This window comes from Catharus ustulatus, chromosome 5 (genome assembly GCF_009819885.2).
Source record: "Catharus ustulatus isolate bCatUst1 chromosome 5, bCatUst1.pri.v2, whole genome shotgun sequence".
Taxonomy (NCBI): Eukaryota; Metazoa; Chordata; class Aves; order Passeriformes; family Turdidae; genus Catharus; species Catharus ustulatus.
Window position 1 is genome coordinate 26786408 of NC_046225.1, and position 50754 is coordinate 26837161.

The 50754-nt window shown below is 43.6% G+C and overlaps 2 protein-coding genes and 1 long non-coding RNA gene across 7 annotated transcripts; 2 read left to right on the forward strand and 1 right to left on the reverse strand.

The window, feature by feature from the left end:
* The first annotated feature begins 336 nt into the window (after positions 1 to 336).
* CSGALNACT1 (chondroitin sulfate N-acetylgalactosaminyltransferase 1) lies at positions 337 to 24524 on the forward strand. Of its 4 annotated transcripts, XM_033059723.2 has the most exons (9): positions 337 to 663; positions 7261 to 7490; positions 9056 to 9948; positions 16812 to 17028; positions 18203 to 18304; positions 19060 to 19238; positions 19577 to 19671; positions 22689 to 22770; positions 23114 to 24524. In XM_033059723.2, exons 3-9 carry the CDS (start codon positions 9315 to 9317, stop codon positions 23395 to 23397), a joined length of 1593 nt encoding a protein of 530 aa, XP_032915614.1. In that variant the 5' UTR covers positions 337 to 663; positions 7261 to 7490; positions 9056 to 9314; the 3' UTR covers positions 23398 to 24524. The 4 variants fall into 4 exon arrangements, with proteins under 4 accessions (XP_032915614.1, XP_032915613.1, XP_032915616.1 ...); XM_033059722.1 differs by lacking the exon at positions 337 to 663 and having other exon boundaries at positions 7150 to 7490; XM_033059725.2 differs by lacking the exons at positions 337 to 663; positions 22689 to 22770 and having other exon boundaries at positions 7150 to 7490; positions 23114 to 23288.
* Positions 24525 to 24614: 90 nt separating this feature from the next.
* On the reverse strand, positions 24615 to 45397 carry SH2D4A (SH2 domain containing 4A). The gene is given in 10 exon segments (XM_033059726.2): positions 24615 to 28563; positions 30085 to 30305; positions 30702 to 30716; positions 30719 to 30831; positions 31242 to 31458; positions 39326 to 39461; positions 39868 to 39933; positions 42801 to 42963; positions 43481 to 43640; positions 45060 to 45397. Coding segments are annotated over 10 exon segments (1359 nt in total). The 5' UTR covers positions 45235 to 45397; the 3' UTR covers positions 24615 to 28470.
* On the forward strand, positions 31387 to 44954 carry LOC116996306. Of its 2 annotated transcripts, none has more exons than XR_004417930.1 (3): positions 31387 to 31801; positions 42878 to 43102; positions 43544 to 44954. It is a non-coding gene; the product is annotated as an uncharacterized LOC116996306 (long non-coding RNA). The 2 variants fall into 2 exon arrangements; XR_004417929.1 differs by lacking the exon at positions 31387 to 31801 and adding an exon at positions 41847 to 41888.
* Positions 45398 to 50754: the final 5357 nt, after the last annotated feature.

Sequence of the window (50754 nt, forward strand, 5' to 3'; positions counted from 1 at the left end):
GTAAACCGCACTTTCGTTCACAGGGAGGATCCGTGTGTAACTTTCACAAAGTTGCCAATTAGTAACAGAATCGAGGGATCGCGGGGTTAACTGGCAGGTGCCGACCTTGGAAACATTATTTCCAAGTAAAAAACGATACAGACAATAGCTGTGGCAGCGTACCCTGCAAGTTTTATTTACAAGAAGAAAAAGATATGAACAATAGTGTGGTCGTTTTACAAGCATTTCCGACAGATTCGCGTTGCCTTTAAACAGCCACTCAGCCTGGCAGCCAGGCAACCGCTCAGCTGCTTGGGGAGCGGAGAACAGGGCAGCCTCTCAGGCGGGCGGAGAGCAGGGCAGCCGCTCGGGTGAGGGGAGAGCAGGGCAGCCGCTTGGGCGAGGGGAGAGTAGGGCAGCCGCTCAGCCGCTTTGGCGAGGGGGGAGCAGGGACGCCGCTTGGGCGGGCAGAGAGCAGGGCAGCAACTCAGCCGCACAAGACTGAAAACACTGAAAAAAATACAGAGAAATATCACGGGCTCAGATTGGCAACGCCACCCTGTCACTGGGGCCGCGTGGGCTCCGGCTTGGCTCGAGACTGCTGCAGGGTCTCACTTCCGGCTTTGAAAATTTCTGAAAATCGTTCATACATAAGCTGCTCCGGAATTCAAGCCGCACTTCCAGGTATGGACCAAAACTTAAGTCAAAATGGTGCGGCTTGTAATCGTGAAATTACTGTACTTTCGTGGTAGAATGAGGAAAAATGTTAGAGTTATATTGTGCGCATTTTTTCATAATTTCACGTGAAATGGTTTTGCTTCTAATTGAAGACTGAAGTTCTTTCAAGGCATAGGCTCTTTGGAACTTTTCAGGAAACGCTGAGCTGACTGCAGGATGTATTTCTCTGGTTTAACAAAAGGGGAAAAAGAGATATCTTTTGCTGGTAAGGAAAACTGGCTTTACCTATGTCATCAATCAACTCTGTGATAGGGAACCAGGATGCCTCTTGGTGAACTATTTACATTTAACATGTTTCTAGCTGAATTACTGACAAAATGCAATAACTGCAATTTAAATCTCCTTAATATACTACAGTTTCAATCCCAGATACCAACAGAGTCAATAAGGAAACTGAAATTTCTTAAGGACCAATGAGAAATTATGTTTATAACTTTAATTTGGTATATCAGAGAGCTGTAAAATAGAATATCAGACTGCTTGTTTGAATTGAGGTATCTTATAAAGAAATTGAAAGATAGATTCAATTTTATATATACAGTAATTTCATGATTATAAGCCGCACCAATTATAAGCTGCCAACTCTGCTGGAGTTAATGAAGTTCAAGTCTACATCTAGTTTGGTATAGAGCATTCTATGTGTACCATGGACTTCTGGCAAGGAGAGGAAGACCATCATCTCCAGGTCAGGCTGGATTGTTCAAACATCTTAAAACTCTACTGCTATCTTACAGGGACCTTGATAGGATAGATAGCTCCAATCACTGTTACTATACTTTGTGACCTCACAGTTTTTCTCAAATCAGGAGGCTTTCACTGCACTGTCCAGCTGAAGGGCTGGACTGGCAGCTAAATATATGAAAGATTTTATAGCCTTGAATAAAAAAGTCCTAGTTAAATACTGGAAGAGACACAAATGCTTTCCTACCTGCAGCTCAGCCTAGCTAGGCTTTCCTGTTTCTGAACACAACCAAACCATGCATGTTTGTTATTAATGGATAAATGATGCTCTTGCTTAGTTAGATGCTAAACCTTCTCTGATTCATGACCTCCAAGACAGTTGTACGTACACTGAGCTTCAGATTTCATTGAAAATCTGGCTGTAGTACTTGTGGAGTATACATCTGGCAGAATCCTTGGGGTTCCTCACATAAAGTGGTTAATATGAACTTTGTACAAGAAAATGTTTTAAGTAACAATCATGAAGAGATGAGTCTAAACCAACAAGCAATCACAGAGTGTCCCCACATAGGTGTAGATCTTGTCAATTTTACAGGGCTTACTGCTGGTGACCTGAGTTACTTTCATAAAGCTGTGGTCATCTTCATTCTTAAAAGGAATGACTGTTCATTCCTGTGGTGGCAGTCGGTTTTCTTTTGCTTGTATAAATCACTGAGGGTGTATGTGTAAACATTTCAAAATGAAATAGCATTTTTTCCCAAGTTCTGAATTAAATGGATAAGCAAATTTATCCCATTATTTGTTTTAATCAGGAAATAATAATGGAATTTGTGTTTTAGCCTTATTATTCTGATCCTGAGATATTTCAGAAGCTGGTATAGATTTGTGTTATGTTAAAACTGAGCTAGTCAATCTGGGAGCTCTCTACATGCAGAGAAATTGTTGAATTAGATCTTAAAATGAAGTAAATTAGAGCAGCATTATTCAACTATTCCCTGGCTGTAGCTTGTCCTTGTTTTGTTAGCTAATTTCCCACAAAAAGAAACTGTTCTCAGCATGCTGCTATATTAGATATTGTATAGGGCAGCATCATGTGATTGGAGAAAAATGGTCCTCTTTTACACATATACAAAACAGAGATGGTATTCACTTAAATGAAATTAAAGTGACAGTCATATTAAGAAGATGCTGATCTTCCCGCTAAGTTGGACGTCAGCTGCCCAGCCCTACTATCTTTAGTTCTGGAAACTATGATAGTTTGCTAATTTTTTCTTAAAAGACCAGGCTGAATTTCAGCTCAACTCAAAAGTATATTTTTTGTCTCCATTTTAGCAAAGTTCAAAACATTTTTGAGAAACTGAATTCCTAAAATTCCAGGCCATAGCTTGGTAATGAGAAATGGACCTTTACAGAGAAACCTTGTCATTTCCTTCTTGCAGTAGCATGGAGATGGTCTTTGGGAGCCACAGCATTTCTGCAGCAGCAGTTCATGCTGGTCATATATTCTCTGTGTTTTCTCTTCGGAGCCTGACAACGCATGTATCTGTCACGTCCTTACTGGAGGAGGGTCAGAGCGGTGGAAACTCACAGGAAAGTCTGTGAAGGCTTTTGGAAGTGCCGTATAGTACCACCAGCTAACAGTTGCACTGAGGATGTGCAGGTTACACATCTATAGATCAGTGTGTTTAGCAGAGAAGGGTGGTGTGCTTTGGTTGTAAAGTGGAAATCTGAGCACCTCATACAAAAAATAGCATTCCTAATACAGAACCTTGCAATGGCTAGTTATTGATCTAAAAAAAAATGCGAAGTCTTACACAGATAACATTGTTCTGGAGTAGAGGAAGCAGTTTTAGGAGGCATTGTAGTAACTTGAAGTAATGAGGCATTTATCAGAAAAAACAATGTTACTGGTGTGTGGAGACAATTTTAGGTGTTGCACTGGTTCTTTTCAGATGTAGTTAGAACTTAATTGCTGTTTAGCCTCTGTGTTTTTTTTTTTTTTACTTTAAAAGTAGTTTGATTAGCAGTAGAGAAAGGAAAGCAATGGTGCTTTCACTCTTGTTTATCGATGTGTGTCCGCATTGATAAACCCACTCACAGAACAGGTATGCACTGGGAGGACAAAGGGAGTTCAATACTCCTTTGGAGTGCTTTATTTAAAACAGAACTAATGATACTTTAAGAGAAATAATAATTACTGGATGTCTACTGTAACAGTAATAATGCCTACTGTAAAAGTTGAAACAACTCTGGCATGTTTACTGCATATGACAGCGGAAGGCTTTCAGAGTAACCTTGATTTCTATTTTGGACTGTCTTTGGGAAAGCTTCCTTCATGGGCAGTGAGACCACATCTAAGTGGATGGTCTAACACAAGTATACATTGACCTCAGAATTCAGCTAAAGTGGTACGGCAGATAAAATTACTGCTTTACCCTGATAAGAGAAGCCCAGTTAAATTATCAGAAATGGGGTCCAGATACCAACAAAGGCAAAAGTTAGGACTTCTGCACTGGTTTTGTAGCTGCCAGAATGAGAAGTCTGCAGCAGTATCATGAACGTAAGCTGCTTCTCGAATGAAGCAGCTACTTCTCAGTTCCCTTACTAGAGGTAGACATAGTATTTCCAAGACTGTTAAAGTTTTGAGAGTCAGATTTTGAAGTCAGCTTCTAACTGTTGTTGTAACCTATTTGTAAGATGATCAGACTGTAATTGTTATTTAGAGGGGGAACAGTGTAATTGTCCTTCTTTGGGCAGGGTTAGATGTTGATAATTTCCGAGAGAACATGTGACAATGTAAGTACGATTTTCTGTTGAAGATGACTCTGGAATCAAAGATTAGGAAATTAGGAGCTTTACAGTAAATTGTCAACTGTCTTCAACTATTAGCATTTAGCCTTTTCATTCTGGATACTATATCTTACTAATCCTTTATTTTGATTGAAGATTGGAAATCAGACATTAAGACTTTAAGTACAGTAATTTCACGACTATAAGGTGCACAGGATTATAAGGCGCACTTCTGGGTATTGGCATATTTCCGAAATTTGTCCATATTATATGAGGTGCACCGGACTACAAGAAGCGAGGATCTGCACACAACAAGGTAACAAATAAGTAACGGATTTGTGCAATCGCAGGGTTTACTGGCTCGGCTCAGGGCTGGGCGGGCTTGGCCCTGCTCCTTGCAGCCACTTGCGGCGGCCCCAGCCCCGCTCCCCCGCATCTGGCAGTGGTGGCCCAGCTCCCCACTGGCCAGCAGCCCCGGCCCAGCTCTCCCTGGGCCACCGGCCTCAGCCTGGCTCCCCTGCAGCTGGCCCTGGCCCTGCCCCCCCGTGCCACCAGCGGTGGCCCCGGCCTGGCTAAGGGCCGGGCGGGCTTGGCTCTGCTCAGGGCTGCTGCGGGCTCACACTTCCAGGCTGGCAAATTTCCGAACTTTGTTCATATATAAGGCTCACCGGACTATAAGGCGCACTTCTGGGTTTGGACCAAAATTTTAGTCAAAAGGGTGTGCCTTATACTCGTGAAATTACTGTAGTTTGTTTGGGATGTGTGAGTGTCAACTCAAGAGGGATCAGTGAAATTTTTAACAGGGGACATACAAGAAGGTTAAGAAGGTGCACCTGGTCAGTTTATCAGTTTATCCAGCCTTTTGTTTAATTTAGCCCTGGACAGATGAATTGGGCTGAGAAGTAGTTGAGAAATTATGATCTGGCCATAAGGAGAAATATAATTAATTTTTGCATAAAGTGTGTAAATTGTTATGTGAGACTAAATTTTAATCCCTGTGACATGTCCAATTCTACTGAGTGTCTCAGATTTCTGTTGAGAAGCTAGGGGGAAAAATCTTGTTCCTAACATTTAAAGCAGACTAATTTGTCTGCAATGCTATGCACGGTCCATGTAATTAGAAGTTTAAGGCAAATTACAAGTGGCTGCAGAATGTCTTTCTCTATTTTTGTAAGGCATTTAAAGTCAAGGTGGAACATCTGTTTCCTCCTCTCCACAGTTCATTTCAGAGATAACTCTAGTGAAATCTCGCAGTGACATGTGCTGCTATTGAATGATGTTTCAAACACCTACACAAATCCTAATTGCAACTTCTGCCACTTACTGCCTCTACTGAAAAAAAAAAGAAAATAAAAGGAATTTCAAAGTTTTGTGAGCTAAAATGGGACTTGCCAGTCTGTGTTACACCTAAAATAATAATCTGTGGCATAAAGCTTTTAAAAACATGGAATTATCTGGCATTGCTCATGTCACAAGTGCTGAGAGATCACTGCCTCTGCAAATATGACTGAGCTTTTGCCATTCATTTCTGTCCTCAACATGAGGAGTGCAGAAATTGTGGAGCTCAGAGGGGAAATATATATACAGAGATACTTTGGTTTGAGTCCCTTTCTCCTGCACAGATTCTCAGTGTGGTTTTCAAGAGTCAAAAATTCAGACTTGACATACATTGTCATTTCTGTGCAGAGACTGATTTTCTGTATCTCTACAGTCCAATAAAAATTCAGATGTTGGTGAGAAACATGGATGGGTGTATACCATCTGAAATTTCAAACCAACCAACTTCCTGATTTTTGCCATTCCATGTGATTGGGTGCATCACCCTCCACTGTGCATAAATGTTTACAGAGTGCTTAGAGTGAATAGGATCTGTTTCTGTGTTTAGAGCATTTTTTGGGCCCAGGGTCCTTGAAAGCAAGTGAAAAGCACCTCTGTGAGCTGGGCTGACCTCTAGCTGGCCTAACAGGCTGAAGATGTATTTGCAAGTGAAGGCTTTTTTAGAATTAATGTCCTTTTCTTCAGCCACCACATAGATCACTGCATATTTATTACAGCTTCTCTTTGCATAGAGACTAATACTACTTGATGCAGCTGACTGCTGTGAAATACAGAGGCATTTTTGTCAGTTCCTGGAAAAAACCTGACATTTCAATTTGTCTTCTCTTCATCTCAGTTGGTGTGAAACCATGTTGAAATCAACAGAATTGCTGTTAGGAAGAGTTACCATCCCTGGCTTTCTGGTACTTGCCTGTGCAGCTGAGATACCTTAGCCGTGACCACTGCTGGTGTTGATTTAAAGTAATCTGATTTTTTTGGCACTGGCCTGAATTGGGACTGATTTGACAAGCATGCCCATGAGATAGTAGTACAGTAAGAGCTGTATATTTAAATGCCAGTTACTGTAATGCAATTCTGCTGAAGCTACCAGTACAATTTAATAAGACAGATCCAGAGGGCAAGCAATGAAAATTTCTTGTCAGGATGCCTCCAGTCATGATGGTAAAATCCCCATGAAGGAGGTTAAAGTCCCTATGGTCTCAATTCCTTACTATGAAAACGGTGTTTCAAAGGACAAAGTAGCTCTATTAATTTACTGATCTGAAATGTTTATAAAGATGCATCTTTGATGGGAGAGAGCTCAAGCCAGAAAACTATATAGAAAAAAGATAGGACCTGAAGAGAGAGATACTATATTTTAGTGACAATAGCTATCTATATACACATATATTCTAAGGTCAACATTTGAAGAGCTCTTTGCCCAAAACTCAAATCTATTGCTGCTTATAGAAATGAAATAGTGTGTTTATCTAAGTCATTGAGATGTAATTTCAGTTTACACCATGTTAGTACAACTAATCCTTTCACTGATGTTCAGCTGCCAATTCAGTCAATGGACTAATTGTGTGAAGGGAAGCATACAAGCACAGCAGTGTTTTATGTACTATGTCTCACCACTTCCTGACCCTGTCTCCCCACACACTACCTTCTTACAGTCTTCTAGCCAGATCTGTTGTATAGTTAGAAATACCCAGATTAATTTTCCCTGCTTTGACAAACTCCTTTACATTGCAGGAAGCCAACATTTTTAGTACATCCACAGGAAGCACTTCCACTACAGCTTTTCACCACACGAGAGACAGACTGAAGATGTAGGCAGCTGACAAATGTGAAAGCAATGAAACTTTCTGAGGTTGAAGTCTGGGAAAGGCATAAGAAGGCAGATAAACAGGTGATGATTTTGGCAAACTGAGAAGAAGCTGTGGCAGACTAAGATGTTCCAAAGAGAAGATCACATCAAAAAGGTAAGGGCACCAACTTTATCCTGTCATTTTCTCCTGCTGCTTGAATATTTTCTTAAAAATCAGCAATTCTTCCTTTGAAAATGCTGACATTTTCTGGAGAATCCTATGAATGCTAAAATAATTTAGCATTACTTTGAATAAACTATGGTACTATTTTTATGACTCATTCTAGCCCACTCATTTCCTGCTTGAAGTTGGGTTTTTTCCCAGAAGTTCTGCAAACGGGTAAAATAATAACAGTCCAAACATCAGAAATATCTCTGTGTAACTGCTGCATATGGAGTAATAGTCAATCAAAGGGGAGGGGGAATCCACAGAGCAGTTTATAAAAGGTCCTACATAAGACTAGAAATAACTGAAAACAACTCTGAAAGTCTTATTCTTAGTCAAACTGTTTATACTTAAGAGTGTCCCAGCAAGGATATATACCTAAAAGGACTGTGACTCTCTCTGTCAAAAGTGTCAGGATGTTATGCACACATCCAAGAGGAGAGCATCAAGGTGTTAATTTGTTTGTCTTTGTGTCTAACAATGTGTAATCTAGGATATTATTCAGCCCTGGCCTAAGTGTACAGTGAGCTGAGTAAATGATGAAGTTCCTTGCATCAGCATGGGTTTGGGCCGAACCCAAGGGATTTTGAAAATTCCTCTAGGAATGTTCTCAGCACAATTGTTTTAATATAGCTAGATAAATATTCAATTTTAATTATCTATTTTTCCCCTTTTCTATATATACTTGAAGAAGTTTTATTAAAAATTATAATGTTACCAGTTTCAACTTCTCTGTGGTCTGTAGTTCTGGGCAGACTGAAAAACACAGTAGTACTGTAGATTTTTGCACAGCTTTTCATAATGTTATGAGAAATAGAAGAAAGTTTTGAAATGTTAAAACAGTGTGCAATTATGACGGTTTCAAAATTGCAACAAATTTTCTGCTGATTTTGAGTAAAATCGGTCTGAGTGCTCCTGGAAAATGTCCTCTTCCTCATTATTTGCTTTTCATGGGAGCATCTGGTGGGATATGTCAAACAATGATAGTGGCAGTAATTTGGCTTGATAAACAGTTTTTAATTTTCTGGTTATCAGATTTCTGTTCTGGGTCAGGCTTCATATGTTCGAATGACCCACATCTGTCACCTAGTGTTTTAGACAAAACATACCTGGGAGCTAAAATGTATGTGGTAGCTGTGGGACTGAGTGCCTTTCTTTTAAAACTTGAGTGAACACTCCGAGGTTTGAGAACACCTGCAGGGCCATCAATGCCTGGATTAACTGAGCACTTTAGCATCTGACTACTAGACACTTCCTAGTAATTCTGAAGCATAGGAGTCTCTGAGGCTTGGACTAGTTTTCCATTGGCAATGGGCCATTGTTATTAACAATGAAAGGGATGCACACGAGATTTTCCGCATAGGATCTTGGTAACTTTAGGGTCTTAGCCCAAGCACTTCATAGCTTTGAGATCTGCTAGAGCAGCTGAGAAACAAGGTAAATTGGAACACTCTAAATGGTCTGGACTGACTGACCAAATTCTAACTTGTCTGTCTTTGTCATTTATCTTTTAGGTCCTCAGGCTCCATCAACCACCTTCTGATCACATAGGTGTGGCCATGCTGTCTGCTTCACAACTTGTCTTTTGGTCCTGCTGGGTATACACCAGAGAGAGCTCCATGTAAAGGCAGAGCATACGTTTCAAGAGAGCTGACAAACCAGTTCCTGCACATACATGCATCTTTGTGAGAGTGCTCCAAGACCAGAGGCCTCTGTGGCACTGCACGGATATAAGAACTTCTTCATGTTCATCAAGACTCTGCTTTTTGAGATATGATGCTCCGACGAGGATTTATTCTATTTCTTCCCCGACTTGTAGGCCTGCTGGTGGTGGCCTGTTGCTCAATGTCTATTGTTTATATGTTGGCTTGCACACCCAAGGGTGACAACCAGCAGCTTGCCTTGCCCAGGGTGCACAGTCCAGCTGTGAAGGAGGGATATGAAGCCATTCTGCAAGAGCGAGAAGAGCAACACCGCAATTACATGATCAGCTTGAAGAAACAAATTGTTCAGTTGAAGGCTGAGCTCCAAGGCAGGACTGAGCAGCTTAAAAGCGTGCAGAACCAGTACCCAGACTCCTTGGACATTCAGCTTGACCACCATAAACCAGAAAAGGCCCAGGCCAACCTGTTGACTTTCCTCCGTTCCCAAGTAGACAAAGCAGAGGTGCACAGTGGTGTTAAGCTGTCCACAGAGTATGCAGCAGTGCCCTTTGAGAGCTTCACGCTCCAGAAGGTGTACCAGCTGGAGACAGGGCTGACACGGCACCCAGAGGAGAAACCTGTAAGGAAGGACAAACGAGATGAGTTGATAGAGGTGATTGAGTTAGCAGTGGGGAGCTTAAACAAGCCAGATGGGGTCAGCAAAGCAAAGCCTCGTATATACACAGCCTCTGACTTCATTGAAGGTTCGTATAGAGAGAGCAGATTAGAAGGTCCACATGGTGCTGGGGAGGAGTTCTGGTGTGGTGGAGTTACTGAGCAAGATGGGAACTGTGTCAGAGTACAGATGTCTGGGATGGTGTTCGTGCTGTGACCTAGCTATGCTGTCTCAGGCGCAATTGCAAAATGGTAGATTTCTTGGGGAATGGGACTTTGACAACAAAGCCTGCCAGTCTCCTGTAGTGACACCAATGTATGCTCACAGCTCTCTCTTCATGCAGTTGCCTCAAAACTGACAAAACAAGGAGTGACACAGGCTGCAATCCCAGACCTATTTCCAGTGCAAATTGCATTGGCAACTGTAGCTCAAATCCATGCTGCCATTCTCCTCCTTTCTGTTTGTTGTTTAGTTTGTCTTTTCAAAAATATGTTTCTACAGTTTTTATAGATGCTGAACAAGCAATGTATGACTGGCACCAGCTCTTCCATGCGAGAGGGTGAGGAGATAGATATTTCCTGCCACACATTGCTTATTATCAATTAAGCTGTGAGCCTGCCTTTATGCACAATCAAGTGTCTTTGACTGGGTACCAGTGATGTGCTTGGGGAACAAGTGCAGAAAGATGTGGGGAAGAGGTGCACACTAGGGCTGACTCTGAGGAGGTTCTTCATGCACTAATGGTCTTGCTGGCTTTCTTATACCATGGTGAAATACTCCAGAGAGAGGAAGCCTTTCATGTGACTCGGAGTTCAGGAAACTGGAGGCTTGTGTGCAGCTCAGTGTGATCTCAAGAAACCTTCCTTGTGTCCTCCCCTGTGGGGCAGGTCCTTGCTTCTGTAGGTGAAAGAGAACAAATTCTAATTCTCACTCATCAGTACAGACTGATTTGTTTGCAAAGGCAGTGATCTATGTAATGGGGCTGGAAACAAAGAGACTTGGCAGAAAATTTCCCTGCAAAATCCCTTTGGAGATCTCTGTCGCCTCTTGTCACCCTCTTATTCCACAATTTCATTCTCCCAAGAATGGCAAAAACTGCCAATCAAAGGACAAATCCATTGCTCTGTGTAACTTCAGTGTTTGTAGGGAGGACTGAGTTATCTGTTCCAGTTCTGCATTTCAAGTATAGTTTGGACTCTGAACTTGTTTTGGAAACAGTGCTCTGCAGGTGCCACTGCCTACACAAGGAGTGAATAATAAGCTGGATTCTATGTCAGCTTCTGGCAACTTCTTGTAGGTCCAGCAACACAGCAACCATAAGTCCATTAATCCAGCCACCAAGCCAGATGTTTTCATTTTCTGGAACTGCCATGGGCAGCTGGAGATTTCTGGGAGTGCCCAGATTTTCACTGAAAGTAATAGCACTTACCCTTTAAGTGTTTTCCAGCTGCTTTAGCAACAACAGCACACAAAAGCTGTGTGCCTCTCTTATGTTAAATGTGGGGCGCTACCACTCTCATTTTAAGGTTGATGAGGTAGAGAGATGTGCTGAAATGAAAATCAGGTAATCAGGATCAGAGACAGGATTTAAAATCTGAACTTCTGCTATCAGTATGTGGGCTTTGTATCCTTGTTTCTGCTCTATTCAGGGATGCCTTAGGCACTAGCTTTACTCAAGTGTGTTGCTGATCCTCAGTAATAGAACTGTGCACAGTAATCTTGTTTTCTTGGCCCTCCTGTGTGGATCTTTCTTTTCTTTTCCATACACATCTGGCACCCGATATCACTTTTTCAGTACCAGTTTATTGCTAGCATATGCCAACAGGCAGGGTGGTGATGTGTGGCAATAAACTCAGTCGGCGTCTGTATCACTTCCCTTTTTAAATTTTGTGCATTTATTCTTGTCTTTGCAGAGGGAAATGTTTCTTCAAACACTTCTTGCTTTAAGGAGAAATGTTTTGTCTCTGTGGCTGGGGTATCTTAAAACTAGTGTTGCATCCTCTGCAGTTTCTAGATAGAATTACTTGTGCGTGGAAATTAGACTGTGACCCACTAGGGTCATCTGAGTTAAACTCCTTCCCACCAGATTTGCTGTTACATGAAATTTGTACAGGATTCTCAGTGCTCCTTCCAGAGTAATAGCTGACATGTAGTGGAATTTTCCATTCCCCCCCCCCACCCCCTTAATCAAAACCAAGAGAGCCACACCTTCTCCCTGGAGCTCGAGGTTTATTCATCTGATGGCTGCTCTGCTTAACTTCTCTCTTGACAGAGGCACTTGGGCTGTTCAGCTGCTACAATACTCCCCTCTACCCCTTATTCCTCTCATCTTTGTACAAAATTAACTAGCTTTCTGCCAAGGGGAATCAGTAAGAAACAGCATGAGAAAAAAATCAGAAATTTCTGTGTATTATAAGCAGGCAAAGGACTGTTTGCAGCAGAAAGTCAGTTACTCAGAAAGCAGGACAACAGGTCAGGACATTAATTTATGTAAATAGCGGGGGTGGGGGCAAATAGATCTGGGAGTTGTTCATTTTCTCAGAGATGGAGATAATAATTGGGACACTCTGACAAGCCTCAATACTGTGTTCCATAAGTGAATGGAATCGCTGCCTGATGATATTCTTTCATAATACAAATACTTGCAGAAAAATCCCTGGATTGCTTAAGAATTACCCTGCCATAACACCTTCAACTATGCTGGATCATAAGTTTTCCTGCTTGAAGTATGTGGCTGTCTAGTGACTGGAATTTTAATCAAGGTCTCAGAGGCAAATGAAAAAGGAATAGCTTTGCTTTCTCAAATGGATGGCTGCTGGTAGCGGTCTATCTAATGGAATTTTGCCATGAAAGCTTATTGGGAAGAAGGAATTATGCTTTTCATCAAAGGATAAGATGCTGTACTTTACTGCATGTGAAGTGAGAAGACCATTTTTGTACTGAGTTAAAATAAGGACAACAAATTCTGATAAATCCTTATAGTGGCTCCTACATCATCTAACAGAAGGGAACTAATGAGCATGAGTCCAGGGAGTAGTTCTAGTGACACTTAAGAGTTGTGAAGCTTGTAGTCTGTGGAACTGAGGCTAGAATAGTCATCCACTCAACAGTATTTTGTTTGCTAGTAGATCCACATAGGTGACATTTGTTTGCCTGCCCTGCTGAATAGACATCAGGTATTTTCCATTTCTTGAGAGAGCTCTGGTAATTGCTGCTCTGAAGAACGGAGACTTACTGCTCTTTCATCAATTCTTCAGCCCAGGCCATTTTTGCTTTTTACTTCTTCTTTTCCTTCATCTTAGGGCCGTTCTATCTGCTGACACAGAGCTCACATTGGGTTTCCAGAGGCTTTGACTTGTCTCCTTGCCTCTGAATGGAATGGTGTATATTCTGAAAATATCTGCTGTAACGGAAGCAATAGTGATCAATTAACCTTCTTTTATATGTATTGGATCTCTAGCCTTTCCAAGGCTTTCATTTCAGAAGCAATCTTTTAAGGAAAAGTTTTTTTGTTTACTTCAAGACTACTTTCTTCCTCTCCTCATAGTTCATATCTTGGAATTGAGGCTGTTTGACACATCTTTCTGAATCACGTAAAAAGTCCTGGTGGCACAAATAAAGTGGAGCCTTTGGAAATGGAAAAAATGTGTAAAAGGCAGGATGTTCTGCTGGGTGAATCGCCAGAGTCACTCAAGACATTCGCACTCATTTCCAGTGCTCACTGCCTCCCCTTGGACAAATCACTTTGTTCTCTGCTTCTAAAAAGAAGATACTTTGAAAAGAAAGAACATACTTAAAAATGGAAAACAAACAATTTAAATATGTATCAAGAATAGCCATATTTAATTAGGGGCATTTATTTAACTTGCATACAGTTCTCTTCGTTATAAAATGTTAGGATTATAAATTTTTGGTTTACCATTTTGCACAAGGAAACCTTGCCTTCATCTAAGCTACTTGTTTTCAGCCGTAGTAGAAGTACTAAACAAGAACAAAACTACAGAGTTAGAAGCAGCCTCCGTGTATATAGCCCTAGGAGGGACCCCAGTCAGATCACAACTTGCATTCTTCTTTAAGGTACTTCTTATTTGGCAAGACTTCTGTTACTGTGTAGTACATCTCTCCAGGGAAGTGGTATTTGTGAGGTCATTGTTTCTTGGCTGCGGTAGGTAGAAGAGAATATAAAAGGCAAAAGCTGAGATGTTGTGTGGTAGATACAGTTAGATTGTTAACATAATTTAGATCTTTTTTATTATGAAAAATGTCAGTTCACTATGTCAAATATGTGAAAGAGTCCTATCAATTTATCTCTAAAAAGAATGCAAATCAAATTTAGTTTAGAATTTTGTTTAAGCTGAATGTCAAAAGGTTGCCTTAACCTTTCAAACACAAACTTCCTTGGTAAAACCTGTGTTCAGAAACTGCTTGAGCAAATGAGTATACCAAATAATGCACTCGGATCATCATCAGGCTTTCTGCAAGAATAAATGGGTAAGCAGAATTCAAAGGCCCAGATTTATATTCTCTGGCCACCAGGAGGAGAAAATCAAGGAACTATTAGGTCACTATCCAGATGTGCTCCAGTTCAGTACCAGATGTAGTTCATGGTCTGCAGCTTGGGCAGACTCTATGAAAAAAGCTAGAAGGAGTCAAAGAGTCAAGGGCACAACTTTGAAAGATTAGCAGTAAAAGAATTATGGAGCTACTATCTCCCTAGATTAATTTCCTATACTAGAAGGAGGATTGGAGAATTTGTTGAATCATCTTATATTAAAAATAAAACAGGAAATTAATAATTGACTGGTAAATTTGCATGTATTAGCCAGCTGAAGTGTTCATTAAGAATAAAACACTTGGAGAATGATAGTGAAGATAAGACAGTCCACAGAACTCTCTCCAGATAAAATCATAGCTCATTAGTTTTTTGATTATACCAATGCAAAAACTGCAATACAAGACAAAGAGATTATGTCATTTGCTCTTTGAAGAAAACTTTGACCCAGACCTTCATAAGAAATACAGACAGGGCTGACAGTCTATGGGTCAGATGCCCAGCAATGTTACATATCAGGGAATAACCAAGACTAAAAGATAAAAGCAAACCTTATTTTGATCTTGTTTTTCATAACCAGAAGAAACTATGCTTCCTAGCCAGATGGAGAGGGAAAAAAAATAAAATCAAATGAAAACAAGTTGAGAGGAGGAGTTTTTTCAAGACATTTGTGCTTGTCTCTTTAACTTCTGCAAGAGATGGAAGGCAGTGCAATTATGTTCTTGTACTGATTAAGTTGTTAAGATGTTTAAAGTGGCATGATGAGTACGTAGTTAGAATTAGCATTACAGTAATTTCACGAATACAAGCCGCACCATTTTGACTTAGATTTTGCTCTCAAACCGGAAATGCGGCCAATATTCAGGAGCGGCTAATATGTGAATAATTTTCTGACATTTACAACCCCAGAAGTGCCAGCCAGGGTGCCGAGCCGAGCGCCTGCCAGTAAAACCCAGGATTTCACGATTGTTACAAATTGGATACTGTGTTTCACGGTGGGTGGGGCCAGCACAGCGCCGGCAGCGTGGGGGGAGGGAGGGAGGCAGGGGAGTTCCCTACTTCAGGCGGGGGAGAGGCAGGGGGCTCTGTGCTGACATCCCCATGGCTCGGGGAGGAGGTGGGGGGCTCCGCCCCCGCAGGGCGTGCTCTGTGCTCGCCCGCCGCCGCCGCGCCGGGAGCGGGGCCAGGGCGAGCAACCCCAGAGGTGGCGGCCAGCCCCGAGAGGCCCCGCCAAGCGGCCCCACTGAGCTGGGCCACCTGGCCCCATCAGCAGCCCCTAGTGGGCCGAGCCTGCACAGCCTGAGCTGAGCCAGTAAACCCCGCCCTGCTGCGGTTCCGTTACTATTTGGCAACTTTGTTGCACGCGGGTCCTCGCTGTGAACGACAGAGCGGCTTATATTCAGGTGCAGGCTGATTTATGGACAAAAAACGAAATATTTGCCAACACCCGGCGATGCGGCTTATACTCAGTGCGGCTTGTATTCGTGAAATCACTGTAATTTTTCTTAGACCTAATGGACTTGTCAGTGAAAAAGCTTTATTTCAATATACACTGCAGGGACTGAGCTATCATTTAGAGTAGGTAAAATCTACAGTCTTTTTGTCAACTTGATTTAATTTAAGATATTATAGTATTTCAGTGTGGCATGATCAGGACTTTTATAGTTCATACTGGCCCTCAGCATGAGCCAGTCTAATTTCACCCATCAAGTATGTTAAATGTTCCTTCCATATAGGAAATAAATACATGGTTGTGTGAATTAAGTATCCTTGTCTGGCCTCTGACAAACTGTAGTGTCATCCATGCTTTACCAGGAGTGGGCTACCATAAAGAAAATAGCAGTCTTTTGAGAGTTGAGTAACAGGAGAGTTTTGTCCTGACTGGCAGTGGGTGAAGTTGACGGCTGGGGCCTGGTTACATAGTTTTATCAGGGGACTTCCCAGAGAACCTCCCAGTGCTCATTGGGAAATTGCCTTTCTGGCAGATGGCCTAATTCCTCGTGTTGCAGTGAGGCAGACTGCCTTTGCAATCTCTCTGCAGCCCATTACCATGCATGTCTATAGTGTGCAATTGGAGCAGTATGAAAAATAAGGACTGTATGTCTGCTGAGTTATACTGAGAGTGAGCAGTTGGTAACCTTCAGGGGTTTGTAACTCATCCAAGCCTTGGAATGTGCCTGCAAGAATACCAAACAGCTCCTGCAACCCAGGGCTGTGTCCCTGCTACAGTGATGATCCCCTTGAATGATGGTGGCTATATATTGGTTTAAGAGTAAATATCCCATTTCTGCTTCTACATTTTCAGCTTAGCTGTAGCAACTTAAGACTTTCTCCTTTTTCTCCCCCACCAGGAGCCCAACCTTATATCCAAAAATGTCTTCATTTTTGTTTTCATGCAGGGATCTACCGCACAGAAAAAAACAAGGGCACTTTGTATGAGCTGGCTTTCAAAGGAGATGCAAAACATCAGTTCAAGAAGATTGTTTTATTCCGGCCATTTGGTCCTGTAATGAAAGTGAAAAATGAAAATGTCAATATGGCTGACACACTTATTAATGTCATTGTGCCACTGGCCAAGAGAGCCAACAAATTTCGGCAATTCATGCAGAATTTCAGGTGAGTTTCCTTCAATGCTGCCTTTACTTTTTCTTACTTGGAAAGTAAAATGTAATTACAAGAGTTATCAAGAGTTATCACTCACTGCTGCTTTTACGTAATGGTTCATTTTGCTACTAAGTGTTTTTTGAGATTACAGACTGAAAGGCATTTGGTTGCTTAATGCATTGTAATTAGCAGTAAAAGCAATTATATTCCAGTCATCAGGGGTTCTGATTTGCATGTACCTGACTTAAGAGTCTCAATCTGTTTGTTGGGCATATACAATTGTTGCAACACGAGAATTTCATGAAGCAGTTGCAAAGAAGCATTTCTGAGGAAGACGGGAATCAGTGCTCCCAGACACTTTGCTAGGCTCCATTAGATAAAATATTAAGGCAAGATAAAATAAAAGGCAAGAAGGAAATTTATTTGAACTCTCAGCATAGTTACTCTTAAACCTTTTTTTTTCTCAGCACAGACATGATCTTCAGAGGGAGAACTTAACCGAGATGTAACTTTAAATAGCTGCCCAGAAAAGACTGTGTTATCAAAAGACACTGACTCTTACAATGGGATGTTTTGTCTAATTACAGCTATCTAAAAATAGGCTCCTTATCTAAATTAGCCTTTTGATTACTATTCTGATTATCTTGTTTTAGACTGGAAGAAATCGCCCTCTGGTCATACTGATCTCTCTGCTGATTACAGATGAATTCTTGCTAACTAAACTTAGTGCAAGTGAGGCATGGTTCTAGCACTTGTTCAGATTGGTCTTACCCTTGAGCTCTGCTTAATACTTAGGTTTAGTAAATGCCAAAGATCTGAACTCTGGAATATCTGTTACAAAAACTCAAGGTTATGAGGTAGGGTATTATAAAAATCACCCTTCTCATATTCTTCTGAGTGCTGAAGTTATTGCCTGCCTGATCATTCTTCCTGGGGCTGGATGGCCTCTTTTAACAGTGTCCTATTAAAATAACAAATGCTACTTATAGAGCTTGTACCTAATCTGCCTGAAAGATAGACTTCTGTTCCTTCTAAGGGAGAAAATGAGCCACTTTGTCAGGACAAGAATGTCTGTCAGTGAATCATGTCCCCAGGAATGCCTCAAGGTTCTGCCTTCCCCAGCTGCTATAGATTATTGAAGGAAGCATCTTCTGGGACAAGTCACAAATCTGTCTCTTTTCTCCAGGGAAATGGGCATTCAGCAGGATGGGAGAATTCACCTCACTGTAGTTTACTTTGGAAAGGAACAAATTAATGAAGTCAAATCAATACTTGAAAATACATCTAAGTAAGTACCTGAACATCTGATGTGTGCTGTTCATATACAGGGATTCTACATGGAGATTTGACAACTCAAAACTCGTAGTTGTGCCAAAAGGTTCTAAAGTGCCTTGCAGAAAATAGCTTTCTTTTTGTATCAAATAAAAATGGTGTTACCCAGAGAGTCCCATAGAATGGTCTTTAAAACTGCAGAGCAGATTTTTTTTCTTTTTTCCTTCTGCCCACACACTGGTAACTCTTTAGTTCTTTGAAAGTGGCTTTAACTGTTTGCAAGCTGACTTCCAAAGGTAGGTGGAAGACAATTTCAGTAGAGCACAAAGGAACTGGATACTTTTGGCCAGCTCTGCTCTTTCAGTTTGGTTACGTAGCTGTGTTTGCCAAGATCATGTGGCACTGCAGCCTTTTGCTTGTCTTCTCAATGTAGGAAGACCCTTGTATAGACACAGTAATGTAACCACAGGTAATTGAAATTTGCATACTGAAGGTGTTTGTGTTAATCTAAACCTTGTTGGGATTTTTGTGAAATCTGCCCGAAGAAAGTCTGTGACAGGATTGCTAGTGTGTGAGTACACAGGTCAAGCTCTGAACATAGATAGACATAGTAAAAATTTCTTCAGGAGTCAAACAGGACATCTCTTCCAGCTGCTCTCAGAACTGTGAAACTACCGATTTCTAAGTTAATTCTTTCATATGAGGTTCCCACCCTGGACTTGTACTAAGAGCTGTATGGACAGGATAAGTTGCTGAATATTTTCCTTCTAGGTCAGCCAACTTCAAGAACTTTACCTTCATCCAGTTGAACGAAGAGTTTTCCAGGGGCAAAGGATTAGATGTTGGTGCTCGATTTTGGAAAGGAAACAATGTTGTTCTCTTTTTTTGCGATGTGGACATTTACTTCACAGCTGAATTCTTGAACTCCTGTAGATTGAACACACAGCCAGGTACTGCTCTTCATGAAGTGCATTGTCTTTCAACAGGTTCTACTTATTATGTAAAATCCCTCACCAGAGTGTTCTTGCCTTTGAATTGGTAATGAATCAGTTGTAACAGTTTCTGCTCCCAGTATGATAGAATCTCTTGCCTTCAGCACCTGTGCTTTCTGGAGCAGGATCTTTGTCATAATTATACCCTCACATTCACATTTTCGTGGAAAGAACATAGGCTCAGTGCAAAACTTGTATGACTTTGTCTGGATTTGGTTAGGCCTGGACTGCACCTTGTAAGAGATAAGTGTGATCTATACAGTTGGTTTTTTTAAATAACCCATTGTCATTTCCAGGGAAGAAGGTATTTTATCCTGTTCTCTTCAGCCAGTATAACCCCAGTATAATTTATGGTCACCATGATTCCATCCCATCTTTAGAACAGCAGCTGGTAAGTACATGCTTCTCTGAATGCCTGCTTCTATTTGAACAATCATTTTTAAAGGTACATGGGCTCTTGGATAGCACATACCTGTTTCTTTGTACAGTGACCACCACACAGATAAAATTAACTACAATAATCACCTTACTGTGAGTTCTACAGGTGTGTTTCACTGGGAAGCATATTGGTGCCATTTAATTTAAACATTTTTGAAGTTTTTTACATGGAAACTAAGAATTTGAAAAATGTCTGATTCTCTGCTAGAATGAATTTCCTAATTAGTGAGCAATTCCTTCATGGTGTGCTATCTTGAGTGACCTTGACTTGCTCTAATTTCTTCCTATCACTGAATGCAATTTGCATTTGAAGACCTGACATTTGTAAAAAGCAGAGCTGTCCTTAGATCAGTCACTAAAAAAAGAATTCCAGGGACTGTCACATTTATTCTCCCACTAAATTGAATACCTTACCAGTGGCCTTTCCCATCCCACAGTTCATGACTGAATTGTCTGCGAGCAGTGTGTTTCTGAAGTGTCTGAGTCAAATCACATGCTTGGAGTTGTCATTTTATCCTGGTACTGATACAACACTGATTTTCATCTCACTACTTATTCTTGATAAGGCATATGATTAATACATGTATGAGTTTCCTGGATGGGAAGGGAGCTGTTGCGAGGAAGGAAGAGTTCACAGATGAGAGGTTTCCATAAATGTTAGTGACCAAGCCATTGTTCAGCACTGCTGTAGACATTGTTCTCCATTCTTTTGGGCTCTGGTGTTGCACTATTTTTGAACCTAAAGGCCTGATAGAAGGGAGTCTTCCTTCTCTCCAGTCATCGGGTCACTCTGCCCACTAGAGCTGCTAAATGGCTGAATTTTCAAATTGAAACATAAGCCAGCTGTGCAGCTTCATTCGGTTCCTCTGGGCCAGGTCCTAACCTTCCACATCTGCCTCTCTTACTGCCAGGCACTGCACTTATTAGGGCTCACCCTGTCCCAGGCTGGACACTGAACCCAGAGCAGCCCAGCTTCTATTGTTCTGGTAAGGTAGGAATTAGGGGTGGTGTGAGCTCAGGGAGAGTCACAGTTGAAAAAGATCACTTGGGGTCTGAATCCAGTCTTCTGTGATCACTACACCCACCTCGTACAGTTCCTCAATAAAAATGAAGAATGGGAGTTTGAAAAATCCATTCAAAATATTTTAAAGTATTTTTTGTCTACTGCTCTCTGTGTTATGAAACATATAGCAAGAAAGTTTTTTACTGAAGAGTCTGGAAAATCCCTTGTACTGTTTTTTTCTCAGAAGAAACTTGTTCTGATCATACCATGGGATTCACGTAAGCTTTTGTCTCTCTGCTCAGAGCCTGTCAGGGATCCTCAAGCTTGTAAAAATTGTGCTTAGGGAATGAAATAGAGTTTAGTTTTCAATCTAGCATAAATTCCACAAAGTACATTGTCAGGATTGTGAAAATAATTATAGTTAATATTTGAATCATAAAATGTGATGCTTATGTCAGAAAAGCTTCTTGATTTAAAGAAGTACAGCCAATCACATTTTAATGTATATTTTTATATTTTTAACCCACATTAGTTACCAGGCATAAGACCAGATCTATGACAAGAAAACAAGACAGTGTTTGCTCTCTGTCCTGGAACTTGTGCTGCTGAGGAAAACAAGCCTTCAGAAATCTTCAATTGAATTTGATTTGTACAGCAGTCACTTGCCCTAATGGAATAATGCTAATGCACATGAGTAGCTTCCTGTAAGGGCATTGTGATGATCTTGGAGGTCTCTTCCAACCCAGTCATTCTGTGTGTGTGTGACGGAGACTTCTTGTTACAGCGCAGGCCTGACAGATACAATCTTGTTTCCTTCTAATTGGCTTCTGCAGTGACCTGGCTTTTTCAAGGAAAGAAGAAATGACAAATTAAGTATATAGCAATGTGAGCAGTAAAACAAACAAAAAAAAAAACCCACAAAAAAACCAACCAACTAAAAAAGTATTTGAAGTGACAAGAGTTATCAACAAAAAGGGGAGGCATGAATGAGAAATCAGGAGAGAAAATTTTGGAAGAGCATTTCTTCATAAGGGAAATACTGGGATTTGGAAGCCCAGAAAAGGAAATTCTCTTTCCTCATCCTCTAAAGTTCTGTCACACGGGAAGTCAAGATTTTCCAAAGCAGCTGCTAAGGGTTTCTAAACAGAAATTCAAGAGTGTGAAATACGGCCTACTAGCTCAGAGGATTTAGATGCCTGTCCCAGTCCCTTGAAGCTCTTGGATGTCTCACCAGATTGGGTTAGGTCACTCACATGCATGAATTTATGATCTTAGCGATCTGTACTTGGATATCTGCTTTCCAAAATTATAGCCATGGTTTCTCAGTGCTCTGATTTTTTTACCTGCAATACATAATGCTTTTATTGTCCATCTCAGGAAGGCATACCATTCATTTTTACAAAGGCTTTTATGAGACATATATCTATCATCCACCATTTCTGGAGTTCAATTTTAGGTGGATATAGCAGCTCTGTAATGGAAAATTATTCTTGTTACTCAAAATCAACATAATCAAAAAGCTGTCGGTAGTGGGATCAGATGAGAACTACTGTTTTCTTCTAGAGCTCTTGCAGTCCACAATGCAGATGCCACCATCTACTCTGACAGCAGAGTCCGGCTTCACCGGTTTACCAGTGTTTCTTACATTAGGTGTGAATCCCACAGAAACTAACAATTTTGGAGGATGCTTTCCCTGCAAAGAAGTAAACTCCAGAGGTGTGAGATTTCTCTACTTGGTCTACAACAGCAGGAGTGGATCAAATGATAGCTAAGAACACAGCTGTTTGGAAGGAAGAGGCAGATATATCCAACGAGTATCTGCAAAAATAGATTCAGGACCAGCTGGAGATTCACATGGGAAAGAATAAAAAAGGGCTGTTGCTCCTATTTCTGACCACATTCAAGTCACAATGCTCACTCTGAAAACATTTCTGCTTCTATGTAAACATTATTTTCCCTTCATGCAGACTATTAAAAAAGAAACTGGATTTTGGAGAGACTTTGGTTTTGGGATGACTTGCCAGTACAGATCTGATTTTATCAACATAGGTAAGAAAAATACACTCCGATAGACATGCCTTTTTGCTAAAACATAGAAAATAATGATCAACCTCCCTTTGTCAATATGTCTGTGTTACTAATTTGCAGCATTGCTGTGGTTAGATGTTCAGGCTTTTCCTAGGTGCCATAGAATTACCAGAATCTAAGCACTGCTTACAAATAAAGAACTTTTGTCTGATAGTGAAAGATTTGGAGATAAGCAGTTTGATATTCACAGAAAATGTGTGTGCTTTAAAGGGCTGACTGGAGCCAGAAAATGGCTGCAGTGCAATCAATAACATCAAGTTTGCTAACAGATTTCTAGTTTTATTTTGAATTTTCTTTGTGTCAGGTGGCTTTGACCTGGACATTAAAGGCTGGGGTGGTGAAGATGTGCATCTGTACCGCAAGTACCTTCACAGCAATCTCATGGTGATCCGAACACCTGTCAGGGGTCTCTTCCACCTGTGGCATGAAAAGCAGTGTCTGGATGAGCTGACTCCAGAGCAGTACAAAATGTGCATGCAGTCCAAGGCCATGAATGAGGCTTCTCATGGCCAGCTTGGGATGCTGGTTTTCAAGCAAGAGATTGAGATGTACCTGCATAGACAGAAATTGAGCAATAAGAAGACATGAATCCAGAAAGGGAGGTTAAAAGCATCTGAATTGGACTTTAGGGTGTTTTGGGAAAGAGATTTTAACCAGAAAAGTTGGGATGAGACTGAAGGAGGATGGAGGTTCCAGCAGGATGGCAGGAAGAGGGAAAGGTCTGTCCTCCCTACTTTTGTTTTAATTCTAATGGGGCTTCTAATGACTCCATTATTCTGACTGTTCAGCACTTGCTTCTGGGAACACTTGATGAGATTCAAGGTCACATCAGAGAGACAATGAACATTATGTGGTATTATGTGACCAGTGTGGTATTCACACTAACAAATGGATGTGCTTTTCCTTTGAAATGTTTCTAAGAGTTGTACAGTTATTTAAAGGATTGACATTTTGGTGGGCCAATAATTAGGAATTATTTTTACATCTAACTTGACATAGCTAAAAAGAGCTATTTTTTAATAAGTACAGAGACTCCTGCTCTGAGAAGGACATCTGATTGTTAACCATGGTAAAGCTGGAAGTGACCAAAAATACTTTTACTTTAAGGGACTGGGATCGGGGAGCAGCATCAGTGCATTAACAGGCCATTTTCTGTTCATCCAGAGAAAGAGGTTTCTCAGAAAGTGCTTTCTAAACTTAAGAAAGAGAAAACCTTACTGGTCAAGTATGACCCTGTGGACAGTGAACTGAAAGCAATGAGCCACATCTGTATTGTGTGAATCAGATCATGTATATCTGCTTTGGAATGCTGTATGTATTTCAAGATTTATTTTTAAATTAAATTTGTTTGGCTGGGGATTTATTTTGCCATACTTCAAGTTTTCTAGTTCTAGTCTTAGTAGGAAATAGTACAGCCTTCCAGTGCTTGGAAAATCTCTGCAGATCTGTGTTCCTGTGGATGGGAACTAGTTCAGATAAGTTATTTTTCTACACAACCTGGGCACTGGAAGGCAGAAGTTTTATCATGCTGAAGAAAAGGAAATACATATCAACTTGCAGTACTGATTTAGCAGGAGACTTTAAACTCCAAATGCCAGATACCAACAGTGATGAACATTTTCTGACTTTATACCAAAGTATTTCTTCTAAACCAAAGACAGAGTTCAGGGTATAGAAAGCTTTTTGTAATTAACAAAATAAATTTTTGTGATGGACTAGTGGACTCTGCAAATTCTCTTTTGATAATTATACTTCCTAATTGTAAAAATTTATCGTGTTCTTAATAGTTTTTGTTGCAATTGCCTAAAACCATTGAAAATCTGTGTTACTGCTCTTATAAAGCATTTTGTTTTAGTGCTGACTGCTGTTTACCATTTTAATATATACTAGCCAACAAAAACTGCATGGGCTTGTAAATCCCATTTGCTTACCTAAATGCTGTTTCTCTGAGCAGTCTCTTTGTTTTAGATTCAGATTACTTCAAGGCAATGTGAACCAGATTCTAATTTGGTTTTTGGCTTGTAAAAAGTGGGGGGAAGAAAGGTAGCACTGAACAAGGAATTAACCACTCTCTGTTGCGCAGCTGTGCAGTAGGAAGAGCGTTATGAACCCCTTTTGAAAGCACTGCATGCAGGCAGACAGAAACCATAGTGCTTTAAGTACCTTTTCCTTGGACAGGTTTATATGTGCTTGTCTTTTGGTGCAAAGGATCTGCATTGCACTTGTTTTGCAAATCAAGTGTCCAAAACACTGCAAAAGTACAAAAAGAATAGAAACTTTGTATACATTAAAACATCAGCCCCAAAATACATCACTTACCATAGAAACTTAAGCACTCACTCAAGTAGATCCTCCAAAGAACTGTTTTGTTCCCAGAACACAGGATAAATTATTTATAAAGGGCTTTGTATTGATGAAGTAACTTTACAAACATCATGGATTAGGAGGAGACAGTTACGGCTTGTTGAGTGCATATGAAAGTTTGGTAATGCAGCTGCTCCAAGGAAAAAGTTGTTCCTACACTCCCACTTAAACCTGAATTTGAAACTGGGTGTTGTACACTATGAAAGTTTCATAATCATAGCCTACCTCAACCTATATATTTCCATGAGGGTTTTATTCAGTCTTCCCTGAGCTACACTTGTAGAGCAGGACTAGACTGGATGATCTCCAGAGGTCCCTTCAAATCTCTATTAGTCTCTGCACTGGGCAGTTGTAAATCCAGCACTTCATTACTTGGGGTACCTTTGCAAGCATGTCATCCAGATCCTGTCAGAGTTTTGCAATTTATGTTTTAAAATAGCACCTTTGTGTTTTTCATGTATGTCCTTTTCCACAGGGGTGCAGTTTGTCTTGCCAGGAATAATACTGTCTTATTCAGTTTCTGTTTCTTGGCTGCAAAAGCCACCTTGGCAAGAGCTGAGATGGTATCAGTGACGGAGAGATCCAGCCCACAGTCATTGGCCATTGTAGGGCAATCTAATCACAGCAGAGGTCTGGTAGGACTCTGCTGTGGAGTGTCTGGAGTCTCTGGAGGTGGAGACTGCACTGACAGGAGAGGTGAAGAACAGCATGAGAAAGGGAAGGTGTTGTTACTTATGTTTCTGTCTGCCAAGTGGAGCTCTAAACAGGTCTTCCAGCCCAGTTAGAAAAAGGTGAAATCCAAAGAGAGCAGCCAACAGAACAATAGATTTTGTTATGAAGGTCTCTGCTGTCCTTGTCCCCAAACCAGCTTGAGATCTTTCTTAGAATGACAACTGATGGGATTCTGGTTGAGGAGGGTCTAGAGATGGCCCTGTGCAGGTGGGGAGGCCATCTGGGGACTCCTTGCTCTACTTTTTGATGACTACAGCATGCTGTGGCTAAAGGCATTGAGTAAAATAAACTGCCATGCTCCCCCAGGATTCATGATCTTTCCAGCAAGCAATTTTCAAAGTGACTCCTCTTGTAATCCTTGCACAGCATCCCTTGAAGAAGGAAAGATTCTACAGAGAAACTCCCAAAGGCATGTCATTACCCTTGATTCTCAACTGCTGCAAGACATCCTTACTGCACAGATTTTCAGGGTAACTGGATTTTGGAGCAATAGAAAATCCAGTCTTGAGGCGATCTGTTCTAGCAAGATAGTTGCCTCTGCAGTCAGTGCAGTAATCTAAATGTTCATATTTCTTGCCTCACAGCAGAAAAGTGGGTCTTGAAAAACTGAGGCATGACTCAAACATGTGGGATGATGTGAACATGGATAGTGGTTTTCACTGGACTGTACTGAGACAGTATTTGCAAATAAGTAGTTTATTACAAAGGCAGTGAATCTACTGGTCCACTTGTCAGCATGTCAAACCCTGAGGAGTTTTATTGAAGATCTTAGAGCTAAAATTGATTACATCCTGCTATGCCAGATGGGTCTGCATCTAATTTTGCAAGTTAACACCCTGCGTCTCAAAGTATGCTTTTTAAGGCATGCTTTTCCTCAATCTTTACCAGCCTGCAAGTCTGCAAAGCCCTTCACAATTTGTCTCCAGCAAGATATCAGCTATGGCACATTCTTCCCATGAAAACGGATGTTTTCTGAAAGACCTTTCATTTCGACCATATTTTAAAAGAAAGAGTTCATAAGAGGGAAGGAGGGATGTTCCCCCCCTACAAATAATCTAACACCCTTTCTAATGATTGATGCAAATTATATTGAAATTATCTCTTTGATATATGCAATATATTTGTCAAGAAGCTCATTAAGTCATTTGCAATGGCAGAGTGTCTTTATGTTCAGAATCTCAGTTTACATTAAGGCTTTATTTCTAGCAAGTGACACCTGCTGTAACTGAAATGCAGTAATCCCCTCTTTCCTGGAATGGAAACCACCTGTCAGCATAGTCTTTACAGCATTGTAAATGTTAAGACCAGATGATCACAATTTCTTTAAATCTGTATTCTGCAAAACCCAGATTAATGTAAGACTGAAAGTTTTGACTGCTTCTTTAAGTTGAATAGCCCTGATCTAACACATAAAAGAGAACAGGTAAAAATAGGTAAACAACTGAAACAAGATCAACTATTGTTCAGTGTTTGAAGATTGTACCTCTAAAAATTATGTTTGCAGATTCACACCACAACCCTCAGCTGCAGAGTTTGTCATGTGCAACAACATGAGGGAACCTGGACAAAGACTAATTTATGTGATTCTGCCCAGGCTGTCACCCAATCTTCTGAATTATGTATCTAAAGAGCATTGTAACAGATAAGAAAAGAGACATTATGTTGAACAAATAAGTTCTATGATGAAGTTTACACCAGTGCATCTCAGTAACAGGGACACAACTTGCAATAAACAGCTCCATTTTGGAAAACAGCATTCTTTACCGGCAAAAGCTCTTCTGTAAACTGTATTAATACTGATATAAGTGTTCCTTCTTACATTTTTATGCTCTGTGCATATGGTTGTCATTCATACAAATGCATCTGTCCTGTCTCTTTTCCTTTCCAAAAAGGATAATCCCTCTCAATGCAGAAAGGCCTGTGTGGGAGTTAAATACAGGTTAAAAGAGTGAGGATATGTATTCGGAGGCTAGAGGAGTTTAAAAAATGCACTCTTTGTGTGTGCAAATCTGTTGTCACAGAGAGCACCTTTCACTGAAAGGCACTCACCGTTTGCTTGGATGTTTGGCTGAACATCCTTCCTTCCAAAGACACAGCATTTTATAGAATTAGCTTCACATTATGCAAATTACATATCAAGATTGATTCACCTCTCCAAGTTGTTTTGTGCCTCCAGGAAGGTATAATCTCATATGCCTTCAACTGTAGGTACTAATATATTTCCCAGATGGGAACTTTGCATTCAACAACAAAAGGAAGCTTGAATACAGAAGTCCCCCAAGAAACCTACTAAAAGCCACTGAAAATCCAGGGCAGTATCTCCCTGTTCAACTGATTACTTCATCAACTCATTCTCTCCATCTTGTGGGATGGGGTGCTTTGCAGCTTGCTGGGCTGATGCATCCTGTTGCTCACAACGGTATTTATCCTCCTACTGCTTTGTTGTGAATGATACAAAATAGAGGCACTTATGGTTTCAGGTAAGTATCAGCAGCTCTAGTTCCAAGTTCAGTTCCAAGTTCTTTGTGAGTACAAGCCTGGGGCTTTCCAGTGAGATGGGGAGGTTTACTCAAAGAGAGAGATGTAATCTGGCTCTTGGTCCTCTTGGCCGCATGGGTAAAGCAACAGCTCCTTCCCCAAGGAAGTGATGGGTTCGTCCTGTTAAAATAGGATATGATCAAACACCAGCTTTCAAACAAACCCTGCCTGTCACAACTCCATGAGGTGGACAGCAGTATTCCTGCTTCTGCTATGGTGTGGATGTGTTCCCACCACTGTGTGATACAGCTCGGTTCCCTGGAGAGCTCAGGGAAAGACCTTCTGCCCTCTGTCTTCATAACAAAATGTCTATGCTCTGCACCATAACTCAGTGACACAACTCTGGCAGTTCTAGGAAAGAGCTGTGCTCATCCCTGAGGAAACTACAGCTTCTCTGACATGGAGTGGTGACCTGCCTAGAAAGTGCTGGAGCCAGGATTGTGCAGCATGCAGGTAAAGCAGAACCAGGGATTGTGGACTGCACTTCTGGCTGTGTTTGTGGGAGGGACAAGGGTGGATTCTGGAGAGAGCACACACCCTCTGCGTAGGCAAGTCCTGTTCTAAGCAGGGAATTCCCTGACACTACAGTCCCTGCTTCCAATCTCATTCTCCATCCTAGCAACAGAGGCATGGTGGGGACCGGCCTTCTTTCATGGTCACCAGGTGTGTGATAAGCAGAACCCAGTGGGGGCACTTTGGCAGAGTGGGCGCATCTGCCCACATGAGCTGTAGTGCAGGGGGTCTGCAGGATTCTTCGCAGACTGTGGACTTGGCTCTATGTTTGATGTAGCTATGCACTGCCAGGCTTTAAATCCTTTAGCTCTGGTACAGATAGCTGTATAACTCCTGCTTTTAATATTTTCAGCCTGAACTGTGAAAATAATGCAAGAAGCAAGTTCAGGCAGTCCAGGTAGGGTTCCATAGAGCAAATGAGCATCACTGTTTTTCTCATGTCCAGTTTTCTTTAGCCATGTCTGTATTAAGCTAGGCACTTACTTAAAAGAAACAGGGATTTTAAATTAACTTATGAGAAAAATTATTGTTCTGTCCCTGGGCAGATCTTACAGTAAATGAATGAACAATCTATCTGTCTCTCTTTGAAACCCATGTAACTGCACTCCATGCTGGTAAACGCCACTGTTATTGTTGCAAGAGCCCACCAACCTTCCTCCTTCCCTTCTATTTTTTACCTTTGCTCAATACCACCCCTTGCCTGCTTTGAGATTATAAAGATACCTTGCTCTCTTCCATGCTGAAGCTGAAGGTAAGCAAGATTTTGTGTTTACCCAAATTTCCAGTGCCACTTAACCACAGAGAATACAAAAGAAAGGAGTTTGCATGAGTATGCTGTCACCTCTCATCAACAGTTCTACTACGTAGCTTGTAAGTAACTTGGGCCCTACATGCAAGGTGTTCTGTGCTTGAGAGTGAGTGAGTCAAATCTGAGATATCTGAGATGGATTAGGTCGCCCGGGCTGTACCAGTCAGGCTGACATACTCTTCTGGAGCAGCACACAGGTTATCCAGCAGCAGTTAAAATGGGTCTAGTTACCAACTTCAAAACAACTGAATCTACTCTTTCTTATTTTGAAGTGCCCTGAGACAATTAAACAGTTAATGAATGCATTGCTAGATGTTCACCTTGTGGTAGTTTACAAGGTCGGCCAGCATTGCATGTTGCAGCTGGTCCACTCCAAGGAAACTGTAGGAATCACTGGAGGCATCAATGAGGAAATGTTTACATCCTTCCACAGATTGATAGGAGAGCACGTAGCCTTGGATTTTCTCACTGACCTGGATCAGAAAACTCCCTGGTACTGTTTTATTCAGAAGCTCTTCTGCTTTCTTAGAGGTTAGGATACCTGTTCAAAACCAAAACACAAAACTGAAGGGAGAAAAGCATTTGTACAGGACTGAACACTCCTCACAAGAAATGTGCTCTAAAACCAGTCCATGGCACTTCCATCCCTTTCACTGTTTTCTTGCCCAGTAGCCCAAGAAGAAGAGTGCTGCCATTGCTAGTAACAAGCCATGGCCAACTGCTCTTTTTTAACTGTACCACACCCGGCCAATGATGAATGACAAACATGGAGAGCTTGAAAGGACTGTTGCTGTGCTATGAGAGAATGGTATTGCAGTTGTTGTATGTTGATTCCAATATAGGAGCTTTACTCCCAAGCCCAACCTCTGTTAGCAGCCGTGTTAGCAGAAAAAACTCCTTAAACACTTGGGTTGGCATAGAAATTCCCAGGACTCACCATGGAACCAAGGTGTATTGTGTCTGTGGTTTTCAGATAGCCAGTGCGGAGAGGGAATTGATCCTCTTTGAACCACTTGATGATGCTTTCTTCTGTGGAATTGGAGATTGTCCTCTGGACTCCCTCTTTCCTGTTAGAAAAGACCTCTGGTTTGTGCATCAGATTCAAATGACAGGTTTTGAGTCCCTGTGCAGGACTTATATTTTGCTTAGAATTTTAAGACCAGCCCTAAACAGACAGCTTACACCAACCAGTTCAGCTGTATGGAGTACGGTTTTCAGTGGACATCTGGCATCATAGGGGCTCTATACGTCCAGGCTTATGACACCCTAATAACTAAACCTGTTACCCTCCAGGAATGAACAACTAAAGGCCTCATCACACCTAGGCTGGAATATAGCCTATGCTTATGTATTTTTCCCTGCTGGTTGTCTCTTGCACAGAAGAGGGAGAGCTAACAATTCCCTTCTCAACCATTCCATTCTAGAGCAAAATAATCTCACCCCTTCTCCTTTCTCCAGAGCACAGGGGCTTCCTTACCTAATTGTTCTCCCATTTGCTGTTGTGGGAGGTGGAAGTTTAGGCTTGGGGGGAAGAGGTGGATATTGAAGTGGTTGCCGATCTTCTACTGTAGCACCCTTGGAAATGTCTACATGTTTCCCTCTGTGGATGCCCTGCAGTGAAAGCCTCCTGTAGTCATCTCTGGCTTGCTGTGCAAGGGAGCGTCTCTTCTCATCTGCTGCCTTGGATTTCCACACTGGAACAAAAAAGGAATCCTACAGGAGCGATCAACAGCAAGTTTAAAGCTTGCTACCCTTTGCCCATCTTCCTGCTTGATGAAATGGAAGAGTAACCCATTTCACAAGCTGAAGGATTCACTCAGTTGTGAGACCATTTGCCACATGTCTCCCATGTGTTAAGTGGCACAGTTTGTATTACTTTAAAAGATTAAAAACCAGTTTTTTTCTGTGACAAGTTTAAAAATCTGCATATTTTTTCTTGGTACCAGGTCCCTTTGTACTTAGAGACTTCTTGGTTTTGTTTCAGATGCTGACTCCTGGCTCAGACATGGATTTCTGTAGTGCCTTTCATGTAAACTGGTAGGTGGAGGGCAGGGCTTATGGAGTTGAAGATGCTGAAATGACCCCAAATCAATCATTTGAAGGATTTGGAAATGCTAACCAATTTTGGAGGGTGGGAAGAAGTCTTGCTGAAACTATTATGGGAAGTGGAGAACTTGATCGTGCTTTTGTTTAATTTTTTTTTTCCTGTAAAATTGCCTTGTTTGTCTAGGTCCATCTCACTGTGGAGTCTGTACGGAGTAACCAGCTCTCCAGTCAGTGGTATTTTTTTTTATCAGTTGGAAAAAAAAATCCCTAGACTGAAGTGGAAACAACTGCTTGAAACTGCACCCTAGGGCCTGGCCCTGCTCCCCAAATACCTGCAGAGCTGGCCTTGGATGCTGTTTCATGTAGAACAGTAGAGATATAGAGGCTCTATCTCCCAGGGTTGGTATTCTGCTTTATTCTTAGGCTTCCATGTGGTCAGAGCGAGAGATGGGGATAAAAAGAGAGAGTCCACGTGGGCTCAGGGTTTTTCTCTGGGTCAGGAAAGGGGAGGGGTCAGCCTTGGCTTCAGGCCAATCCCATCGCAGGGGTCAGTCCATTGGTCTTGTAGGGGTTACAGGGTTAAAGGGACATACCATCCCCAAAACAGTAGGGTATTGGGTTACAACATCTCACCCTTTTTTTGTTTAAAAGAAGAGAGAAAGGTATTAGGTTGTTAAAAGGAAAACAAACATTTTTAAAACATGTTAAAAAGTCTCTGAGTCTGCCAGGAGGTCGTCTTCTGTGTCAGTTCTCTCTCCTCTCCGGCGGTGTCTTCTTTTCGAAGCAACTGCGACTTGCTTCTCTTCCTCTTCAGCTGGAGCTGGTTGTTTGGGGACATAAGGCTTCACCCATTTCTGGGGAATCCACCGAGGGCCTGAGGGAGTGGATACGCACGCATAACCATGTCCCCAGGTAACAAGCTCATAGGGACCTTTGGTTTCCCAGGTTTCTGGATCCCTAATCAAAACTGGTGGATGCTCAGACAGCTTGAACTGTTTGCCACTGTTAAAATGACGAACCACAGGAGGATTCATGTTTTCAAATGAACAGTTCAAGAAATTGATAGTGAACAGGGCTTTGCACAGCTTCTGCTTGTGGAGACATCCACACAGTTGAATTGCTCTGTCTAGCCAGAACATGCTTGAGCGTCTGATGTGCACGCTCAATCACTAGCTTGGCCCTGTGGGGGAGTGGGGGATGCCTGTCTTATGTTCCACTCCCCACTGCTGGACAAATTCCAGGAACTCCTTGGACACATACGCTGGGCCATTATCTGTTTTGATTTCCTTAGGGATCCCCAATACTGAAAAAGCTTGCACTAGGTGTTGTTTGGCATGCACAGCTCTTTCTCCTGCGTGGGCAGAGGCATAAACCGCACCTGAACATGTGTCAATGCTTACATTAACATATTTGAGGCGACCAAAACTGGGAATGTGTGTGATGTCTGTCTGCCACACCTCACAGCTGCCAAGGTCTCGGGGGTCAACCCCTGCACCTAGCGATGGCGTGGCCTGGAACTGGCAGCTGGGACAGGTGGCCCACAATGGCTCGAGGCCTGACTCCGTGTTAGCTTGAACTGACGGATCAGACCTGGCACATTCTGATGGTATTGCTGGTGGCTCAGCTTTGCCTGTTGGAAGATGTCTGGGAGGCGTGCTTGTTCTGCTGGGGTGGCAAGGGAGTCTGCCTGACGATTCCCTTCTGCGATCTCACCTGGCAAATCGGTGTGTGACCTCACATGCATCACATAGAACGGATGTTCTCTATGAGAAATCAGATAGATTAGTTTTGACAGCAACCTGAAAAGCTGCTCATTGTCAATCTCTTTGAGCACTGCCTGCTCCGCCCTGGACACTACTCCCGCTACATAAGCTGAGTCTTTTACCAAGTTGATTGGCTCTGAGAACTTCTCAAAAGCTCTTACCACTGCAGCCAGTTCAGCTACCTGAGGCGAACCCTCCACAAACTCAACATCAGCTTCCCAATGCTGAGTCTGAGGATTTCTCCAAGTCATCACCGACTTGTGGGAAGCCCCAGAAGCGTCTGTGAACACTGTGAGAGCTTTGAGTGGTCTCCGACTCCTCTTCTCACGAGGAATGAGGTGGAATTCCTCATTGAACAGCTTGTGAGACGGGGCATGGACTGATATTTGTCCACTGTAGCTGTCCAGAGACAACTGGAGACTGGCATTGCTCTGGAGCAAGTGCTCGAACATCTCCTTTGTCAGCCTCTCAGGAGAGTTCCTTCCCTCCTCAGAGAGTTTGACTGGAAGGTGGATACATGTGAAGTCACAACCTGCCAGCTCATACAGTCTCATCCTTGCCTTACGAATCAGCTGAGCTATGAGTTCTTGTGGCTTTGTGATGGTTTTGGATCTTTGGTGGGAGAGGAAGACCCACTCTATGATTAAGAGCGAATCTCTCTGCCCCTCGATCCATTGGAATATCAAACCGTGTAAGTGTGGTAGTTTTCCCAGAATTATGAATTTGAAAGGCAGTTCAGGCTTGTAGCGATGAGCCTGCCTCTCTGCCAGAGCTTTCTGTACCTTTTCGATTGCAACTTTTGCCTCTGGGGTCAGTTCCCTGGGAGAAATCAGCTCTCTCTCCCCCTTCAATAAATTGAAAAGGGGCTCTAGGTCCTCATTAGTGAGGCCAAGCCAGGGCCTAACCCAATTTAAAGACCCACACAAGGAATGGAGATCTGCTAAGGTTTTTGGGTTGCAATTAATGTCCAATTTCTGAGGAACAATGGTCCTTGCAGTGATTTCCAGGCCCAGGTACTTCCAAGGTGGCATCCTTTGGACTTTATCCTCCTGCAATTGAAATCCAGCAGAGGTTAAAACCTTAACCACTAGGTCAAGCGTGTGTTGGAGTATAGAGTCATCGGGGGCACACACAAGCAAGTCATCTACATAATGTAGGATGATAGCTTCCTTTCTCTGAGCACGCACTGGAGACAGCAATGAGGCCACATACCACTGGCATATGAAAGGACTACACTTCATCCCTTGAGGGAGCACTTTCCAGTGGTAGCGCTTCATTGGGGCTTCTCTGTTGATGGTAGGAACAGAGAAGGCAAACCGTGGAGCATCTGCTGGGTGTAAAGGGATTTGAAAGAAACAGTCCTTAATATCTAAAACTGCCAATTTCCAATTTTGAGGGAGCATCGTTGGAGAGGGCATCCCTGGTTGAAGTGATCCCATGTCTGCTATAATTTTGTTTATTTCCCGGAGATCATGTAACAATCTCCATTTGTCTTTCCCTGGTTTCTTAATTACAAATACCGGGGAATTCCAAGGACTTGTAGTTTCTTCTATGTGTCCTTTTGCCAATTGTTCTGCTACAAGCTCCTCCAGCGCCTTAAGTTTTTCTTTACTCATCGACCACTGAGCTGTCCAGATTGGAGAATCATCTAACCATGTCAATTTGTGGGCAGGGCGCTCCTCAGTGGCCGCCTTTAAAAATCCTGAGGACTTTTGGGAATTACCATTTTCATTCCCCACTGAGACATGGTATCTCTTCCCCACAGGGGGTACTTATAGTCTGTAACAAATGGACGGACACTAGCTATTTTTCCATCCGGCCCCTCAATTTGCACGATGCTTTTCGATATTTTTGCCAATTTGATTCCCCCTATACCTTGGATTTTGCCTGCCACGGGTTGCAATTCCCATTGTGACGGCCACATCCTTTCGGGTATGATCGTCACATCTGCCCCTGTGTCCAGTACCCCCTCCACATGGAGATGGTCTGAACCATGGGTCAGATTGCATGCCACAGAGGGTTTTTCCTCACCCACCACCTCTGCCCAATAGACTTCAGGTGATTTTCCTTCTGCTGTGATTTCCTTTGGAACAGGAATGGCCTGGGCGAGGATTTGCCCCTCATTCAGGTAATAAGGTGGTTGTGAGCAGCGTGCTAAGAGAACGAAACCTGAGACATTTTCCTTCTTGGATAATGGAAGTAATTCCATCTCCAAGGGTGTGTGTGCTGTGTCCTCCATAACTAAATACTCACAGCGCAGTTCCAAATGCAACAGCGTCAGGTCCAGTGAAGTGCTAGACAGATCCACTGTAATTGTTGTCCACTCTGTTGACATAAAACAAACACCTTTAGTGGTCTTAAGATTGAGACGACCAAAAGGCGTCCAACCCTTGCCAATTGAATATTTAACATTAATGCTATCATTAATCCCCACACCATTTGTCCCGTCCTCCCCCTTAGTTTTAAAGAGAGAGGTTTTTTCCCGTGTGGAACCCGCAGTATTTATATCTTTGCGCGTTATGGTATTTATGGCGGGCACGCGCTGTACACCTAGTTTTTTTGTTTGTTGGTTTTCTTCTGTTTCTGGCTGTGTGGGCAATCCCTTGCATAGTGTCCTGTTTTCTTGCACTGGAAGCAGGTGATGTGCTGCAGCTGCTGTGGTGGTACCGGTTGCTTCCTTGGTCCTGGTGTCATCGCTGCTGCAGATCGTGAGTGTGCTGGTCCTGGATTCCTCTCTGGTGCACTGAACAGTTCTGCTTTTCTGGTGCAGGCTTCTATCATCTGTGCTAAGCTAGGTGGTGGGTCGAGGGGAAGACTAAGTATGACCCTGCGACATGATTCATTAGCGTTTTTCTGAGCCATCTCCTTCATAGCTCTGCCTGCACCTTTGGGTCCGAGACTTGTCTCTCCACCTGTGCACGGAGGCGATCCAGAAACTGCAAGAAACTTTCTGAAGGAAACTGTTTAATATTAACATAACTACCTGTAACTTCAGTAGTAGGTAATTGATGGAAAGCTTTTTCTGCTGCTAGAGAGATCTTATCCAAAACAAATTTAGTTAATAAGCGTGCCTGTTTATCAGGGCTTTGGTACTCTCCTTCTCCTGTTAGGTGTTCCTGTGTAATATCATTATCATCCTCATCCTTTGCACTTTCTGGGCTTTGTTGTAGTTCCTGCAAAAGCACTCTTAAAGATCTTTTCTAAATACTTTCCCATAAATCAAATTCCGAAGCTGAAAGTAAACATCTGAATAAATCCTTAATATCATTAGGTACCATCTCATTAGAACTAAATGTTGCTCTTAAAAATCCTTTAAAACATTTCACTGTGTCTGCCAAATTCTCTTTGAATCTTACAAATTTTCCTTTTTATCTTGGTATGGTAGTGGCTGATATGTTCTCCTGCCATTTCTCTTACCCATATAAATGACAGGAGCCACAGACGGTATCTGAGTTTCAGATCGAGGGTTTTAGGGAATGGGCTGTATTCTGGGCTGTGTTATCTGTTTGATAATGTGCCTCCACGGAGACAGTGTCCTGAGCGATGGGGCGGTGCCGAGGGCCTTTATCTCAGAAGGAGTTGTGTAAAACCTGTAGAACCAGTTTTTCCCACACCCACCCCCACCCCCCTCTGTGCTAGCCTGATAGCTTGGGGGAGGGGATGGCAAAGCTCTGAATAGAGTGAGAACAGTCCTGAATAACCAGAGGCGAGGATGAGTTTTGGAGAGAGGTCTGAGGGTGTTATCAAGGGAGAAAGGAGTATTATGGGAAGAAGAAGAGTTTAAATGCCATGTGGCTGGAGCCATTTTGGGGTCTGCTTTCAGCCTCAGTAGTAAAGACACGTGGCTGATCAGCATGAGTTAGAGGAGACAGAGGAGTCAGATTTCTTAGGTGAAGAGGGAAACAACACATGCAGAGGGACAGATACAAGAACTGGTTGACTCTGAAGCAGTTTGCTGTGGCTGCCTGTTATCTTCTGTTTGGAAGTAACAGTTTTCTAATTTGCAAAAATATTGGGATGAACATTAAGGCTTTTTTATCTCCATTTTCGACTTTTAAAGTTAATAAATCTCCAATTTCATTCCAAAAGAAAACCGAATTCATATCTGCCAAATTAAGATCAGATCTTCTCTACAGACAGCCACCTAGCAAAGCGTTCTAGTTTTCTGTTAGTAATATCACATTTGCAATCTTTAAAAGTTCTCTATATTTGTGAAGCCACGCTCTGTTGCAAAGTAGATTGCTGTGTACCCATATTTTTCACAGCAATTTACTCTAATATCTCACTACAATGCACAGTTAAAACACAGTAGAGAAGACTGCTAGTTGCCGGCTAACTGGCACTTCCCCCCACAGAGAATCACAGGCTGCAGCAAAAACGGCGCCTCTCTTTGAAATCAGCTGTCTGGCGTGATACTGTACACACGGCAGAAACTGTTTCAAGGCGGCCTTGCTACCCCCACCAGTGTCTCCGGCTGCATACAGCTCCAAAACCCCCAGGGAGGACGCTGTGCAGCCCAGCCCCCCCGCACCTCGATTTTACAGAAGAAAGCACCTCAAAAACCCCCTCCCCACGGAGGAAAATTTATACTTACCACTCTCGTGCGAAGTACCGAGGAGCTGAAGAACTGTACTTTGTAATCTGTTCCTGAAAACCGACTCACCCTATGGCTGGATAGGTTTAGCAGGTTTCGTCCCCTTAAGCTAGACCTGCTAGAAAGCAAGTTTCGCCCAGCAGGGGCAGCTGACTTCCCGTCGGCTTCCTAACCCTTCTAAGGGTCACAGCCTCTCACGTGGGTTTTAATTTAAAAAGCACCACGTTACGGGGCGTCAACTGAAACTGCACCCTAGGGCCTCGCCTGCCTGCTCCCCAATTACCTTGCAGAGCTGGCCTTGGATGCTGTTTCATGTAGAACAGTAGAGATATAGAGGCTCTATCTCCCAGGGTTGGTATTCTGCTTTATTCTTAGGCTTCCATGTGGTCAGAGCGAGAGATGGGGATAAAGAGAGAGAGTCCACGTAGGCTCAGGGTTTTTCTCTGGGTCAGGAAAGGGGAGGGGTCAGCCTTGGCTTCAGGCCAATCCCATCGCAGGGGTCAGTCCATTGGTCTTGTAGGGGTTACAGGGTTAAAGGGACATACCATCCCCAAAACAGTAGGGTATTGGGTTACAACAACTGCTGATACAGCATTGCCATCTACTGAGCAGCAGGGGAGGAACTGGGAAGAAAAGTGCATCAGGTTCTCCTTCAGTAAGTATTTGGCAGCAGTGGTGGATGCTACTGCAAGTCTCATACTGTTTGCCATTTTCCTTTCTAACATTGAGATTCATTACATGAGACAGTGCAGCTTGGGCTTTACTTAGGTGGGATCAGGCTTGAATGACAGGGAAGCCCTTTTTGATTAGTCCCTGTTACCCACTATCCTTGTCCAAGAGCAATGTTACTGCAAAGTCCTATAAAAAGCCAGTTTCTAGTTTAAAATTAATTGTATTGGCTATACTCACGTGGTTCCTATTTGTTGCTTGTTTCAACATAGTGTCAGCTGGAAAAGTTTTCCATTCCCCTGCCCAGCTCCAGTCTCAATGCTCCATGGACTCAGAAATGTTTCTGATATTACAGCACTGTATTTCTGGGTAATATTCTCCATCGTCTGACCTATTATTCAGTTCTAGTATGGCAGAAGGGTTGAGATGACCTGACAGAGCCCTAGGATTTCTCCAGGCTTATAGGAAAAGGTAATTTTAAGATCTTACAGAATTCCTGCCATTCAGGCTCATTCTCATCCGATTTCTGCAGCATTCTCTGGCTCCCTGTGCTGGTGTGGCTCTGTGGTATTGGGTCCTGGGGAGCTGTGATCTCTTCTGAATTTTTCCTCTGTGCTTCCTTCATCTATGAAAGAAATAGTATGTTCAGCTTTGTCTCAGGCAAACTTTAGCCCTGCTTTTTAGCTAGCCTTGAAATACCAGGAACTCCATTCTTTACAGTGAATCCTTCCAATTTCAACAACATAGAGACCTTCTGTCTCTATGGTAACAAATCAGGAAGGTAGGGAAAACAGTCCACCAAAAATCATCAGAAGCATCTCCCTATGCTACTCCCCAATCTGCCAGCGTGGCCAGCTTTGTATCATCTCCAAATCATCACATCACACATGAGGAACATGGCAATACTGGATAAAACTGGTCCAAAATATGAGAACATTCTTGACTCCTGAGGCTCTGAAGCTGACTGGCACTCTAGGATAAAGCACTGACCCCCACTCAATGTGTTAGAAGCATCACAGGTTGCCACTTACCTGTTGGAAACTATGTTTCCTCACATGGCAATCTGCCAGCATCTGGTGAACATTTCTGGTTCCCCTCTGAGCAGAGCAAGACAGCGGTGAGAAATAAACGTGACATTAGGATAATTGCTCTTTTTTTTGGTGCAATAGGTGTTTAAAGCAGTTATGTGACATTTGCTAATAAATTTTGCCAGCCTGCTCTGACAAACATTGGAGGGGTTTTCCCATCATATTTGGCCAAACATGCCACAGGAGGAGAACTCAGGGGTGTCAGGATTGCCATAAGCATGCTAAGCAATGTTCACAAGTGCTCCCAGAGAGCAGTCCCTTTCTGCCATTCCTCTAAAGCAAACCCTTGCAGAACCTGATGTCTACAGCTTTACCTGTCTGTGCATGTTTGCAGCTGTGGTTGGGTTACTGCAAACTCCTACTTGACAAACTGATCCAACTGGCTGGATATTTTGTGTTCTCTCTTCCCTGAAAACTTGCCCAGCTGCCCTGCTTGAAGTCCCTAGCTGAGAGCTGCCTCTGCAGATGAACTGTTAGGTTTGGCTTTCAGTTAACATCCACCCACCTCCCCATCAGACCCCGACTGCCTCCCATGGCACAACGAGTGATGAGTTAACTGTACTATTCTGCTTACCAAGGTCACAATTCCTTTTTTCTCCACCACCTACTTGGCTAATATTTAATATGAACACGGCTTTACAATTTCCCTCCCCTCAACAGGAAACTAGGAACTTCAATGCGTGTGAAGCAGCATTTTTTCATAGATCAGCCCTATTCCCTGCGACATGATACCTGGATCTCTCAGGTTAAATAGCAACTGGATCTCAGAGAAAATATTTTAGTACAGGAGGTGGGAAAAAGCCTCTCTCCAGGCCTAGAAAATGCAAAAAGGTACTTCAGTCTGGAGCCCTCCTTCTAACAGCAAAAACCTCAGAAACATGGGAAAATTTACTAGTAATATAATGACAGAAAAGAAAGGAAAATATACAACCCCCATCTATTTCCATATGTAACACTTTGAAAGGGGGATAGATTTTTGGTGGTGGCTTGTTTGGTTTTTGGGGTCTTTTTTGTTTGGTTTGTTGAGGTTTTTTGTCAGCTTTGACTAATAAGTTCCTTTGAAAAACAAGAATTTCCCACATAGTTGCTTAACTTCAGCAAACAGTGCAGAGAAAAACCCCATGTGACTCAGAGGCTTTTGATAAAGGAGACAGTCACTCTGAATTCCATTCACTATTTTGGTAGCAGTAGGAGAGTGTTTTGCCAAAACCCAACCTTCTGCTATCATATTTTTATACCGAAGTATGGAGTGACTGTATGATAAAAGAATATACAATCATACAAGTTCATTCAAGGCTGAATGAAAACTGCAGAATGAGATTGGACCTCTCCCATTAAATTGGCAAGGTGTCTTGTTCCTTTTGTTCAACTGTGGTTGCATATGTAGTTAATTTAACTCTTTTTTTTCCTTTCTCTGCAAATAGCTTTTTGTAGCCGGTTAAAAAGCACAAACGTATTTATTGCTGGAAAAAATATTTCTGTAATGAAACACCACAGGAAAGCAGACACTGTATTACTGCATTTGGAGCTGTCCTGTGCTATCAAGGTTTTAAGCTGTTTTCTGTATTAGAAGACAAAAAGCCCCAAGAACCACCTAAAAGATGCATGTCAGATGATGCTGGTAAAATTATCTTCATCTGGTCTTTTATAAAAAAATTATTTGTCTGAGGGCTGTGACCTTCCATTTAAAGATCCTAGGATAGCCTCGCTAGTCTTGTCCCAAAAGCCATCCAAACCAGCCACAGTGCAGAAGGGAAAGTACTTCACTCCTTGTTTTACCCATAGAGAATGAAAGCAAAGGAATTCAGCTGCACCATTTTAACTAAAGTTTTGGTCCGTACCCGGAAGTGCAGCCTGTAAACCGGAGCGGCCAATATATGAACAATGTTCTAAAAGTTTCCAACCCGGAAGTGAGAGCCCGCGGCAGCCCCAAGCCAAGCTGGAGCCCGGCGGCCCCAGCAGAGGTGGGAAAGCCTGGCAGAGGCGGAGCCAGCGGCGTGGTGGGGGCTGGCAGAGCCTGGGCCAGCAGCACGGGGTGTGGGGAGGCCAGCAGCACGGGATGGGGGGGAGGGGGCCAGCAGCGCGGGGCTGGGAGGGGGGGCCCGGCAGAGCCCAGGCCAGCAGCGCCGGGAAGCCCGCGGCGCGGGGGAGCCGAGCAGAACTGGGGCCAGCGGAGCGGAGGAGCCCGGCGGAGTGGGGGAGCACGGGGGAGCACGGCAGAGCGGGGAAGCCCGGCAGAACTGGAGCAAGCAGCACAGGGCCGCCCGGCAGCGTGGGGAAGCCCGGCAGAACCCGGGGCTAGCAGCGTGGGGGAGCACAGCAGAGCCAGGCCAGGTCAAGCAAACGCGGCGGCGGCAGTGCAGGCGGCAGGCCGGGGCGAGCGAGCCCGCCGGCAGCGGCCGGCCCCGAGTGGCCCTGCCGAGCTGTAGGCTCCCAGCTGGGCCACCCGGCCCCCGTCGGCAGCACTCAGCGGCCCAGTAAACCCCGCCATGCCTCGATTCTGTTACTATTTGGCAACTTTGTTGCACACGGGTCCTCGCTGCCAATGACAGAGCGGCTTATAATTGGGTGCGGCTTGTGTATGGACAAAGAACGAAATGTGTGCCAACACCCGGCGATGTGGCTTATAGTCAGTGTGGCTTGTATTCGTGAAATTACTGTAATTTATCCCTTGGTGCAGAGCAGATCTATCTCAGCACATGGACCTCCTGAGTCTTAAGGAAGGATGTAACAACATGGCTTCTTCTCTTCTGTAGAAGAAAAACTTTAACAGATAGATGGCTTTTTCCTTCAGATTTTTATTTACAGCAACCAGGATTTTCTGCACTTCCTAGACCTCAAAAAACATGTATAGTTATGGGAAAATGGAAAACTACCTTTGTGAGCTCCTGCCTTTTTCCTGTTGCATCAATATCAATCATTTTTCTCCCATGTTCCTCCCTTTTCTCCGCAGTGTTTTTTTTATTCCCATGAAGATCTGTCTCAGACAGAAGTCTTGGCTGTGGGTACAGAGACCATGTCGCAGAAGAGTAAGTCTCTCTGAAATACAAGAGAGAGAGGACTTAGGAGGTAGCCACTTTCTGATGTCTGAGCATCTCGTGAGGAGGCTGCACATGAGCAGAGCAGAGCTGCAATGAAGCCACATGTGCATAGGCAGTTATATCTCCACATCAGGTAGGTAAGTAATTCAAATAATGACTCATGGTAACTGTTGTCCAGCTGTACCCAAGCTCCTGCCAGTGAATCAGAGCAATCCAAGCCTGTCACCTGCTGCAGTAACAGCATCAGCATTTCCTGTGGTCTGCAGAGGGTCCCATGCAGTAGCCACGTCACAGGAGGCTCAGTGAGCCAGGGCAAGTCTCAGACTGCAGGTGGTCTCTACCAGCATTGTGCATCCTCTCAGAAAGCCAGCCTTTGCCTGTGCCTTTTGCCAGCAAGGCTAGCGTGACAGTGCTAACCACAGCCCCTACAGAGAAGACTTCAGCTTATGTGTCCCTAGACAAAAGCCTTCTCCTCCATATATGCCCACTAAGTCCTTCAGCTGAAGGATGCTTACCTGACCTCCTAGCCTTGCTCTCTTACTAAGCGCTTTGCTCTTTGTGCCTGGATCTCTTCACAGATGGCTGCATAGGATTTATCTGAAGGATGCTCGCCCATCACCCAGACCCACACTTCATTGTCAGCGCCTAGTTTCTATGTCACTGACTTCCTGTAGGCTGGAAAAGAAGCAGCTCTTTCACAAATGCTGTTTGCTGGGTAGCTCTTTGCAAGACCTGTATTGCAGCTGCTGTGCCGTACCAACTGCTGTTGGTGACAGAGCCCCCCCAAAAGCAACTGTACATGAAGAAAGCTCAACTGGGATGCAGCCCACACTTGCCAATTTTTTCATATTCCTTGAGCCAGACCAGTGAAGGAGGAATTTCTGAGTCTGGGAGCAAAGGAGAAGAATCACCACTGTTTCTTTTCTTGCTTTAATTCCTGAACACTGTCCCCCCCAAACTGTGTGAGGGTGAGCTCACAAATAGAGCACATGGAGGAGACCTGGGAGAAGAGAGCAATCTTCCTAGCAGGGCATGCTGTGTAATCCTGGCAAGGGAACTTCAAATCTAAAATCTCAGTGTGAACTGCTCATCAGATCTGGTGCCTCAGGACAGATATTCAAATCCATGGTTACATTAAAGACAGATTCAGAGGCACCATTTAGTGGAAAACTTAATGAGGTGCATCTCCTGGGGGCAAATAAACCCTGTTTTCCCAGCTAGGGGAGTTAAGCAATTTGGTCAAGGACAGAATGTTTGGGCCAGGGAGTAAAAAACATTGTGTACCTGGCCAAAACTATTTCATTGAAGGTGGATTTAGTTATGTTTAGAAATAAGCCTATATAAGGATATATTACTTCCTGTGATATATGTTATAAAGTAATTCGTGTTTTGTGAAAGATAAATCATGTTTGTATAAATAAAGAATTTAATAAAGTAACTTTAGGTACACCGAGCCACAGAAAGGAGAAAGATTGCTTCACCGAATTCCAGCACTGCAGATGCTAACAAAGCTGCAATTAGCAAGTTAATAAAACCAGCCCCAACAAAGGTAACTAGTAATGGGACAGTCCAGGAAACTCCCCGGGCATGAGAACTTGATAATCGCCACCAATCAAGATAACCAGGGTCCTCAAGAAAACCTACATTTCAATACCCGGTTCCTGTAAACCAAAATCTGCACACATCAAAATTCATCGCTGCGCCCGAAAGTGTTTTTGTCCAGTCCATGGTGGAGAAAGGAAACTATATGAATATGGGAATCCACGGCAGAAACAAAGGGACGTTTGCCCCAGGCCAGAAAAACTGTATAAAAACAGACTGCCCAGGACGGCATTTGTGAACACAGGGGGATATGATGCGATAGAGGTCTGATCAACGTGTGTGTTCATCCAGCACCGAACCCGGGCTCGGTGTTGTCTTTTTGGTTGTGGCTTCCCAGGGCCATATTTTCAGTCATAAAAATAAAAATTGTTGTTTTAATATTTTTAATTTGGCTCGATTCGTTTATTACCTGTAACACTTCCTATTTCTAGGAAGTGGTTGATTAGGCAGATATGTGCCAGAGGGTGAAGTAGCCAGAAGGCAGAGACTTACCTTTTCTTGGCAGTGGCTTCTTTGCTGAAATCTCTTCTGCAGCAGCTTCTCTTTTCTCACATCGTCTGATCTGTTCCTGCCTCATCTTGAAGAAGAGGATCTGCTTCTGCTCCTCGTTGAGTTCTGCCAGCAGCTGTGGATCGATGTACATGTCTGATAATATCTGTTTCAGCATGGATGCAGGTTTCACTTACATACATTCGTGGCAATGATCTTCAGGGATCAGATACTCTTCCTTACTCCAACAAGAGTGCCTGCCCATCTGACTGAAGTAGGAATGCAGGCGTGCCAAAGAAATTATATTTCTGTCTCTTTCCTTTTTTTTTTTTTTTTTTTTTTTTTTTCAGCTCAGACTTCCTGCACAGAGCAAAAAAAGTAAATAAGTAGCTTTAAAACCTGCTGTTAAGATTCCTTGGAATAAGAGGTGAGCTCAGCTTTCATGCAGCCCCTATCTGCTCTGCGAGAGAGAGCTGGCCAGAAGGGATGAGGCCTGGAGTGGGGAGGTTGTGTTGATACTCTGATAAACCCAGCTGATAGTGTATCAAAGAGAGAGAGCACTGCCTGTTAGTCATCAGAAGTGCGGCTTGGCTGTACCGAAGCAGACATTCTTGTCGGGCAGGGAATCAATGAACTCATGACTCCTCCTTCCAAACAGGAAAGCTTTGATGATCAAAAGCCCAATCTGCTTCATTTTACCAAAGAACCAAAGAAAGACAGGGAGGACTTTCAACTTTGCTTTTGAAGTGAGTGTGGGAATTTTGGGGTGCTCCCGTCCATTAAAGTCAGCCCCCTAGCAAGTCAAGGGAGCACAAGGAGTGCAGCTGATTTGAAGAAGGGCGATTTGGATAGCCAGTCTGAGACAGCTCCCACTCTGACACATCTTGCTGATGCACCTGCCCATGTGGTGAGCCTGTCATGGGACATCCCTGTCTGACAGCATGAAGCCAGTGGGGAGAAGGGGCAGCCCTGTTCTTGCCCAGGATACTGGCTCATGTCCAGTGCATGCTGGTGAGGTACTAGCACCCTCACAGCCTTGCTTTTTGCTCATGGAATTTACATTTACAACAGAGATTTCACTGAAAAATTGGAAGCTCTCCTGTCACTTGGGAAGATGACGAATCAGAAAGTAGAAATGTGGACTAAAGACCTTGGAAACAACTATTTTCTTTATCTTAACTGGATACACTCATGGAGGTGAGGAGATTGGTTGGCAGAGCTTTTGGTGACACAGTGAGCAGGGGGGCTGACAGCCACATATTAAGTGCAACACCAGAGCAGGGTGGCTGACTGGCCAGACATGGCAGTGACTTCTTGGACAAACTGTTGGGAAAGGTTGCCACTGGAGGGTGCAGTGATCAAGAGTTGGTGTTGTCTTCTCATTTCTGTTTTGTTTCTCTGATTACATAATACTTTCCCTATTAAAAATGTTAACTTCATTCTAGAAGGAAACATGAAGCTGAAGCTGCTGTTCCAAATTGGTATAGATTTTGTTTAAATAAATTACTTCCTTGATTCAAACAAAGATTTTTAGAGGATGTGGTCTGACTTGAGCAATGCTTTCTGAGTACCCCCAATGGCAGAGTTTTTTCATCTCAGCAGTCAAAGGGTCTTGGGTTGTCCTTGATTCCATGGAAGTGGCAACTATAGGGAAGGAAAGGCTTTCTGGGACATGACACATGAGAATTCATCAGCAGAATGCATGCAGCAGCATATCCATGCTGCTCTGGCTTCTCGGGAGTAGGAATGGCTTTGCTATGGCATTTACTTAGGAGGATGTGATGTGCTCTGCCATATGCCATGGTGACAAAGTGGTCCTCTTTCCCTGCCTGTGGACGCGGAAAGTCAAACATAGGACTGTTGTGGGCTGGGGGAGGTTTAGAAATTTTTCCCATTATTATGTTAGGCTGGCCGGGGTGGCTCCCCTTTTAGCCGTTAAGTGCTCAAGACAAAGGATGGCTGGGCTGGCCCTGATTTTCTTGATTGCGGAAGGTGGAGTGCTGCTTTTTGTCCTTCGGCGGATGGGGGGACACTGGCAGCTTGCCGGCCGACCTCGGGGAGAGAGGTTGTTTTTGTCCATGGTGGGATCAGGCCCCCTGGACTCCGACTGCTAAAGCTTCCTGCTTCTGAGAACAACGCTGAGAACTGGGACGTCCACAGTGAGCAGAGTGCTTTCCTCACCCTTCTCCCACCTGGGACAGAGCTGCCGCCTCGCTCCCCTGCTCCTGCAGCAGCTGCGACTGAGAGGCTGCCCTGCCCTGCTCCATCGGGACTGTGTGGATGAGGAGGGGCATCTGTCACTGGAAAAAGGGACGGAGACTGAGTTCTGTTCTGTCACTGTTTTTTTCTTTCATATAGCTGATGCTGTTTTTGTTTGTCTAGTAAATATATCAGTAAAGAACTGTTATTCCAAACCCATACCTTTTTGCCTGAGAGTTCCTAAATTTCCTTTTCCTGGCAATACTGTCCCTTTAAACCACGACAGATCTTAGGGCCAGAACATGGGGCTCAAGGTTAAGGAATAACAGTTCTTCAGTTGCCTGAGATTGTCTTTTTGTGTGCTAACAACATGTGGTCCAGTAACATGTGGTCCAGCAACATGTGGTCCAGTTTAATCTGGTTTGGGCTGCACATGTTCATACATGTGTCTCTCCCATTTGCAAACCCTTACATAAACATGGGCCCTGTAACTAAGGCTACTGTGACTGTTATCCAATTGCTTTATGGGTTGATAAGGTGAGGAATTCATGGATTTTTAACTTCCTTTGGAAAGCAGGTACATGGATTCAGGGATACCACACACTAACTGCATGTTTTGGGGATTACTTTTATAATGGCACCTACTGTGAGGGAATAACACCAGGGGAAATTTTCTCCCAACCCTTCACCCAGATTTTTGGGTCTACCCCACCACTTTTCGAAGGTTTCAGATTTCCTCTGAATGCTAATGATATCATACAGTGGCTGATGTTACTGATAGTCTTGTCCTATTTAACATTAAGAGATAAGGGGGGATTGAGCTGGATAACAACCCTGATACCTACTCCAGGAAACAGGGATGGTGCCCCAGAGACTAGGGATGCTGCCCCAGAGCCTGACCCTGCCCCACAGTCCCCCTCAGAGAGGAACCGCCCGGAGTGGGTGGGGGTTCTAGTGAAGGAGATAGGCCAGATGATGAAGGAGTACCTCTCCCCAGCTGGTGAGAAGCCCTGCCATAAAGGGGGAGAATCCAGTGATGCTGTAGTGGAACCCATAGGTGTTACATCTGCCCAGGGTCCAGCTGAATTGCAAGGGCACTCACAGCCAGCAGCAGTCGCCCCTGTAGAAACTAGGAAGTCTAAAATGAAAACAAGGCACCTAGACAAGAGGACCAGAGAGGAGGGCCCTCACAACCAGCAGGGGAGCCAGAGGTTGAAATCATCACTGAGTCCCTGTCTTATGAAAATCTCCTGCAATCTGTGGAAAGATATTGCACGACGGGGCCGGGAGGCTTTGACAACGTTGGTTACTTCGGGTCTGGGACCTCATGGGTACAGGTGTGCACTTGGATGGTACAGAGGCAAGGAATTTGGGATCCTTGTCCCAGGACTCAGGTTGTGGACCAGATATTCGTAAGGGAGCCAGGCCCACTTCCCCTCTGGGAGCGGCTTTTAATGAGTGTAAGAGAGAGGTTTGTCAACAAGAGAAAGAATAGCAGGAGCACCACAATAGAATGCATTGGAAGACCATTGAGGAAGGGATCCAACAGCTGAGAGAGGTGGCAGGTACTGGAGTACTCTTTGGGAGGGTATGGACAGCATGACAATGACCCTGACAAGGTCAGGTGCACAGGGCACATGCTGTGGGAATCTGGCAAACCGAGGGCCATCTCAATATACCACCTTCATTGCAATGATTAATGCTGATGAGCACCGAGAAACAGTGAGCTCTGTTGCTAACAAGCTTAGGGATTTTCACAGTATGATGAATGGCGCAGTGCAGGCCCAGGTTTCTTCTGTGGTCCAGGAGGTGAGGGGGATGAGGGAGGAGATGAAGGAGGTGAGGGGGATGAGAGGTGACATAAGAGAGATGAGGGAGGAGATCAAGAAGATCAAGGCAGCACCAGTGCGAGCCTCATACCCCAAGGTTACAGCCCAACGCCCCCCAGCTAGTGAAAGAGGGTACACCCCACGAGCTGACCTACGGTTTTTTCTGCATGACCATGGGGAAGACATGGGAAAATGGGACGGGAAACCCACTTCTGTCTTGGCAGCATGGGTGCGTCAACTCAGGGAGGGAAATGCTAACCGAGGGAGCTACACTAAAGTGAAGGTAGCCTCAACCTCCCATGACCAAGGTGCTGGGCATTACAGAAGGGAGGATGATCTGTCAGACCCACTTGAAGGAACCTCCACTATGTATGTTCAGGAAAGGAATAATAGCCAGGGCTAGAGGGGCCCTGCCTCTAGCCAGGGAGAGGCACAGGATAACAGAGTCTATTGGATGGTGTGGGTCCGATGGCCTGGCACATCAGAACCACAAGAATATAGGGTATTAGTTGATACTGGTTCACAATGCACCCTAATACCATCAGAACATGTGGGGGAAGAGCATGTTTCCATTGTTGGGGTGACGGGGGGATCACAGGAATTGTCTTTGCTGGAAGCTGAGGTGAGCCTGACAGGGGAGGGGTGGCAGAAACATCCGACTGTAACTGGCCCAGAGGCTCCGCGCATTCTAGGCATAGACTTCCTCCAGAGTGGCTATTACAAAGACCCAAAGGGATACAGATGGGCTTTTGGAATAGCTTCTGTAGAGGTAGAGGGCATTAAGCAGTTGAACACCTTGCCTGGACTGTCAGAAAACCCATCTGCAGTGGGACTCCTGAAGGTGGAAGAGCAACGAGTGCCAATTGCCACCTCAACAGTGCACTGCCAGCAGTACCGGACGAATCGAGATGCTGTGATCCCCATCCACAAGATGATCCGTGAGCTGGAGAGCCAAGGGGTGGTCAGCAAAACCCACTCACCCTTCAACAGCCCCATCTGGCCCGTGTGCAAGTCTGATGGAGAATGGAGATTGACTGTGGACTATTGTGCGTTGAACGAAGTGACTCCACCGCTGAGCGCTGCCGTGCCGGACATGCTGGAACTCCAGTACGAGCTGGAGTCCAAGGCAGCAAGGTGGTATGCCACCATTGACATTGCCAACGCATTTTTCTCCATTCCCCTGGCAGCAGAGTGCAGGCCTCAGTTTGCCTTTACATGGAGGGGCGTGCAGTACACCTGGAATCGTCTGCCCCAGGGGTGGAAACACAGCCCCACCATCTGTCATGGACTGATCCAGGCTGCACTGGAAAAGGGTGAGGCTCCAGAACACCTGCAATACATAGATGACATCATTGTGTGGGGGAACACGGCAGTGGAGGTATTTGAGAAAGGAGAAAAGATCATACAGATTCTGCTGAGAGCTGGCTTTGCCATTAAAAAGAGCAAAGTCAAAGGACCTGCCCGAGAGATCCAGTTCCTGGGAGTAAAGTGGCAAGATGGACGGCGCCAGATCCCCACTGAGGTCATCAATAAGATCACCGCAATGTCTCCACCAGCCAGCAAGAAGGAAACACAAGCTTTCCTAGGTGCCATAGGTTTTTGGAGAATGCACATTCCTGAGTACAGCCAAACTGTGAGCCCTCTCTACCTGGTCACCCATAAGAAGAACG

What these genes read in the sequence shown, in the direction of transcription:
- CSGALNACT1 (XM_033059723.2), top strand. Translation starts at nt 9,315, where the DNA reads ATGATGCTCCGACGAGGATTTATTCTATTTCTTCCCCGACTTGTAGGC. An exon ending in CATCTTTAGAACAGCAGCTG is followed by an intron (nt 19,672 to 22,688) that starts GTAAGTACATGC and finishes CCCTTCATGCAG; the next exon opens with ACTATTAAAAAAGAAACTGG. An exon ending in ATCTGATTTTATCAACATAG is followed by an intron (nt 22,771 to 23,113) that starts GTAAGAAAAATA and finishes TCTTTGTGTCAG; the next exon opens with GTGGCTTTGACCTGGACATT.